Below are 72,089 nucleotides of genomic sequence, written 5' to 3' on the forward strand. Positions count from 1 at the left end.
ATACCAAGATCTCGTTAAGCGTGTTAAGTGTCCGCGAACGCCGAACAGGGCCAGGCCCACCTCTCTCCTAGGCGGTCTCAACCTGCCCTGTCGCTCCGCCACAAAGATCCACACAGAGGGCCGTCGGGACAAAGGTCCTTTCAGCCCCCAATCCGTGAATCACTCGCGGGTACTCTTCGAGCTGACCCGACTTTAGTCACCATCTGTATAGTATGTATGTATGTATAGTATATACCCGTGATCACCTCCCGAGTGATCACGGCCCAATAGTATAGCAAGGCAGACTGACAAGAATGTAGGGCCAATGATGATAAACTAGCATCCTATACTAAGCATTTAGGATTGCAGGTAAGGTATCAACAGGTGTAGCAACAATGTCAGGCTATGCATCAGAATAGGATCAACAGAAAGCAGTAACATGCTACACTACTCTAATGCAAGCAGTATAGAAAAGAATAGGCGATATCTGGTGATCAAGGGGGGGGGCTTGCCTGGTTGCTCTGGCAAGAGAGAGGGGTCGTCAACTCCGTAGTCGAACTGGGCAGCAGCAGCGTCGGTCTCGTAGTCTACCGGAGAGAAGAGGGGGAAGAAACAATGAATACAAGTAAACAGATGCATATCGATGCATGACATGTCAAGAAGCGATGCTAGGCGTGCCCTAACGTGGTATGAGGTGGTACTGGTTAAGGGGGGAATCATCCGGGAAGTATTCCCGGTGTTTCGTGTTTTCGGGCAGAGGAGCCGGAGGGGGAAAGTTGCGGGTTCGATAGGTTAGGGGGGTGTGGCGGACGAACGGACTGCGTATCCGAATTCGTCTCGTCGTTCTGAGCAACTTTCATGTTGAAAATATTTTAATCCGAGTTACGGATTAAAAGATATGATTTTCTAAAGATTTTATTAATTTCTGGAATTTATTTAATTATTTAATTAATTCGGAAAATGGATTTATGACGTCAGCATGATGTCATGCTGACGTCAGCAGTCAGCAGGGTTGACTTGGTCAACCTGACATGTGGGTCCCGTGGGACCCACCTGTCATACTCTATTTAGGTAACTAGGGTTTAGGCTAAACTAATTACTGTTTAATTAGACTAACAGGTTAATTAGATTAATTAAGTAGGATTAATTAACTTAATTAATTTAGTCAATTAATTATTAATTATTATTATTATTTTAATTCTTTTTTTTAATTCTTTTTCTTTTTTTTAACAGGGGCATGGGGGCCACTGGGCAGTGGCCCAAGGGCCAAACCGGGTGCGGGCGTGCGGTTACCGGGCACAGGGGCTCGCGGGTGCGAGCGTTCATGCCCGAGGCCCCATCCAGGCGCGACAGGGAGAAGGCCCCTGGGGCGCGGCGAGGTCGCCGGCGACGGGGAAGCCGGCGAGCGCTTGCGGGGTGGCAGACGACGCGGGGGCGAGGTGCGAGCGGGTGCGGCCTCGCGCGAGCGTGCGGGACGCGTAGGCGCGACGAGCAGGGGCTGCCGGGGGTGAGCAACGGCACGCAGGCGCGGCCAGGGGCGCCGGGGCGCGGCGGCCGCGGCAGGGGAGCCGCACGGGGAAGCGGGGAGGGCGGGGACGGGACGGCCCGGCGCGGCAGGGCGCGGGCGACGGTGGTGGCCGGGGCGCGTGGCCGAGGCGGGGGAGCACGGGGCCAGCGTCGCCGGAGGGAGAGGAGGCCGGGGTGCGGTCACGGGAGGTCGCGGGCGCGGCGGATCCGGCGACGGGAGCAGAGGGGGAGGAGCAGGGTGATGCTCACGGTGGGGGGAGGCGCGTAGGGTCTAAGCAGCGTGCTCGGGGGCGGCCGGGGACGACCGGCGAGGAGGAGGGCGGGGAGGCGTTCGGCGGCGACGGGGCGGTCCGGCGTGTGGCGGCGGCCTCCTCCCGATCCAGATCGGTGGGGGGAAGGGAGGATATTTCGGGGGGGAGTGGGGGAGGCTGTCGGTGGGGAGTGGGGGGGGAGTGGATAAGGGAGAGGAGTGGGGGGGGGCGACCTGGGCCGGCCTGGTTGGCCCGATGGCCAGCTGGGCCGCGGTCCAGCAGGGGGGGGCTTCCCTCCTTTTGTTTTTTTTTTTTTTTTGGTTTTCTGTTTTTCTTTCCTTTTGTATTTTCTTTTATTATTTCTTTTCTGTTTAAATCATTTAATCCATTTAGCCATTTTATAAAAATATGCGTGTTGCACTATAATTACCCTTGTAATATTCGCCAACCACCGAACAATTTTATTTTAAATTTTGAAATTTTTATTGTTTTCATCAATTTGAATTTTGAATTTGAACGGTTTCGAATTATTGCGAGGATAGCAACAGTAATCGGGATGACGTGCCATGATTAGCGTGGGATTACTGTAGCAAGATTATCCGGGCGTTACAAATCTCCTCCACTACAAGAAATCTTGTCCCGAGATTTTAGGAGGTAGAAGGAAACAGTGCGGGGTATTCATCACGCAGGCGATCCTCGCGTTCCCAGGTGGCTTCGTCTTCAGAGTGATTCGACCACTGGACCTTGAGGAACTTGATCGCCTTCTGGCGTGTGCGGCGTTCAGCTTGGTCGAGAATGCGGACCGGATGCTCTTTATAGGAGAGGTCCTGTTGCAATTCGAGCACTTCATGATCCACAGCTCGGATTGGGTCCTTGAAGCAACGGCGGAGTTGTGACACATGGAACACATCGTGAACCTGAGAAAGGTTCGGCGGAAGCTCCAGTTGATATGCCACTTTTCCACGCCTTTCCAGAATAGTGAATGGGCCAATATAGCGAGGAGCTAGCTTGCCCTTGATCCCGAAGCGGTGAGCACCCTTCATTGGTGTAACGCGAAGATAGGCCTTTTCGCCAGGTTGATAGACCATGTCTTTATGATGACGGTCATACTGACTCTTCTGACGTGACTGAGCAGTCTTGAGATTCTCGCGAATAATGCGGACTTGTTCTTCGGCATGTTGGATAATATCCGGACCGAAGAGTGGACGTTCCCCAGTTTCTGACCAGTTCAGAGGGGTTCGGCACTTTCGTCCATATAACACTTCGAAGGGGGCCATCTTCAGACTAGCTTGATAGCTATTATTATAAGAGAACTCAGCATACGGAAGAGATTCCTCCCATTTCTTGCCGAAGGAAATAACACAAGCTCGAAGCATGTCTTCGAGAACTTGGTTGACACGTTCAACTTGCCCTTGTGACTGAGGATGAAAAGCAGTGCTGAAAGACAGATGAGTGCCCATAGCTTCTTGGAAACTTGCCCAGAATCTTGAAGTGAATAAACTGCCACGGTCTGAACTGATAACCAGTGGAATACCGTGAAGCGAAACAATTCTGGACATGTAGAGAGTTGCAAGCTGACTAGCAGTGATCGTTTCTTTGACCGCCAGAAAATGTGCAACCTTAGAAAGTCGGTCAATGACGACAAGAATAGCATCATTACCCTTTTGCGATTTGGGGAATCCAGTAACGAAGTCCATCTCGACATGGTCCCATTTCCATTCAGGAATAGATATAGGTTGCAGAGTTCCAGCAGGCCTTTGATGTTCTGCTTTGATACGACGGCAAACGTCACATTCAGCAACATAACGAGCAATGTCTTGCTTCATGTTAGACCACCAGAATCTCTGGCGGATGTCTTGATACATCTTCGTACTACCAGGATGGATACATAGAGGCGTATCATGAGCTTCTTTCATAACCTCCTGAGTCATATTCAGGTTTTCCTTCTTACACGGCACCACTAGGCGGCCTTTGAAGTACAAGGCGCCATCATCAGCAATAGTGAAGGATGAGGGAACTTCCTTCTTTGAGGTCTTGCTTAATCTTGTAGACTTCAGAGTCAAATCCCTGCATTGTCTTTATGGTGCCCACGAGATCGGGTTCAACAGCCAGGGTATAGAGGGAACCCTGGGAAACAACACGGAGATTCATCTTGCGGAACTCCGGAGGAGGGGGAGCGAGTGCACCCGGAGGAACAATATGGAGGTTTAGCTTTCTGAATTCTTCAACAAGTGAGGGCTGAACTTTGTGAACCTGGAGGTGGTTGCAGTAAGACTTGCGGCTCAAGGCATCAGCCATTACATTAGCCTTGCCTGGGGTATAGGAAATACCCAAATCAAAGTCTGCAACAGTCTCCATCCATCTCTGCTGACGGAGGTTCAGGTCTGGCTGAGTAAACAGATACTTCAGACTTTGGTGGTCAGTGAAGATCTCGCAACGATTACCGAGTAGGTAATGTCGCCACTGTTTTAGCGCATGAATGACAGCAGCAAGTTCGAGGTCGTGAACTGGGTAGTTCTCTTCGTGAGGGCGCAATTGCCGAGAGGCATAAGCAACCACTTTGCGCTCTTGCATTAGGACACAGCCTAGTCCTTGACGGGAAGCGTCGCAGTAAATGACGAAGTCCTTCTTAGTATCAGGAGGAGCTAGTACTGGGGCAGAAGTTAACTTGTCCTTGAGTGCCTGGAAACTTTCCTGACATTTATCTGTCCATTGGAACTTGACGCCCTTATGCAATAGGTTAGTCAGAGGCCTGGCAATCTTGGAGAAGTTCTCGACGAATCGACGGCAGTAGCTGGCGAGACCGAGAAAACTTCTGACTTGCTTAACGTTCTTCGGAGGAGTCCAATCGAGAATAGCCTGAACTCGTTCAGGGTTGACGGCAATACCATCCTTAGAGATGACATGCCCAAGATAGGTTACTTCGGGAAGCCAGAATTCACATTTGGAGAACTTGGCATAAAGTTGATGCTCTCGTAGCTTTTCCAGCACGAGGCGAAGATGTTCAGCATGTTCCTCTTCGTTCTTGGAAAATACCAGAATATCATCCAGATAAACCACGACGAACTTGTCGAGGTAATCCATGAATATATAGTTCATCAGGCGAGAGAAGGTGGCTGGAGCATTGGTTAAGCCGAAAGACATGACGGTGTACTCGTATGAACCATAACGAGTCACAAAGGCGGTCTTGGGGATATCTTCCTCACGAACACGGATCTGGTGGTAACCCAACCTCAAGTCGAGTTTAGAGAACACTGATGAACCAGCCAATTGATCATACAGATCATTGATCCGAGGAAGAGGATACTTATTCTGAATGGTAGCTTGATTTATAGGACGGTAGTCTTGGACCAATCGGTTTGTCCCATCTTTCTTCTTGACAAAGAGAGAAGGTGCTCCCCAAGGAGAGCAACTTGGGCGAATGAAACCACTTCGAAGAGATTTATCGATTTCCTCCTTAAGCTCAAGGAGTTCATGCGGCGGCATCTTGTAGGGTCGCTTGGCTATAGGAGTGGTGCCTGGTTTCAAGTCGATGACGAATTCGACAGCTCTAGCAGGGGGAATCCCTGGGAGTTCTTCAGGAAAGACGTCTAAGAATTCACGCACGACGGGAATGTTTTCAATGCCCTCGAGAGGTGTAGCGTTCAATGCGTTTAAGGCATAAAGCCTGGCCTCGACATTCCGAACCAGATGAGCATCGTAGCTAATTATTTCATCAGAAGGGTGTAGCAGATGGACGGTCTTGGTGGCACAAACGATAGAAGCAGTATGCGCCTTTAACCAATCCATTCCCAGAATGAGATCAATGCTACAGGACTTCAGTATGATGGGAGAGACAAGGAATTCCAGTCCTTCGATTTCTACAGGGACGTCGTTGCAAATCATGGAGGTTCGACATTGGCCCGCAGGGGTGTGCACTAATAGAGAAGCGTTCATGTCTTCACTTTTAATGCCATGCAAGAATGCAAAATCTTCTGACATAAATGAATGCGATGCTCCTGTATCAAATAAAACAGATGCTGGTACTGAATTTACGAGGAGTGTACCCATCACAGTAGCAGGCTGGTCTTGAGCTTCATTCAGATCAATGTGGTTGGCATGAACACGGCCATAAGACTTGGCATTGTTGTTGCGGGCCTGGTTGTTCCCACGGCCAGTTGCTGGAAGGGCCAGTTGATTCTGTTTCTGGTTGCATTCCCTAGCACGGTGCCCTGGTTGTCCGCACCTGAAGCACAACCCATTCTCGGGGGTAGGAACAGGAGCTTGGGGTGGTGGAGCTGGAAGCCTCGGCTGCCTAGTTGGAGCAGCCGGCAGACGAGGTGCAGCATAAGACTGCCTTGGGGCAGGTGCAGTTGGACGGTACATGCTGTTCGGGATCCATATCTTACGCTTCTGCGAGGGCGGGCCCGAAGATGAGCCCGTGTCACGGTTGCGCCTTTGAGAGCTCTGGTGTTCTTGCAGACCAGTCTCGACATTGATGGCCTTGTTCACCAAGGTGGCGAAATCGGCAAAGTCATGCACTAGAAGTGTGAGCTTGATGTCAGCTTGAAGGCCTTCACGGAACTTCTCCTGTCTGCGAGCATCAGTTGCAATGTCTTCTTCAGCATAGCGGGATAAGTCCAGAAACTCCCGCTGATAAGCTTCAACAGTCTTGTTGCCTTGGGTGAGGTTGCGAAACTCACGCTTCTTCCTGTCCATGACTCCCTGAGGAATGAAGCGGGCACGGAAGGCAGCCTGAAAGTCTGGCCAGGAGATGATTGTCCCAACTGGCAGAGTACGCCTGTGGCTGTCCCACCATTGAGCTGCGGGTCCCTTCAGGAAGAAGGAAGCAAAAGTGACATAGCTGGCAGGGGCTACATCAGCAGACTCCATCTCATAGGTGATGTCACGGAGCCAGTCATCAGCATCCAGCGGCTGGGTTGAGCTGCGGTACACACTTGGGTTGAGGCGTATGAAATCCTGCAGAGTTGTTGTGTTTGGATGCTGGTTCATATTGGGGCGAGGAAACTGAGCCATCATGTTTTCCATGAACTGGCGATTCATCTCAAGCTGTTGGATCATACCAGCCATGTACTCAGGCGGTGGTGGGAAGTTGCCACCACGACCACGACCAGCTGGTCTAACCATCCTGCTAATATATAACAGGGGTAGTTCAGTATTGAGAAATTTGCATAGACAAGAGTCATTCATGATGAAACATGCATAATGAAAGGAGCACGACAGATACCACATAGATAGTCGGCATAACTTACAAAAGGGGTCGGACATAGAGTTCAGTACACAGAGTTCAGTACATAGATTAAGTCATCATAGGCGGCACGCAGGCTCGCGAGTGCATCTAAGACTAATGAGCAAGACTACATCAGTCCCAGGAGGTACTGTGAAGGTAGCTGTAACCTGACAGCTGGTAGTGAGGCAACGGATAGTCCTCCACGTCAGTGGCCTGGGGGCCGCGGATACTCTGGTGTAGAACCCGACGCTCAGGTGGCAGAAGAGGACCAAGTGCGGGAGAGTAGCCTCCCACCTCTGGCCATCCGACACCGTGGGGCATCACGGTCCTGGCTGGGTAGATCGCAGAACGCGGCAGCTGTCCAGACCGGACAAAGGGGTGCAACCGCGTCAGAGCCCTGTAAAGGTGCTGACGAGTGGTGTACAACTCGTGGCGAAGAGCTCTGTTAGCTCGGTCCAGCCCATCAGCATGCAGAACCAGGCGCTGATGGTGGAAGGGCTCTCGGGTGACGGTGGAGTAGGCGGCAGTGTAGTATCCCTCCGCACCAACGTCAGATGCGATAGGAATGTGCCTGAAAGGGGAAGTGTCCAATGCCTGATACTCTCCACGAAGACGTGTCAGAGCAGCATGAGCCGCATCGTGGACTGCCATCTCGATGGTCACTCCAACACCATGAGCGGTGTGCAGCACGGTAGTGGACTCATACTCCCGAGAGTAGAGGTGGACGATGGCACGGTACTGCTCCTGGTTAAAGTCCTGGTACTCCTCGTAGACGGTGTACTCAGGGTGCCAGCGATAACCCAGATAGGTCATCATATCAGCTAGCACAGCAGGTGATCCTGAGGCACCAATGGCCGCAGTGTGGCGCACGACCTGCCTCGCGGGTTCCATCTGAAAACAAAGATGTTTCAATGGAGTCAAATGACAACATGGGCACTATTCAAAATGCTATCCTACAGAATAACTATGGCTTATCCAACTTCGGGGTGAACGTGGTAACGGGATCCTAATGTTAGAGTTAGTAAATTCGTTTAACCCGAGTAGAAAAGAGTTCAGAGTCCCAGAGTAAAGGTCGAGGAGTAAAAGATCCTAGTACCACCCGATGGCGACGTGGGCCCGTAAGGCACACAGCCAAGTTAGTAAAAGTTTTTGTAATGTCTAGACTCGACTTCGGCCAAGGAGTGTGGAAGGGGGATTCCTACAGGCAGTCGGCTCTGATACCAACTTGTGACGCCCCCGATTCAATCGTACACTAATCATGCACGCAAATGTGTACGATCAAGATCAGGGACTCACGGGAAGATATCACAACACAACTCTACAAATAAAATAAGTCATACAAGCATCATAATACAAGCCAGGGGCCTCGAGGGCTCGAATACAAGTGCTCGATCATAGACGAGTCAGCGGAAGCAACAATATCTGAGTACAGACATAAGTTAAACAAGTTTGCCTTAAGAAGGCTAGCACAAACTGGGATACAGATCGAAAGAGGCGCAGGCCTCCTGCCTGGGATCCTCCTAAACTACTCCAGGTCGTCGTCAGCGGGCAGCACGTAGTAGTAGGCACCTCCGGTGTAGTAGGGGTCGTCGTCGACGGTGGCGTCTGGCTCCTGGACTCCAGCATCTGGTTGCGACAACCAGAAAGAAGGAAAGGGGAAAAAGGGGGGAGAAAGCAACCGTGAGTACTCATCCAAAGTACTCGCAAGCAAGGAACTACACTACATATGCATGGGTATATGTGTAAGGAGGCCATATCAGTGGACTGAACTGCAGAATGCCAGAATAAGAGGGGGATAGCTAATCCTGTCGAAGACTACGCTTCTGGCAGCCTCCGTCTTGCAGCATGTAGAAGAGAGTAGATTGAAGTCCTCCAAGTAGCATCTCCAAGTAGCATCTCATAGCATAATCCTACCCGGCGATCCCCTCCTCATATCCCTGAGGTAGAGCGACCACCGGTTGTATCTGGCACTTGGAAGGGTGTGTTTTATTAAGTATCCGGTTCTAGTTGTCATAAGGTCAAGGTACAACTCCAAGTCGTCCTGTTACCGAAGATCACGGCTATTCGAATAGATTAACTTCCCTGCAGGGGTGCACCACATAACCCAACACGCTCGATCCCATTTGGCCGGACACACTTTCCTGGGTCATGCCCGGCCTCGGAAGATCAACACGTCGCAGCCCCACCTAGGCAAACAGAGAGGCCAGCACGCCGGTCTAAACCTAAGCGCACAGGGGTCTGGGCCCATCGCCCATAGCACACCTGCACGTTGCGAGGGCGGCCGAAAGCAGACCTAGCCTAGTGGCGTTCCAGTCCAATTCGGCGCGCGCCGCTCCGTCGCTGACGTCTGAAGTGCTTCGGCTGATACCACGACGTCGGGATACCCATAACTACTCCCACGTAGATGGTTAGTGCGTATAGGCTCGTAGCCAACTCAGATCAAATACCAAGATCTCGTTAAGCGTGTTAAGTGTCCGCGAACGCCGAACAGGGCCAGGCCCACCTCTCTCCTAGGCGGTCTCAACCTGCCCTGTCGCTCCGCCACAAAGATCCACACAGAGGGCCGTCGGGACAAAGGTCCTTTCAGCCCCCAATCCGTGAATCACTCGCGGGTACTCTTCGAGCTGACCCGACTTTAGTCACCATCTGTATAGTATGTATGTATGTATAGTATATACCCGTGATCACCTCCCGAGTGATCACGGCCCAATAGTATAGCAAGGCAGACTGACAAGAATGTAGGGCCAATGATGATAAACTAGCATCCTATACTAAGCATTTAGGATTGCAGGTAAGGTATCAACAGGTGTAGCAACAATGTCAGGCTATGCATCAGAATAGGATCAACGGAAAGCAGTAACATGCTACACTACTCTAATGCAAGCAGTATAGAGAAGAATAGGCGATATCTGGTGATCAAGGGGGGGGCTTGCCTGGTTGCTCTGGCAAGAGAGAGGGGTCGTCAACTCCGTAGTCGAACTGGGCAGCAGCAGCGTCGGTCTCGTAGTCTACCGGAGAGAAGAGGGGGAAGAAACAATGAATACCAAGTAAACAGATGCATATCGATGCATGACATGTCAAGAAGCGATGCTAGGCGTGCCCTAACGTGGTATGAGGTGGTACTGGTTAAGGGGGGAATCATCCGGGAAAGTATTCCCGGTGTTTCGTGTTTTCGGGCAGAGGAGCCGGAGGGGAAAGTTGCGGGTTCGATAGGTTAGGGGGTGTGGCGGACGAACGGACTGCGTATCCGAATTCGTCTCGTCGTTCTGAGCAACTTTCATGTTGAAAATATTTTAATCCGAGTTACGGATTAAAAGATATGATTTTCTAAAGATTTTATTAATTTCTGGAATTTATTTAATTATTTAATTAATTCGGAAAATGGATTTATGACGTCAGCATGATGTCATGCTGACGTCAGCAGTCAGCAGGGTTGACTTGGTCAACCTGACATGTGGGTCCCGTGGGACCCACCTGTCATACTCTATTTAGGTAACTAGGGTTTAGGCTAAACTAATTACTGTTTAATTAGACTAACAGGTTAATTAGATTAATTAAGTAGGATTAATTAACTTAATTAATTTAGCCAATTAATTAATTAATTAATTAATTATTATTTTTAATTCTTTTTTTTATTTTTTTCTTTTTTTTAACAGGGGCATGGGGGCCACTGGCAGTGGCCCAAGGGCCAAACCGGGTGCGGGCGTGCGGTTACCGGACACAAGGGCTCGCGGGTGCGAGCGTTCATGCCCGATGCCCCATCCAGGCGCGACAGGGAGAAGGCCCCGGGGGCGCGGCGAGGTCGCCGGCGACGGGGAAGCCGGCGAGCGCTTGTGGGGTGGCAGACGACGCGGGGGCGAGGTGCGAGCGGGTGCGGCCTCGCGCGAGCGTGCGGGACACGTAGGCGCGACGAGCAGGGGCTGCCGGGGGTGAGCAACGGCACGCAGGCGCGGCCAGGGGCGCCGGGGCGCGGCGGCCGCGGTAGGGGAGCCGCACGGGGAAGCGGGGAGGGGCCGGGGACGGGACGGCCCGGCGCGGCAGGGCGCGGGCGACGGTGGTGGCCGGGGCGCGTGGCCGAGGCGGGGAGCACGGGGCCAGCGTCGCCGGAGGGAGAGGAGGCCGGGGTGCGGTCACGGGAGGTCGCGGGCGCGGCGGATCCGGCGACGGGAGCAGAGGGGGAGGAGCGGGGCGATGCTCACGGTGGGGGAAGGCGCGTAGGGTCTAGGCAGCGTGCTCGGGGGCGGCCGGGGACGACCGGCGAGGAGGAGGGCGGGGAGGCGTTCGGCGGCGACGGGGCGGTCCGGCGTGTGGCGGCGGCCTCCTCCCGATCCAGATCGGGGGGGGAGGGAGGATATTTCGGGGGGGAGTGGGGGAGGCTGTCGGTGGGGAGTGGGGGGGAGTGGATAAGGGAGAGGAGTGGGGGGGGGGGGCGACCTGGGCCGGCCTGGTTGGCCCGATGGCCAGCTGGGCCGCGGTCCAGCAGGGGGGGGGGCTTCCCTCCTTTTTTTTGGTTTTCTGTTTTTCTTTCCTTTTGTATTTTCTTTTATTATTTCTTTTCTGTTTAAATCATTTAATCCATTTAGCCATTTTATAAAAATATGCCTGTTGCACTATAATTACCCTTGTAATATTCGCCAACCACCGAACAATTTTATTTTAAATTTTGATTTTTTTTTTGTTTTCATCAATTTGAATTTTGAATTTGAACGGTTTCGAATTATTGCGAGGATAGCAACAGTAATCGGGATGACGTGCCATGATTAGCGTGGGATTACTGTAGCAAGATTATCCGGGCGTTACAGCCTGGGTTCCCGACGGCCCCCGACTGTTACTTTGTGGCGGAGCGACAGGGCAGGTTGAGACCACCTAGGCGAGAGGTGGGCCTGGCCCTGGTCGGCGTTCGCGGTTGTTTCATAATAACACGCTTAACGAGATCTTGGTATTTGATCTGAGTCTGGCCACTGGCCTATACGCACTAACCAACTACGTGGGAAAGATATGGGCACTCGACGTCGTGGTATCAGCCGAAGCCTTCTAGACGTCAGCGACTGAGCGGCGCAAGCCGGATTGGAACGTAAGCCTGCTCTTGTATTAAGAGGGCCAGTTCTGCTTTCGGCCGCCCACGCAACATGCAGGTGTGCAATGGGCGATGGGCCCAGACCCCTGCGCCATAGGAGTTAGACCGGCGTGCTGACCTCTCTGTTAGGCCTAGGTGGGGCTGCGACGTGTTGATCTTCCGAGGCCGGGCATGACCCAGGAAAGTGTGTCCGACCAAATGGGATCGAGCGTGTTGGGTTATGTGGTGCACCCCTGCAGGGAAGTTAATCTATTTGAATAGCCGTGATCTTCGGTAACATGACGACTTGGAGTTGTACCTTGACCTTATGACAACTAGAACCGGATACTTAATAAAACACACCCTTCCAAGTGCCAGATACAACCCGGTGATCGCTCTCTAACAGGGCGACGAGGAGAGGATCGCCGGGTAGGATTATGCTATGCGATGCTACTTGGAGGACTTCAGTCTACTCTCTTCTACATGCTGCAAGACGGAGGCTGCCAGAAGCGTAGTCTTCGATAGGACTAGATACCCCCCTCTTATTCTGGCATTCTGCAGTTCAGCCCACTTATATTGCCGCCTTACACATATACCCATTCATATGTAGTGTAGCTCCTTGCTTGCGAGTACTTTGGATGAGTACTCACAGTTGCTTTGCTCCCTCTTTTCCCCCGTTTTCCTCTTCTTCTCGGATGCCGCAACCAGACGTTGGAGCCCAGGATCCAGACGCCACCGTCGATGACGACTTCTACTACATCGGAGGTGCCTACTACTACGTGCAGCCCGCTGACGACGACCAGGAGTAGTTAGGAGGATCCTAGGCAGGAGGCCTGCGCCTCTTTCGATCTGTATCCCATTTTTGTGCTAGCCATCTTATGGCAACTTGTTTAACTTATGTCTGTACTCAGATATTGTTGCTTCCGCTGACTCGTCTATGATCAAGCACTTGTATTCGAGCCCTCGAGACCCTGGCTTGTATTATGATGCTTGTATGACTTATTTTACTTTTAGATTTGTGTTGTGATATTTTTCCGTGAGTCCCTGATCTTGATCGTACACGTTTGCGTTTATGATTAGTGTACGGTCAAATCAGGGGCGTCACAGAACCCCTCCGCCGTCGGTGTTTGGGAGCTGAGGTCGATACCGGCGTGGGTAGCAGGGCCGCTTGCAGACGGCTATGAACCCCACACGACGAAGTCGTTTCCGTCCATTACCGCCATGAACCGTGTTGGCGGATCAGATCACGCAATGTCACATGCGCTCCTTGTGCTGGCGGAGTGAGCCCTGGCTGAGGCAGACGGGGACGTGCCCGACAAGGAGCCGCGCTGGCCTCTCGCGCAGCCCACCGACCGAATTCGTCGTCCCTGCGCAAGGATCCGTGCGGGCCGAGGCTGACGGGGATGGGCCGCGCAAGGAGCCGCGACTGCTTATCGACGGGCGGACCGGCCGCGGGGAGACGAGGGGGTTGGAACGGGAGGATAGGCGGGGGCTGCTTACCGGCGACGGACATGAGCGCGGATACGGCGAGGCGCTTTCATGGGCGGTGCGAGTGGGAGGGAGGGAGAGGACGAGAAACTTTAAGGAAGTGGGGAGGGATCTGCTGCTGGGAGAGCGAGAGAAAAAAGTGTTTTTTTAATGGTCCCGAGGGTGGGTTAGTATTTCTGAGTGGGTTAGATGCATTTAACCCAAACTAACCCTACTGTTTGGATATTTTTGATTAGTTGAGTCCAAACTAACCCAAACTAACTCCGACCCATGGATCCAAACAGAGCCCGTATTGAATTTAGGGACCGTATTTGATCAGTTTCAGAGTTTAGGGACCGTATTGGATCAGTTTTAGGGTTTAGGGACCGTTTTGGTTCTCGCGAGCAAGTTCAGGGACGGTTGATGCATTTTAGTCCAGGAAGGACAAGTCGCAAGTCGCAACTCCACTGCTATTACTACACCTACCCCCACCCCCCGCACATCTCCTCAAACTCGTTATCTCCCTGGCATGCTCTGCGCCCACTAGATCCGATCTATGGACCCCCTCCTCCCCGTCCTCCTCCTCCTCCTCTCCCTCGCCGCCTTCTCCGCTGCCTCCGACGAGATCGACGGATGCGGCGGTTTCGTCGAAGTATTCCTCGTGTTACTCGCTAAGCTTCAGTTTCGGCTTGGCTTGGCTTGATTCTAATGCATTTTCCGATTGGGCTCTTGGTGCAGGCGAGCTCGGGCCTGGCCAAGTCGAAGAGGGCGTCGGAGTCCAAGTTCGACTACTCTGACATAACGGTATGCGATACATGCCGCACTCTAATTATTTCGTAAATTATCGTTGCGTTCTGTACTTGTTGTCGACCAAGTTGCTGCGCTATGTTGCCGCACTCTGATGTGAGGGGATTGCTGCACCCCCTCACTCTGACATAACGGTATGCGATCTACGTTGCTGCACTTGATCAAGCCTCTGCTAGTAGTTAATGGGTGCTTCAGCAGGGATACGTTTTGTTGCTTGAGATAGTTCACCTGAACTGATACCTTGTGGATTTTTCTAGTTGCTGTATGCCACTGGTTCCAGTGGCGCTGCTAGTTTGGGCCAATTGTTTATAATTACAAATTGCTAGATGCTTTGTGCAATGGGGCTACCTGCTACTGGTTGCTATCAATCGGACTAAACTACTTTTGCTTTCTTCCCATGGCGAAAATGAATACTGGGTCGCGGAGAATTATAACGCTAATGTTTCGTTGCCTGCAACCATATGTATGTTGTATTTTGTTGCTGCTAGTGATGGTGGTCACCAAATTTGCTTGGGATTAGGTGACTGCTCTGGTGACTTGATTACGCAGTTTTACATGAAAAATGAAATGGAGGTTGTGACTTTTGAGCAAGTTCCATGCATTTGCAAAGCTTGGCGCAAGTAAAAAATGTTGGAGGTGTTAGAAACTCTGTCAACAATAGTTCTACTCTGTCAACAATAGTTGTACTCATGATTGACAGGTTCAATTGTAATCATGATGGTGGGTTTATATTCTCTGCCATTAATTATTTTTGAGCTAATTGAATCTGTTTCCCCAAGGATTTTTCTAACAATAACATACCCTGGTTATGCATAAGATGTATCGTACTACATCAGTGAGAAAATCTCATATCTTCCCTATAGTTGCTTATATGCATATCAAAGCCATAGAGACTAATTCTACATCTGCAGTATAATTATTAATTCCAGATTACTTTTGGTGACCATATATTCTACTTTATGCTTTTGTTTTTGTCGTATCTGGTATGCACAAATTCATTGCCTCCTAAACTTTTTGAATCAGGTTGAGCTGTGTACTGTTGATGGTTTGGTGAAAGAAAGCACCCAATGTGCTCCTAATGGCTACTATTTCATTCCAGTCTATGACAAGGTATACTTGTGGGTGATGCTTGCCTTTAGTGTAGGTTTCTTCATTATGAGTTATCTCACCTTTTCATGTATAATTTTTTTTACAAGTAGGGATACAGATATAACAGTAATAGCTATTTTTTGTGATGTGTATGATATTTCAATAGTGAGCGCTGCATTCCCATTGAAACAGTTGTGGACCCTAATCTTTTGATTTTGGCTTGTTGTCTCTCCACAGGGTTCATTTATCGTCAGAGTTAAGGGGCCTAAGGGATGGTCATGGAAGCCTGAAACTGTAAGTTGATGTGTCGACTGAATCTTTTTGTTCTTCCCTTTTTCCTGTCTTAGTTATCTGCTTGGCTTTGACTTCCTTCTATTGTGTGAAATAAGTCATCAATTAACATTTTCAGGTTCCTGTTGTCATTGATCAAAATGGATGCAATGGAAATGCAGATATGAACTTTCAATTCACTGGGTCTGTTGCTTTGACCATTTATTTAGTACTTTTTTTTGGTGTGGATAATTATCTGATTCAAGTTTTAACTGTTGAATTCGTCATGCAGATTTACAGTATCTGGTAAAATAGTGGGAGCTGTTGGTGGTAAGAGCTGTTCAAAAGATGGAGGACCTTCTGGTGTGAAAGTTGAGCTGTTATCAGATTTGGATGAGTTAGTTGCATCTGCTTTGACATCATCAACAGGAGGATATGCGTTTGTGAATATAATTCCTGGTTAGCCTCACATTCATCATTAGAAAACCACAGCATATGCATGTATATAGTCTGATGTGAGAAGTGTTGGTCATTTCCTGTGAGTCCATCTCTTACTCATGTTATCAGTAGTTATGGAGTACCCTATTAAGGACTTGTATGATGTGACTTTAATTAAAATTTGTCAACGTGTCTTTCTTTTTTGTTTCATTTGAATATATTAGATGCTTAATTTACTCCTGTTAATGACATGCCACCATATTTAAATTTTTATAGGTTGTTCAACTATTTTATATTGTTGCATTTGTTCGGATCAAGTCCTCTGGAAAAGATAAGCAAATGGGTCGTTATGTTGGCATGAGTTTCTGGCTCGAATAACTTCTTGACCAGTCTGCTTAAGTGGTGAAAAATTCATGTAGAATCTAGTGTAATGGCAAACCATACCTGCTCCCTTCATGGGCTCATGGTTGTGTTGAACCCTAGAGCCCAGAAATCATTTCCCTCCATTGGTTTTCCACCGGAGGCATTTTGTGCCACGAACCTAGATCCCATATTTATATTTGTATAGGTTGTTCAATCTGTTTTTTTTTATTATTCCATTTGTACGGAATCAAGTCCTCTGTAAAAGATATGCAATTGGGTCATTATGTTGGCGTGTGTTTCTGATTGGAATAACTTCTCGATCTGTCTACTTAAGTTGCTAAAAAGTCTTTTAGAATCTAGTGTCATGGCAAACCGTACCTGCAATCTCTCTCATGGTTATGTTGAACCCTAGACCCAAGAGATCATTTCCCTCCTTTGGCGTTCCACCGGAGGCATCTGCACCACGAGACCCACTCCCACCCCACAACACATCAGCAGAGGCATGGTAGTAACTTTGTCTCAAATGTCTCACGCACCCCCTCTCCATCCTTTGCAAATATGACCCAGACATTTGGGGGAAACCTATTGCAGCGAACTGTTTCTTCAGCCATAGTTTTGGTCCAGTTCGCTCGGAATTCATTACCAAGTTGCCGATCTCCATGCACAAAATCACAAGCATCAGCAGCTAGCCTAGTGGTGGACAGGCTCTCCTCCAGCATGGTCGATAGAGGAAAGCGCTGCAGCAGCGTGGCGCATGAGTAGGTTGTGACGCTGGTGAACTTTTGGCGGCGGCCGGTGCTACGTGGATGTATGTACAGAGACCTCCAGTGCTTTGGCCTTTGAAAGTTGGGATCATGAAGTAAAGCTTAGTGAATCTGGGAGGGATTTGGATTTTTTTTGAACAGCGGGAAGGGACCCGAGGTTCTGAAATTGGCATTAAAAGAGTAGAATTGAACAACACAGCTTACAGAAGGACACCAAAGAAAAAGAAGATTATAGACACATCCTTCCTTTTTGCAAACAAGAACCCAGCATAGACACTTAGATTGCAAGCGAGTCCTGGTAGTTGAAAAGGAGCTCGCAGGTGATCGGCGACAGGCCGAAGCTGGCGATCAACCCTAGCTCTTGTCGGAGCAAACTGGAGACATATGAACGACCAAAGCTTGTCCGGAAGAACCATGAATGCGGCAGTCAAAGAGGTCGTGGCTGTGCATCTTGGAAACGAGAATCACCAAAGCCAGCTTCCTTTCCTGTTGGTACACCAGATTTGCATGGATTGAAGCCAAATCCAGCCCGATACTTCCTTCCACCACCTCAGTGACGAAGAAGGAAAGAAGAAGCTTCAGACTCCACCAGATTGGGCTGCCACAGGAGCTTATTGTGGAGCTCCCGATGGATCACCTCCAGCAGCTGTCCTCCCCCATGGAGGACAGCTGGAAGAGGTGAAAGGCAACCAGCTGACGCAGTTTGAGCGCCATGAGAAGCTCCAGTCCGGCATGACACCAAACACCATGAAGGCCGCCCTAACCTAGACCTACACCTACTATACTATATACAACGAGGATCCACACTCCCATCCTATCCTCACTCCGGCCGGCCTTGTCGGTGAAGGAGAAGAGGAAAAGAGGCGCTTAGTCGCCGTTCTGTCATCTACACAAGATGATTTGAGGCCTATGCTTTGCTGACAGTTATCATGTTATGCAACTCGTGGTGCATTTATGTTAATGCTAGCTGTTAAATCTCCTAATCGGCTGTCATATGTTATATATTTATGTGTAGCCTTGCCTTGTGCTTTAAGCGCTTAAATTTTTTGGGTCTTTTTTCCTATCGAGCCTGCTCCTTTTTTACTTTCAATAATTCTGGATCTTTCAGTGAATAGAAATATGTGGTACTTCTAGCTCTTGATAAAAACTAGTAAGCTTGCACGTGCAGCGCACGTTAAATGTTGACCACAAATATATAAATTTGATTAATACACAATGTTGTTATGTCACTCGAGTAGTTTTTCCATAAATGAGACATCCTATGGTCTGATAGGCTGCAAAAGAAAAAGAAATCTAGTTATGATTGAAAAGCAACCTTGCATTGTGTTCAATACGTGGAGATGCAACTCTACAATTGGTCTAAATATCATTGTGTAAGCAATGGATAACTAAAACCTGGGGAAAAAGATAAAAGAGATAGTTAAATCTGCAGATACTATATAATATGAGGTTGCTAACCAAATGCTTATATAAACCTGCAAATGGCCTTGATTAAGGTATCATGAAATTTCCGGTAGTCAATTACGTGTTACAGATAAACATAACTCACACTCGAACGACTACTAAAATACAAAACAAATATCTCACATAAAAAAATCTTGTCTCATGGATGCCTCCTTATGCTTATGCTCCTCCCACAGGTGCTCAGATCCAACAGCATGCCCTCTTCCTGCTGGGAATCAGTACAGATACACATGTGTGTGAGAGAAAGTAGACCCAAAAGGAAGAACACAGAGGGGTGCTGTCCTACGTACCTCTTCCACAATCCACAGTGTGCGTCTTTGCTGTGCTCTCTCTCTTTCTCAACCGCTTATGTAGATCCAGACCGAGCATGGGCAGATTTCGCACGGTGCGACGAAAAAGAAGAAAACCGGGCAGCGAGGAGCGGCGTGCTCCAGTGTGGGCCGTGCGTGTGTCAGGCGCCGCTACAAGGCAAGGGATGCACTGAGGAGTAGGAGGATGACGGGGTGGGTGCTCTTGGGGAAAGGCGGTGTCGCGCGGGGAGGAGGCGGGGAGCGACATCGTTGCGTGCGTAGGAGTGGCAGGAGACGTCGCGTCGGCTGGCGGCGGGGAGCGACGATGCTTTCGGGTAGGTGGTGTCGCGAGGACGGCCGTAGTCGCCGGGAAGCGCCCCCATCCAACCTCGCGCGCCAGGCGGCCGTCGGAGCCCGCTCGCCGGCGAGCACCTCCTCAGCCGCCGCCAGGACTCTCCTTCTCTTCCCCTCTTCTTCCGAAGATGCGCCACCGCCCGAGTCGGCTTGACCCGTATCCATCGGTTGGCATCCCAGGCGACCCGTCGCGCGACGAACCTGCCACCGTTCACCAACCCAACCGCCCGCCCGCATCTCTAGCGAACGGCGTATGGCACGGGCGGCGTATTGCGCGGTAGGCGGCGGACGGCGGGAGGGCGGCTACCGAACGACGGGAGGATGGGGGGCGGCCAAGTTGAGCGGAGGATGATTGGACCGGGTGTGGAGGAAGATGCGGGCGGCGGGAGGATGGGCGGCCCGCGCGTACTGTGGTGAACGGCTGGCGTGCTGGCGTGGATGAGGAGGAGCGGGCAGAAATCTTCTTTTTCTTTTTTGCGGGGCGAGCGGGTGGAAGTCGTTCGGGCGTGGTGCGCAGCGGTTTCTTTTTGCGAACGCGGCGGGGTGGGTTAGCGATTGATGGATTAGTGGATTAACCTGTGGCTTGCAACGTTAAACATCGAAGGATTTGGAGCCATTAGATCTTGTAGATGGATGGATCTGATTGTTTGGATCTGCCCTCTCTCTTCCTTTTATAGGGGTAGTAGATATGTTGTGTACAGCGATTTCGAAACGGAAATAACGAATGCATGAATCTGATTCCCAATTTGCGAATTGGAAATGTATACCCCCTAGTGAACCCAATTCATGATCGTGAAATCAAATTGTGAATCGAGCTAATTGCGAATCTGGTAACTATGGTCCAAACATAACATTTCTAGCTCAGCTTTTTATTATAGTGGTATCCATTAATGGATTAGTCTGGTCAGGCTCTTACTTGCACCCATTTACAAATGATAGCCATGTATATCTTGTTTCTCCCCCTTCTCATTTGAGCTTTTAGTACCTGACATGCATTTTCTACGTGACACCTTTGTTTGTTCATTTATGTGTGTCTTTGATCTTTTCCAGGACTCTACAGGTTGCGTGCATCTCATCCTGATTATGAAATTGAGATGACAGGTTCATCAGAGGTTAGGATTTCATCGTTCCTTATCTGCCAATATATGTTATCACACACATGTATTGCTTATAGTGGAGTCTGTTTTCTGTATGTAGGTGGACTTGCGATTTGGAAATGCTGTAGTAGATGATGTTTTCTTCGTATCAGGATACAATATTCATGGCTCTGTAGTTGCACAGGTACTGAAGGAATCTGTATGTTGGCAATAAGTTATAACCAATGCTGTAAGCATATGACTGAAATTGCCAGCTTTAGGGTTGTGATTTTCTTGTTTGCTGGATTTTTAGATTAACATGTACTAAGCATTTCTTGTACCAGGGAAATCCAATCTTGGGAGTTCACCTGTATTTATATTCAAATGATGTAAAGGAGGTTCCTTGCTCACAAGGTTTGACCGATGCACCCAGGGAAGGTGCTCTTTGCCATGCAGTATCTGGTGTGGATGGGAAGTTCTCATTTAGATCAATGCCCTGTGGTAAGTTAACTTGCCCATAGTTCATCACACTGTAATGCAACTGGTACATAAAATTCTGTAGTTAACATGCTGTGGAAGTTTCCTTTTGACATGTCCTCTTATTTGACATGTCTTCCAGGACAAAAAAACAACAGTTGTACATGTAATTTGTGTATCTAATTAACTAATAATAATCTTCTCCTATAAGGAACTGCTTGTCCTCATGCAGCATGGACTGTAAATTATGTATGCTAGCTGTTTATGGTTGTTTTCCATTGAAAGTCTTCTTTTGTTTTGCCAGGTCTGTATGTAAAGGAACCTACATGAGAACTCACATTGTATTTCACTCATATAAACCTTTAGGCTATTTTTTTTTGTTTTATTACACTTTCTAAATGTGAATGTATCATTGGTGTTGTAGACATTCTGTTTATGGTTGTTTCCCATAGGAAGTCTTGTTCTGTTTTTGCCAGATCTGTATATAAAGGAACCTACATGAGAACTGCACAGAATTCCAGCCATGTAAATTGTCAGGTTGCCTTATTAAATTTGTTTGGTCTAAATGCGCAAGTATCATTGGGGGCTAGTGCATCAAGTTGTAGACACTCCTTCACATGGTCCCTTTCCAAATGCTGTAAATTATGAGTTCATATTTTTATTTATGGCACTAAAGTTACTTGATGCGTTATTAGCATTGCAATTCTGTTGCTAATCGACATTTTTCACGTGTTATAATGCTTGTGAAGGTGAGGTGATGTGTAAACACCAAGCATGAAATTTTCATTATCTTGTATAATTTTGCAGGTAGCTATGATCTGTTGCCATACTACAGAGGGGAAAACACTGTTTTTGATGTTTCACCTTCTTCATTACATGTTTCTCTTGAGCATAGTCACATGACAATCCCCCAAAAATTCCAGGTAATTTTTAACTTACTATACATCTCATAATTTGGACTGTAAAGTTATGGATGAAGCTATTTTTGCTCGAGGATGGCTGACAAGAGGACTACCTACCATTTAAAGCTGGGTAGATGTTACTTGAAGTTTACCACTAATTGATTAGCATGTATGCTTTCATGGATATAAACAAAATATCTTCCCTACTTGTAAAGTCTAGAGTTGTCGGTGAGTTCACTCTCCCTCCATTTTTACTTGGGCATAGTATATGTGGGGCCAGTAACTTACAAATCAATCAAATAAACAAATATATTCATCCTCACATGTGGGATCACCACTCATGCAAAAGATCTTACAATCAATAAAAAATGCACTATTATGTTCAAACGTGGGACCCGTATTCTTGCAAAAGGCAATAATAAATTAATATACTCTTATGCTCTGTTTGGATGTAGACATTCAAAGGCATGACATTGAATAACTGAATTGACTTAATGCCAAATATCCATGACATTGAGAGCTTCAATATCAATTTTAGTGTTTGGATGGTCATATATTTGGCACCTGGAATCCATCATAAGCCACAATTTTCTTGTTTGGATGGTCAGATGTTGAATTGCACATGTACAAGTGTATGAAGTATGAACAGAGCAATGAATGTTCATGCAGCAGCGCATGCAAGCAATACTGCACACATAGCCACACACGCATTACCGGACATTATATCTCCATTGCCAGACTCGACGTCGCCGCCAATCTCCAGTCGAACTAGCAGCCCATCTCCAGCCGGTCTCATCGCGCCACCTGTTCCATCCAAGGCAGATCCCATGCCGGGGAGATACGGGGCGTGGCGAATCACACCAGAGCTAGATAGGGTGCACGAGGGAAGCATGGGGGCGAGGTGGGGACATGGGGGTGAGGTGGGGATGGCCGGAGGAGTGCCGTCATCGAGCTCCGCCTGGGTCGTCTCGCCCTGGGGATGTGGCCACCGAGTAGAGTAGCACAGAGGAGAGCACCAGCATGGTGGAGAAGTTCTTGACGGAAGCGGCCAGCGAGGGGCTGCTGCCATTGCCGGACGTGGAGTAGGACACAGAAAGGCGCGTGATTGGCCATTGATGCATCCTTGGCGTGCGTGGGGTAGGCGTGTGGAGGGGTTGTATGAGGATGGGTAAAGAGCGTAGGGGACGGCGTCCACCTTGATTCAGCGGAGAAGCTGCCGGTCTTGGAGACGGCTGCTGGGGCGGGCTGGCCTCGACCTCGATCTCTTTTCTTCGCGCACAGGGAACGACGAAGGGGTAGCGAGGCCAAGATTCCAAGGAATATCGAACTCGGGGGGTTTGAATTTGCGGAGGGCCGTGCATGTGTTCAGAAAAACGCTTCAATATTGAGCCCGAATACCACGCGTGAATGTCTAGGCCATCCAAACAGCTGCATTCGGGTCAGCCCAATGCCAATTACGAATTCCCGCCACCAATGTCTACATCCAAACGGGCTGTTACTCTCATAGGAACCAACATTCCTCTAATTGGCACAAATAGACAAATGTGAAAAGCTACTCCTAATGCAAAATCTTGCTCTAGATTTTTTAGCTTTCCCCACTAAACCAATTTTCCTCGGTCTATATCATAGCATGCATCATCGAGCAATTTTATTTATTCTGGCATAACAAAAATTCCATTCTCGTGCCGTCTTTCTTCCTTGATTGCTGTCCTCTTTCCTCATCTCATTACTGCCCAACGTTCCTCGTTTGAAAAATTAAAATTTGCTCTCTTTGAACCTTGTAATACCACCTAATGGTCGTTTTTGTTGCTCATCCCTGGGTTATCACCCTCATTTTCTTGCCGAGACCACACAACGGTTGTAAGACACTAAGGCTCTTCCGGCGATCCCCATGCCCATGGTCCTAGTTGCATTTCTAGATGTTTTTCGCAGCAATGCATGGGCACCGTGCTATAACGTGATAGGTTAACCTATGTTAAGCTTCATGCACTAGCCAACGCAACCAAAAGTCTGAACTTATGGAAAGGGCTAGTGCAATCCACATATACTGTAACACCCCCTTTTACGTGTGATGGGGAAGACAAGTCAACACGTGCAATCGGAAGAGACCGACGGCGCGCGAAACTCATGTATGACTCAAGAGGCCTGTACGTGGACACAAAGGGGGTACCAGCAATTTTTTAGGTAAATTGCGAAAGCTAGGACTTGAACTCAAGACCTTAGCTCTGATACCATGTTAAGCTTCATGCACTAGCCAACGCAACCAAAAGTCAGAACTTGTGGAAAGGGCTAGTGCAATCCACATATACTGTAACAACCTAGACTTGAGAACTTTCAGCTGCTTAAGCAATTTGAGCTTGAACATGTTCTTTATTTGCTGTGATTTTTGAACATGTTTGTGCACATTCAGCTTCAGTAGTTATTTTCCTTGCTCTTTGGATGCAAACCTGATCTCCACCAATTTTCCACATTTATCTTGCTAGGTTACTGGGTTTTCTGTTGGTGGACATGTTGTTGATGGCTATGGTGCTGGCATTGAAGGTGCCAAGGTTATAGTCGATGGTCAGTTGAGAGCTGTAACAGATAATCTTGGGTATTACAGACTTGATCAGGTACTGTTATCTGATCAGAATTTTAATTAGCGCATCAGTTTATCTAGGGTGTTTCTTTTCTCTTTATTTGTATCTTTACTTGTATCTCAAGGTATAGCATGGTTTATTTGTGTACAGATCACTAGCACCACTAGTCCGCTTAGTCATTCAAGCTGGCTGAGGGCTCGTAGATTGGTTGTTGACCAAAATTAGCTAAGTTGGTTCTTATATATTAAATTTAGGAAAATACGATAAAAATAACAAAGTTACTAAAAACAAACAGAAAAGTTTGAACTCCAGTATAGAGGCTAGAATGTATGCCATAGGAACTGCAAATAGTGCGTTATAACTTAGATGCGCGGGATCAGCTAGCTCAACCGCGGTTGGATTGATCATTTGATCAGTTGGATACCTGACCAGTTTTCACTTTTCAGCCAATGTGGTGTACCTTTCTAATCCCGGTTTTCTACTCTGTGTAGTCTACCTATCCCAGCCTCTAATCCCACCTCATGCACCGCTCTCCACAAACAGCTGCAGCCCACTGAAAAGTGTAGCAGCCACGCTATGTAACGGCGAAGTACGGTTCCTATGCCGCTGCCACAACACCGTCAATTTTTTTCTGCAACATTTTAACACATGCATGCAAAACTATTCATCTTTTATCGTGTGCATGCGCATAGTTCCAAACATTTTTCTTATTGTTTGGTACTTGCTGGTGTCGCTCCAGCGTGAGCTACGGTCTCCAACGAAGATGCTTGTTGGAGCAGTGTTGTCAGGCTTGCATCCGCGGCAGCTGGCTTTGCAGCATCGGGTCTCCAGCTCACAGCGTCGCTGGACTGGACTTGCAGCATCGTGATTCCGTCATTTGCCGCAATGGTGGACCTACCTTGCAGCTTGGTACTCACTTGCATTGTCGTCGGCCTGACATTGCAGCATCTTCGTCTCAGCATGCAACATCGCGTGCCCCAGCTTGCAGCATGCCACCGCTGTTGCTAGACTATTCTTCCTGCTGCAACATGAAAACTGCACATACAACAAAAACATTTTCTCTCGCGAACCCATCAAAATCAATCAAAAGTCTTGCAACAATTGAACATCCATTTGTTGCAGGGCAACGCTACGTGTTGGCAGGCGGATAAGAGAGAAAGACAGACCGGTCCCTGATATTGAATGGAGCAGATAAGAGAAAAAGACCGACCGGGTCCCTGATCATTGGATGGATCTGCGGATGGCCATCCTATCTACCCACGTGGCCAGCCATCTATGCAACAAATGAGCTGTTGCAATATTTTCTGCGACAGAGGTCTTATTGCAGATTTTTTTTGCAATAGAGGTATTGTTGCAGAAATTTTTGCAACAAAGGTGTTGTCGCAGTTTTTTTGTGTGAGGCTGCAATAGTGCCCTTTTGCAATAAGAGCTTTGTTGCAATTGCGACATGCCCTTTGTTGCAAAATAAACGTATCCGCTCGTGTCTGTGTTCGCCGTTCAGATCGTCTTCTCAGGGGTCGACACCGCCCTCTGTCGCCTTTGTCCGCTCCGCCGCCTCGCCTCAGCCAAGCCACCTCCTCTGCCTGGCTCAGCTCGCGGCTGCCTCAAGCAGGCTCGCCCGCGACCGCCAGTACCCGCATGTCTGGTCTATCACCTCGCCGTGGCCAGATACGGCGAGCCCTCACTGCTGCAGCCAGATCCGGACATCCGATCAAAAATAGATCCGACGGCGATGGAGGCGAACGACACGTGCGTGGGATCCATCAGGTAATAGGAAGTGTTTTCCTTTGTTGCAACAAAAGCGCTGATAAGAAACAGGCTCAATGCGCACAACATAAAAGGATAAACGTAAGCAGCACATGAAAAAGAACATGCAATAACAGGAGAGAACTTAAATCCATATTTTGTCCATAGAAGTGAGGAGCTGGCTTACCATGAGTGATGTCTTACAACGAGTGATGTCTGTGAGGCTAGTTGCAGGCTAGCAAGCTGCAGGTCGATGGTGAAGATAGAGCCAAACCCATTAGTTGACACCAAAAAGGAGGAGATATAAGGAGCAAAGTTCTAAGTATATGCTTTGCTAGCCCTAAAAATTTAGAGGAGGTTGCAATAGGTACGGGCCCGGTGGGCTACATGGGCTTCTTAGCCCAAATTGGTGTGCAAACCGGCTGATTCCGGTTGGACGCACCAGACTGTCTGGTAGTGTAAACAGCGGCCGATCGGACAGTTCGGTCCTCAGGGCCGGACAGTCCATTGAGTCCGTAGAGTTAGGCCACCCGCACCGTCCATCTACAGTCTGGTTGCTCAGACTGGACAGTCTGGTCCCTAGGACCGGGCAGTCCATTGCTTCCAGAAGGTTTTGCCCGAAGCATTTATGCTGGACAGAGTGGTAGCGCAAATTCTGCACAGCTTCTTTTCCATTTCTTCTTGTCTCTACTCTTTGCTCGAGTCTTAGGGCTGATCTTATGCCTCCATTTCGAGGAAAAAAAAACAGCCGTAGTGTCTACTAGCTAGTACTACTAGAGCACTAGTACATGGCAGCAGAACATTAACAGGTGTGTATGTGTGTGGAAGCACCCGAAGTTAAAGACAATCGTGGACAGGAATCAGCTGCCCATGGGGACGACTCACGTCCTACGCGTGCTTACAAGAAAGCATGCGTGGTAGGCCTGAACATGTGGTTGGTTCCGTAGGCGACTCAGCGTCATTCTCAAATCAGCCGGGTGAGGACAATCGTTTTCCAAACTTATATGAGAGGTTCCAAACAGAGCACGTCTAGGTTTTCTCTTATGAACAAGCCTAGAATGTTAGCATTAATTTGTCTTATGGTAATTTGGTGCTGCATGCATGAGGTGATGCAATGCATGCAGATAAATGTGCACTAGCTTGCATGTCAGCTGACTTTCTACAGCAAGAAAGAAGGCAATGCATCTCTAATACTCCCTCCGTCCCAAAATTCTTGTCTTAGATTTGTCTAGATACGGATGTATCTAATACTAAAACGTAACTAGATACATCCGTATCTAGACAAATCTAAGACAAGAATTTTGGGACGGAGGGAGTATGACGGCAGGAACAGTCAAAATCCTTTTGACTGCTTGTTATCTTGATAAGGAAGTAGAAAAGGTAATGGCAAGCTCAATGCATGCATGCACCTAAGCTGGACATTGGATACATTGACTGAAGGACATGAGTTGTATGAGCTATAGGTCGGTTTGTAAAGTCATATATAAGGACATGTATCCATCTATGTAAGATAAGTTTGTGGCAGGATGTAGCCCCTCAAGCATGAATGAATGTAAGTGCATATGTGTGTCGTATGTGCATTTGTTATGAGAGAAAAACAGTGAGTGGATCCTTGTGAGAGAACCTAGTAGTTCTAACATATAAGCTAGTTTAGTTTCTGTTACTGTTTTGCAGTAAAACACCCTAATCTGTTCTGGCACAAATTGTCACATTGCAAACATTTTTTGAACTGCAAATTTCTTGATTAAAGGAATGGACAAATGTACTGCTGGAAACTAAAAACTCCTAAGAGCAAGCAATTCACTACCTTTGAAGCAGTAAACTTTGTATTGTATTATCTTGGCATGGGTGGAACATTTGGACGTTTAGTCTTTAGAACAATGCCTCACACCATTTACTGCTTTATCACGCCCCCTTGTTTTTAATTTTATGTCTATACTCCAAAAGTCCAAATAGAACTCAAGTCTTGGACAATTTAGTTGAAAGTTTTCTCAACATGACTGTGACACTGTAGCCAACATCAATTTCCCTTCATCTGGTTGTTAGTAAATCTTCAAACTACAGCTTTAAAACACAATCTGGTCAACAGACACTAAGAAAACTGTATATTCTTAGTGTTAGTTCTTGTCATAAAATGACAGGATTTAGGATACATAGATTACTGAAATAGAAGGTACAGAATTTTGTCTTTGCAAGCACTTAATTCTTCTAATTCTCATGTAAAGAAAGAAACAAGGATACTTATGCTACCTCATATTTTCTAGTTTAAACTTGACATTTTGATCTTTTCGCCTGTGTGTAGGTTACATCCAAGAAGTATGATATAGTTGCTGAGAAGGATCATTATAAGTTCAACCGTTTGGAGAACTTCATGGTAAAAAGTGCCTGATTGAGGGAACACCTTAAATTGTTAAATATCCAGATCAAGTGCCTTAGCTTCCCGATTGTGGCTAAATACTGTCCTTTTCATTAGATTTTGCCAAACATGGAAAGCATTGATGATATCAAATCAGTTCGATATGATGTATGTGGTGTTGTTCAAACAGTAACTCCAAACTCCAAAGCCATGGTAATATCTTGATGTGGTCTTTTGTTTCATTGAGATTACCATGAAAACTTCATCCTTACAATTCGTGTGGGGTTGTTAGGTAACTTTAACACATGGGCCTGAAAATGTAAAGCCGCAGAGGAAAATTGTCAGCGAAAATGGAAGATTCTGCTTTGAGGTATGTGGTTATTTCTTGTTTTGTTGCTGGAAATAAACTTTGAGCTAATGATGTGTCATTCCTTTTTGCTACTTTTTTGTATGAACATAGTATCGTGCACTGTATGTTGCAATTTGAACATGTATCACTTAAGAATTATTAGATGCATTATTATCTTCAATGTTTACAGTTTGAACAAATGTAACGCAAATTGGGATGTCGTACTAAGCCTTTTTTTTTACCACTAGCTGTGTTCTATGTGTGAGTAGGAATAGGAATTTTGCATAGACCTACCTTGAATGGTTATTTATATCATTGTGAAATTTGGTCTGATCTTACACGAACCAGCTTGCGATGTGAGCTCCAGCATTATTTCATTCATTCAAGTAACTCAATTTAAAGTTATATGACGAAATTATCTGTTCTTCTTCCTTTCTTGCAATATGCAGGTTTCTACTGGTGAATACCGATTATCTGCGTTACCTGTAGATTCCGAAGGTTCTTCCAATCTTTTATTTTCTCCAGGATATATCGATGTCAATGTCAAGTGCCCGTTGCTTGATGTTGAGTTCTCTCAGGTAAATGAGTATTTCTTCACCGTGGTGATTTTTCAACATTATTTAACTTTCATCAAGTTGATGGATACTCTGACTTGATTGTATCTGAGTATTACCTCTTTGTAAACAGTCACAAGTCAATGTTCACGGTAAGATCCTCTGCAAAGAGAAATGCAACCAAAATATTCTGCTCTTGCTTGTTAGATTAGCTGGGGGTGTCGAGCATGAAACGAAGACAACCAGTTTGGAGCAAGATGCTAATTTTGTGTTCACAAAAGTATTTCCTGGAAAATATCGTCTGGAGGTAAAATCTTGTAATTTGATCAACAATATTGAATTTTCACTATTTTGTCTAAACTCTTGGCTATTTTGTGAAAATCCCTTCTAGGTGAAACATTCTTCCAAGGCTCCTGCAAACGATGATTGGTGCTGGGACGAAAATACCTTGGATGTAGATGTCGCTAATGATGATGTGACAAATATTGTATTTGTACAAAAGGGTTATTGGATAGAGCTAGTCTCAAGTCATGACACTGAAGCATACATTCGTCAACCAGACTCTTCTAAACTTGAATTGTTGATAAAGGTGCATACTTGGACTTATTAAATCTACAATATATTTGAATTAATACAACCTTTTGTTAATCCATCCACTATTTATCCTACACAGGAAGGGTCACAAAGAATTTGCATCGAAACTCCTGGGCAACATGAGCTTTATTTAGTTAATTCTTGCATTTCCTTTGGGACCTCGCCTATTGTGTTTGATACACACAACCCAGTGGTGAGCTGCTCATGTACTTTGGTTTTTATCTTTATCCATGTAAAGTTCAGTTTGGCACCCTAACGCAAAAAGTTACCCTCCCCCCTAGTTGGTTCACATCAGTGCAAAGAAGTATCTTGTAAGAGGTGAAATCCATGTGGACATAAGCTCCCCTCTGGAAGAGATCGATTTATTAGAAGATATCGTTGTTGATGCCTTCAAGAGTAATGGGAGCTCTATCGACAAAATATCTACCATGCCTGTTTTTGCAAAGAGTTATCAAAATGGTATTACTGTCTTTGAGTACTCTACTTGGACTGATCTTGGGGAAGACTTCATTTTTGTCCCTCGTGATTCCAGGTATAATTTTTACTCGTAGTCCTTTTGGTTTTGCACCAACAGTCAGAATTTCTCAATAGTTGCAAATTCCTTCTACCTCTAACTCTTGTTTTGTATGTTTCCCTTTCTCGATTATTTATCTATTATACTTTTCTGTAATACAGCACTAGAAGGAAAAAGATCCTATTTTATCCATCACGGCATCAGGTGAGCGATGGTTTATTAAAAAAAACTTCTGAACTTGAATGGTGAAACCATCATTAATATTTAAATGCAGTTCTCAGTGTCTGCAAACGGATGCCAAGATGCTGTTCCTTCAATCACTGCTAAAATGGGTCTATACCTTGAAGGATCAGTGTCACCTGCAACTCCTGATGTTCATATCACGATTCTGGCAGCTGGAAATAGCAAGTATGCGATGCTGAAGAAAGGTGATATAGCAACAGAGACAAAGACAAATTCTGATGGGTCATTCTTTGCAGGGCCCTTATATGAGGATATAGGATATGAAGTCGAAGCCTCAAAGGTCTATACTTTTTTCTGCACACACATTATGTGTAATCGCTAGGGTGTTGACCTCCGGTGTTGACTTCATGGTCATATGCTGCAATTGTGTACCGTACTACAGTGTATTAGCATGATTTCTCAGTTTTCATATTTTGTTTTTGCTGGTGATACAAACTGTTTTCCAGTCACTCTTTTTTTCAAATAAGAAAGATGTGGCAAGTGATGTTTGTATGGAGCACCACTTAATTTTATTTACCTTTGCACTAGACTAGTCAATGTGATTTCTTGTAAACTGCTTAGTCAGAAGTGGTTCCAGTCTTGTTCATTCAAGCTTAAACAGTGCACTGTTCAATATAGTATGCCCTAATTACATTTAACCACAACTGGGAAGGGAACTTTAAGAATCAGCAACCAAAAACGTGTGTTTTCTTTAATATCCTATACCTGATATCATTCCTTCCTTCAGGCTGGCTATCATCTCAAGCAAACTGGACCATACAGCTTTGCTTGTCAGAAACTTGGTCAGATATTAGTTCATATTTATGGTGAAAATGATACAGAGATGTTACCGGCAGTATTATTATCCTTGAGTGGTGAAGGAGGTTACAGAAAAAACTCAGTCAGTGGTTCTGGTGGAACTTTCAGCTTCGATAACTTATTTCCTAGGAGTTATTATCTCCGCGCTCTTCTTAAGGTACTTTGTTGTTATTCACACTCTCGGTTCTAGTTTGTACTGTACCACAGTTCTTCTAAATAATCTGAAATCTTCACATCAGATATTACTAGTTTTCAACAATGTGTTTAAATATATCAGTGGGTTGTTCATATGTTAATATGACGTCATAAAATATTCATAATTATTGTCTTATTTGCTCGTAACATGTACTGTCGTCTACATTTGAGTGACTTGACCAAACTGCATCCTATTTATTAGCTGTGAGTTTTGATAGCCTCAACTGAACTAACTTCTCAACATTTCTGACATACGGATATCAAAGAATAGGGAGAGATATATTTATAGTTCAAGCTTAATGTGGCGAGGATACAAAGGGTCACTTGGCTAAGATACTAATTTTTAAAAATCAATGACTTGTTGATTTTTTAGTCTTCCTGATCTTTATTGACTTCGTCACCAGGTAGACTTGCTCGCTTCACAATTCACACTCGAACTGATTGCAACAACAACAAAGCCTTTCAGTGCCAAACAAGTTGGGGTAGGCTAGAGTTGAAACCCATAGATCTCTAACTCATGGTTTTGGCACATTTATGGCTAACTTCCACGAACCCCTGTCCATAGCTAATGGCTAATTCTTTGGTGATATTCTAGTCATTCCGAACTCTCTTTACGGACTCCTCCCATGTCAAGTTTGGTCTACCCCGACCTCTCTTGACATCATCAGCATAGTCTAACCGTTCGCTATGCACCGGCGCTTCCGTAGGCCTGTGTTGTATATGCCCAAACATCTTAGACGATGTTGGACAAGCTTCTCTTCAGTCGGTGATACCCCAACACTATCACCTTTATCATCATTTCGGACCCAACCCTTTCTTGTGTGTGTTAGCAGTAATCCTTGTGTTATAATCTACTTAGCTAGGGAGTAGTAGTAGGATGATGGATAAGTCTGTGTACTAGGGTCCTTGTGGGGCTGCAGCACATGGTCCTTAGGAGGATAAAGTCCTGGACCATCAAGGACTGGCTGTTAGGATAGAGTTCTGTTCTTGACCATCAAGGACTGTCAGTTAGCATCTTAGACTAGCATCTTAGACTAGCATCTTAGACTGGCATCTTAGCAGCATCTTAGCATATGCCTTGGCTGGCTAGCAGCCTATAAATATGTATCCCCAACCCCTCAGGTTGGCATGGCATTGTGTGAGAAATAAACCAACGAAAATTGTCCCAACTCTCCTAGTGTCATCCACAACTATCAATGCTCAGGTTGAAAGGTCTAACAAGTGGTATCAGAGCCAGGTTAACCTGCACCCTGAGCATTTCCTGTGAGCAGCCCAAGTCGGTAGCAGCAGCTGCTCCGTCTGCCTCTGGTTACCTTCCTCCCTCCGGACTGTCGAGCAGCAGCTCGTCTTCATCAGCCTCCTCTTCACGCAACAGCCCCCCTGCAGCGAGCCATGTCTGCAGGTCGCTCTCAGCACACGGCTACCTCGAGCATGTGGCGCCGGCAAGAGGCCGAGCGCGCCGTGGCAGAGGAGCGTGAGCGAGCGGCTGTAGCAGCGGCTGCTGCGGCGGCAAGAGTGTCGAGGCTGGCTGCAGCGGAGCTGGCAGCAGCCAGAGCGGAGGTAGAAGCAGCCAGGGCGGAGGTAGAAGCAGCAGCAGCAGCAGAAGCAGCCCGTGAGGCTACGGCGGATGCCAAGGCACTCCGCGGCAGCCCCGGCAGCTCCAGCAGCTCCGCGCCTGCGGACGACGGCGCCGACGCAGATCGCGCCAAAGTGGCGCAGGAGCGGACGGCGCAGTGGGCAGCCGAGCACGCCCGCGCTCCAGGTGGAGGCGCGCACCGCGACGGCGGCTGCAACGACCAGGACCGCGGCCTTTACGAGGTCCGGACTGTGGTCAGGGATGTTGGTTCCAGTGTTGGGTGGCCTACCCTCACTAAAACCAACTACGTCGAGTGGGCCGGGATCATGAAGGTCAGGCTCCAGGTGCGGCGCATGTGGGAGGCAGTCCAGGACAGCAACGTCGACCACCTAGAGGATCGACGGGCGCTGGACGCCCTCATCGCCGCAGTCCCGCCCGAGATGCAGTTCTCGCTTTCCAACAAGCGGACTGCCAAGGAGGCTTGGGACGCCATCGCCGCAGCACGCATCGGCAGCGACCGTGCTCGCAAGTCCACCCTGCAGGCACTTCGTAAGGAGTGGGAGAACCTGGGCTTCAAGCCAGGTGAGGACGTTGATGACTTTGCTCTCCGTCTCAACACTCTGTTGCAGAAGATGGTGAAGTTTGGCGATGCCACCTACACCGAGGAGAGAGCTGTCGAGAAGCTTTTTCGGTGCATTCCCGAGAAGTACAAGCAGATGGCTCGCTCGATCGAGTCGTTGCTGGACCTCTCCACGATGACGATCGAGGAGGCGATAGGTCGACTCAAGGTCGTCGACACCGACGAGCCACAGCCCCCCTCGGGGCCCGTCACCACCGGCGGGAAGCTGCTCCTAACTCGGGAGCAGTGGGATCCCAGCCTTGGTGACAAGAAGAAGGGGGAGCCTTCCTCCTCGACGGGCGGCCGCAAGCGTGGCAAGCAGCGTAAGGCGCGAAGAGGCCCCCCGGGCAGGGCACAAGGACGTGCCGAAGGTGACGCCCGCGGAGGCGCCAAGGACGGCGCCGCTGGCAAGCCCAGGCCGGCACAAGACAACAGTTGCCACAACTGTGGCCGGTTTGGCCATTGGGCCAATGAGTGTCGGCAACCACGACAAGGCCAGGCTCACGTCGCACAGGCGAAGGAGGAGGAGACGGCTCTGTTCATGGCGCATGCAAGCATTGAGCTACCCTCGGCGACTCCAGTCGCAAAGGCTTTCATCCACCTCGATGAGCCAAAAGCACATGCTCTTCTCAGCGATGGCTCCGGGAAGGACAAGGCTACGGGGTGGTGCCTCGACACCGGCGCCACCCACCACATGACCGGTCGAAGGGAATTCTTCGCCGAGCTCGACTCCGATGCGCGAGGCTCCGTCAAGTTCGGGGATGCCTCCGCTGTGGAGATAAAGGGCGTCGGCTCCGTCATCTTCACCACCAAGATGGGAGAGCACCGGCTGCTCACCGGTGTCTACTACATCCCCGCGCTAAGGAATTCCATCATCAGCTTGGGACAGCTGGATGAGAACGGCTCACGCGTGCTGATTGAGCATGGGGTCCTACGCATCTGGGATCGCCAGCGTCGCCTTCTCGCCAAGGTGCCCAGAGGTGAAAATCGACTCTACGTCCTTGATGTGCAGGTGGCACAACCGGTCTGTCTCGCTGTCCGTCGAGACGACGAGGCGTGGCAGTGGCATGAGCGCTTTGGGCACCTTCACTTTGAGGCCCTGAAGCGTCTAAGTGCCAAGGAGATGGTGCGAGGCCTGCCATGCCTCGACCATGTGGAGCAGTTCTGCGACATCTGCGTACTGACAAAGCAGAGACGACTCCCCTTTCCCCAACAGGCGAGTTTTCGGGCTAAGGAGAAGCTGGAGCTCGTGCACGGAGACCTGTGCGGCCCGGTGACGCCAGCCACACCAGGAGGTCGACGCTACTTCCTGCTGCTCGTCGACGATCTCTCCCGCTACATGTGGGTGATGATCCTCGGCAGTAAGGGAGAAGCGGCGGACGCCATCAGGCGCGCGCAGGTTGGTGTGGAGGCGGAGAGCGGCCGCAAATTGCGCGTGTTGCGCACTGACAACGGCGGCGAGTTCACGACGGCTGAATTCGCGTCGTACTGCGCCGATGAGGGCATCCAGCGCCACTACTCCGCGCCGTACAGCCCGCAGCAAAACGGCGTCGTCGAGCGGCGCAACCAGACGGTTGTGGGGATGGCTCGGGCTCTCCTCAAGCAGAGAGGGATGCCGGCTGTCTTCTGGGGAGAGGCGGTGCTAACGGCCGTCTACATCCTCAACCGCTCTCCTACTAAGGCACTCGACGGCAGAACTCCGTACGAGGCCTGGCATGGGCGGAAGCCGGCGGTCTCTCATTTGCGGGTCTTTGGCTGCCTTGCGTTCGCCAAGGAGCTCGGCCACATCGGCAAGCTCGACGACAGGAGCACTCCGGGAGTCTTCATCGGCTACGCGGAGGGCTCAAAGGCCTACCGCATCCTCGACCCAAAGACACAACGTGTGCGCACAACGCGAGACGTCGTGTTCAACGAAGGGCGAGGGTGGCAATGGGACAAGGCGGTGGACGACGGCTCGACGCCGACGTATGACGACTTCATTGTCGAGTACGCTCACTTCAAGGAAGCTGGGGGAGCAAGCAGCTCCTCTTCACTGGGCACGTCTACCCCGGCCCCCAAAACTACATCGACTCTGGCGCCTGCTACACCGACGACACCACAACCGGCGACGCCGCATACTCCAGCCCCGGCGGTCGCCACTCCGGGCTCGTCTTCATCAGCACCAGCTCACGCAGAGCACAACCCGATGAAGTTCGCTTCCCCGCTCACTCACGACGAGGAGCGGGTCGACGCATGGTATGGAGGCGAACCGCTGCGGTACCGTACGATGGATAATGTGCTCGGCGACCAGCCGGTGCCAGGACTGGTGCCACGTGACCTGGAGGCGCAGCTACAGCTCGTGTGTGAAGACGGCGAACCACGGTCCTTTGCAGAGGCCGAGAGAGACGCGGCATGGCGCGCCGCGATGAAGTTGGAGATGGATGCGGTCAAGCAAAACCGCACCTGGGAGCTTGCTGATCTCCCTCGAGGTCACCGCGCAATCACCCTTAAGTGGGTGTTCAAGCTGAAGAGGGATGGAGCCGGCGCCATCATCAAGCACAAGGCTCGTTTGGTGGCCCGAGGCTTCTTGCAGCAGGAAGGAGTCGACTTCGACGACGCTTTCGCTCCCGTGGCACGGATGGAGTCCGTGCGACTTCTCCTTGCGCTGGCTGCCCAGGAGGGCTGGCGTGTCCACCACATGGACGTTAAGTCGGCATTCCTCAATGGCGACTTGAAGGAGGAAGTCTACGTGCATCAACCACCGGGGTTTACGATTCCCGGCCAGGAGGGCAAGGTGCTCCGCCTGCGCAAGGCTCTCTATGGCCTGCGGCAGGCACCCAGGGCGTGGAACGCCAAGCTGGACTCCACGCTGAAGAAGATGGGTTTCGAGCAGAGCCCGCATGAGGCTGCCGTCTACCGACGGGGGAGTGGAGGAAATGCCCTGCTGGTGGGCGTCTACGTTGACGACCTGGTGATCACCGGCACCAAAGATGCAGAGGTGGCGGCGTTCAAGGAAGACATGAAGGCCACGTTCCAGATGAGTGACCTGGGGCTCCTCTCCTTCTATCTAGGGATTGAGGTGCACCAGGACCACTCCGGGATCGCGCTCCGACAGTCCGCCTACGCCAAGCGCATCGTTGAGCTAGCTGGGCTCACCGACTGCCATCCAGCTCTCACTCCGATGGAGGAGAGGCTGAAACTAAGTCGCGACAGCACGACGGAGGAAGTGGATGCTACGCAGTACCGACGCCTTGTGGGGAGCCTTCGCTACCTCACTCACACACGGCCGGACTTGGCATTCTCCGTCGGCTATGTCAGTCGGTTCATGGAGCGACCAACGTCGGAACACCAGCAGGCAGTGAAGAGGATCGTCCGCTACATAGCAGGGACCCTCGACCACGGCCTCCATTACCCTAGGTGCCCTGGGGCGGCACACTTCGTCGGGTACAGCGACAGCGACCACGCCGGCGACATCGACACCAGCAAGAGCACGAGCGGGATCCTCCTCTTCCTCGGCAAGTGTCTCGTGAGCTGGCAATCAGTCAAGCAGCAGGTGGTGGCCCTGTCCAGCTGTGAGGCTGAGTACATAGCGGCCTCCACCGCCTGTACTTAGGCGCTCTGGCTTGCTCGACTGCTTGGTGATCTTCTCGTTCAAGACACCAGAACGGTGCAGCTCCTGGTGGACAGCAAGTCCGCCCTGGCCCTGGCAAAGAACCCCGTGTTCCACGAACGGAGCAAGCACATCCGACTGAGGTATCACTTCATCCGCAGCTGTGTGGAAGAAGGGAGCATCGAGGCGAGCTACATCAACACCAAGGATCAGCTCGCAGACCTGCTCACCAAGCCCCTTGGGAGGGTCAAGTTCCTCGAACTTTGCTCCAGGATTGGGATGATTCAACTCTCCCACAAGACGACGTACAAGACTTAGGGGGAGAATGATGGATAAGTCTGTGTACTAGGGTCCTTGTGGGGCTGCAGCACATGGTCCTTAGGAGGATAAAGTCCTGGACCATCAAGGACTGGCTGTTAGGATAGAGTTCTGTTCTTGACCATCAAGGACTGTCAGTTAGCATCTTAGACTAGCATCTTAGACTAGCATCTTAGACTGGCATCTTAGCAGCATCTTAGCATATGCCTTGGCTGGCTAGCAGCCTATAAATATGTATCCCCAACCCCTCAGGTTGGCATGGCATTGTGTGAGAAATAAACCAACGAAAATTGTCCCAACTCTCCTAGTGTCATCCACAACTATCAATGCTCAGGTTGAAAGGTCTAACATAGGACGGGTGGAGCTTCCTTAGTAAGGTAGTGTATGCATCTAGACAGCAGTAGTCAGTTTGGTTTTTGCATGTTCCAGAAACTCAAAAAAAAAAAAACAGCTAGAGCTGCATGGTCGGTAGTAAAATCAGACGGCGGTCGCCAGTGCTCGTGCCCGGCTGAAATAAAGGAAGCTGCTAGCAGAATTTTGGGGGGAGGCGGTCACAACTGCAGTTTTCCTGCTGAACCGAGCCCCCACCAGAAGTCTGGCTGGCATGACACCATTTGAGGCATGGCACGGGAGGAAGCCCGCTGTCCAGCACCTGCACACCTTTGGGTGTGGTGTACCTCAAGGAGGTGCGCCCGCAGCTTCTCAAGCTCGATGACCACAGCTCCGCCATGGTCTTCATCGGCTACAACGAGCGCGTTAAGGGCTATCGCGCATACGATCCAGAGCGTGTCCATATCACCCATGATGTCATCTTCGATGAAGAGGCCAGCTGGGATTGGGCGGCTGTCAGCTCAGATCCACCATGCAGCGACTTCATCATCACAAAGACCCAACAAGTTGCTCCTTCCACACCAAGTGCAGCTGCAGGGGGAGCACCTTCCCTTGTTCCTGGACCATCTCCTGCTGGACAGCCATCTCACCAAGACAATCTCCACAGCCAATGCAACCTGAGTTTGTGTCACCATCGCCCAATGATAGATCTTCCAAGCGACATGGGCATATCCAACACTTCCAATGTTGCGGACTTGACTCTCTACCATCCAGAAGAAGCGCTCTACGACGATAACTCGAGGGCGAGTTCCAAACAACCAGGGGAGAATTATGAGGAACAATAGATGAGAAACAAAACACACATGCCAGATCTGTTTGACTACTTCTAGATACTTCCACTCTAGTGTAGTATTTCTTTTCTTTTCTTTACCCTACCTGCTGTTTCTAGAGTTCTCTAGTTATAAGTAGCTGTGAGTAGAATGGTGAATCCTAAATAATGTTTTCTAGAGTGTTCCAGCTATAAGTAGAAGTATGTGAAGGCTTCCCAAAGCCCTATAAATAGAGGTCCTCTCCTCTATTGTAACCAGACGATGTACCCACTACCTATAATAGAACTTGTTGTTCTTATCTAAGATACTGGAGTAGATCTTGTGCTCTAGGAGTTCTGGATTGAACTCTTGCTGCCATATCGGCCTACATTCGCCTCTAGAGCGATATCTAGCGAGCACGTTGAAGTTGTTCCTTCAACACTTGTGCTGTACACGTTGTAGCGGCAAGGTGGAGTTGCTCCTCCACAACCTTTGTGCTGCTTCACTTCAATCACAACTCGTTTTGCGCTGTTTGCTGCCTTGGTACTTCTCTATGTTGTCTGCACCCTTATCCAGGTGTAGGCGTTTAAAACTGTCTTTCTTCTCCTTAATAGCCTTCTGGACAACATCGTTCCACTACCGGGCATCTTTAGGGCTCCTTTGATTCAAAGGAATTCTATAGGATTTCTGGAGGATTGAAATTCTTAAGAATTTTTCCTATGTTGGTTCTTTGATTCATAGGATTGGATCCCATAGGAATTTTTCCTATGGAATCTTTTGTATTACATTTCATAGGAAATCTAACATCCATTCCAACCTCTTTTTACAATTCCTTTGCTTTTCCTGTGCCATCAAACACTCCATGCTAATCCTGTAGGATTCATGTGTGCATGCCACTCCAATCCTATACTTTTCCTATTCCTACGATTTGAAAATCCTGCCAATCAAAGAAGGCCTTAGTTTCACTTTACTTCCCGTCACCCCAAACTCTTCTGAAGCCACCTTTAGAACGGAAGTCGCCATCGTCATCCACATATTGTTTGCATCACCTCCTTCCTCCCAAGGGCCCTCCTTAATAACCCTGTCCTTGAAAGCCTGAGCCGCATCCCCTTGAGTTTCCACTACTTTCTAAGTTTTTTTTAAAGCCGGGTGGGCATATAATGATTATGGTGGCGCACTAACCACCAGATATGCCATATACACTGCACAACATAACTGTAATTGGGCATTATATACAAGTTTATTGGTTGGAGAGCCCTTGATGGTTTGGTGGTTTTCTTGTAGGAATATAAATTTACTCCATCAACAGTTGCTATTGATGTCAATTCTGGGGAGTCTAGAGCGGTTGAGTTCCGTGCAACCCGTGTTGCCTTCAGGTTTGTTTGATTTTTAACATACGTAATTTGATTTGTATGCATGTTCTAATTTGTTCCCATCTTTTGCCATCTATCGAAAGAAACCACCTCGCAGTCTGCAGATAATTCATGCACATATATTTGTTTGCATAGATTTCCTTTTTGGAGTCCAATCATTTGAGTATCAATTAGGCTATGTAATGCTCACGAGATGATAACATATATACCATTGAGAAATTTTCCAGTTCTAAAGAGGCCACTCAAATAATCATGGTTATGCCCTCATATGTAGCTGTATGCAGATAATAGGAGTAATACATTTAATATTACTAGTGTTATTCTGGGAAATGTAACTTTTATACTCTGTATGAGTGCTGAAGTGCAGCAGTGGACCTACCACTAATGTTTTCGAAATTATGTTTCCTGCATGATTCCCACATGACGCGAATGTGCTCATGAAGTTCTAATCAATATAGCAGTTCTGGCACACGCTTTTTCACTAAACCAATTTTATGCTACTAACTAAACCTGCTTTTCAATGTAGTGCCATGGGTTCTGTTACACTGTTAACTGGCCAACCAAAGGAAGGTGTTTTTGTTGAAGCTAGATCTGAATCAAGAGGTTATTATGAGGAAGCTACTACAGATTCTTTTGGTAGGTTCCGCTTGAGAGGACTTATCCCTGGCTCATCTTACTCAATAAGAGTAGTTGCAAAAGATAATCTCAGGTTGGCAGCAGTTGAGCGTGCTTCACCAGAATCTGTATCAGTTGATGTAAGTCACTCTTGATGTCCTTTGCGCGCATTTGCGTACTGCAATCTTGTCACTAATGACAGAGGCACTGCTCTTTTTTTTAATCAGGTCGATGAGGAGGACATCTCTGGTATTGGTTTTGTGGTTTTTGAACGCCCAGAAGCAACAATTTTGAGCTGTCACGTGGAAGGAAATGACATTGATATGTTGCAGCCACATTTATCTGTTGAAATTAGATCAGCTGTTGACCCTTCTAGAATAGAATCTGTAGTTCCTGTTCCTCTTTCCTACCACGTCGAAGTAAGAAATTTACCCAAAGGAAAGCATTTTGTTCAGCTTCGGTCTGGCCTTCCATCACATACCCATATATTTGAATCTGAGTTGGTTGAAGTTGACCTAGAAAAGCAACCTCAGATTCATGTTGGTCCTCTTAAATATAAAACGGAAGAGCGGCATCACAAACAGGTAACCTTTTTCATGCACTTGTGTCAGCATTGCATCACAATGACATATACTTTATTTGTTTGTCTTCTCAAACTGGGAAATTTGAGGTAAGAATTGAAGAAATTAGCTTTTTGAAACCATTCCTTTGCCTGTCTGCAAATGAATGATACAGTAGAAAATTTCAAGGTTTTATTTAACCAGAACCAAGATATCTTTGTACTCCATGCATTTATATGTTTTGTTGTTGGAAAATCTTTAACGTGTTCCTAAATTTTGTGTTTATGTACTCCCTCCGTTTTATTTATTCCGCGTATTAGCTTTGGTCAAAGTCAAGCTTTGTAAACTTTGACGAAGTTTCTAAACAAAAATATTAACCTATTCAATAACAAATCAACACTATTAGATTTATTATAGAATGTACTTTCACATAATATAGATTTGTTATGATAAATGTCTATATTGTTTTCTATATACTTGGTCAAACTTTACTAAGTTTGACTTCAGTCAACTCTAATATGCAGAGTAAATAAAAACGGAGGGAGTATCATCTAATTGCTATCTCTTGCAGGAACTGACCCCAGCCCCAGTTTTTCCTCTTATTGTTGGAGTTTCTGTTGTTACAGTCGTGATCAGTATGCCAAGGTTGGTTGCTATATCATGACCAGCCTCTTTGTGTAAACTTAAGTAATCATGGTTGTAGGAACTGCTTTTATATGATATCATGATGCTATAGGTTGAAGGACTTGTACCAAAGCGCTGTAGGAATGACTTCCCTAGGTTCAGGAAACACACCGAGCAGAAAGGAACCACGCAAGACAATATTGAGAAAGAGAGCCTGAAACATATGATCCTGATTAGGTGTGGAGAATTTGAACTTACACATCAGGATTACAAATGTAGCTGTTTCCTTTCTTCCCAATGGGTAATTTTGCAGATGCGGAAGCTAATAGTTAATAGTTTGTACCATTGTTGACTAATACAAATTTCGTCTCATTGTTGGTCATTGAGAATGTAGTATTATACTCCCTCCGCCTGAATTACTTGTCTAGATAGGAATGACTTCCCTAAGTTGAAACACATGGAGCAGAAAGGAACCACGGAAGACAATATTGAGAAAGAGAGCCTGAAACATATGATCCTGATTAGGTGTGGAAAAATTTGAACTTGCACGTCAGGATTAGAAAGTACGTATTCCCTCCGTCCGGAAATACTTGTTGGAAAAATGGATGTATCTAGATGTATTTTAGTTTTAGATACATCCATTTTTATCCATTTGTGTGACAAGTAATTCCGGACAGAGGAAGTAGCTGTTTACTTTTACTTTCTTCCTAATGGGTATTTTGCAGATGAGGCTAACAGTTTTTTTTTTGAGGAAAGGAAGCTAACAGTTAATACAGTGATCTAAACACTTATATTTCTTTACGGGGGAGTGTCATTGTTGACTAACACAAATTTTGTCTCATTGTTTGTCATTGGAAATGTCATACGATGGTAGTATTATACTCCATCCGAATTACTTGTCTAGATATGGATGTATCTGGTTTTACACAAATTTAAAACAAATAATTTGGGATGGAGGTAATATAATTTTGAGAGCCTGGTGTTTGATTTCCGGTAGCAAGAGGAAAGAACTGCAGTGTCATTGTTTACAGTTCTAGAAATACTATGATAGGTGTTTGATTTCCGGTAGCAAGAGGAAAGAACTGCAGTGTCATCGTTGACCGTTCTAGAAATACTATGATATCAGTGGCTGATTGTTTCGTTTTGTGGGCATCAAAGAACAACTTGCTGTATTCAAAAAAAAAAATCACATTGCTACGTTTCTGTTGAGCGTCGCATGTACACATACATATAAAGAGAGAGCTCCTATGATGTTGACATGTGCGCCAAGTTTCAAGCAGGCCCATGTATCGGTGGTGGAACGGCACCCCCTCGGCAGGGGATCCTCGTCACGGAAATTCCTATTCGCTGCTCGTTGCCGCAAGTAGTCGACCGGATGCACAGGGGGAGATCGACCGTTTGAGTCCGGTTTTGGGAATCTTCTAGGTGGTTTTCAGCCGGTTTTTTTTTGGTTTTGGGAACCTTATAGGAGGTTCATGAACCGTTTTTTCTATTTCCCTTTTTTTCCCTTTTGTTTCTTTTTCTTTTCTATTTCATTTCCTTTTTCGTTTAAATTTTTTATTTAATTTTCTGTTTTCTTGTCTTTTTTCGCTCTTTCGTTTTTTATTTTATTTTGTTTGAGAATATCCAGTATCTATTCGGAATTTTATAACATGTTCTTGTTTTCAAAATTTGTTCTGAATTTCAAAAAATGTTCCCGTTTTCAAATTTTGTTTACAATTTTAAAAAACGTTCATGTTTCAAAAAGTCTTTCAAGAATCTCAAAAAATGTTCTTGTTTTAAATTTTGTTTACAATTTCAAAAAATATTCATGTTTTCAAAAATGTTCAGTCAATTCAAAAAAATGTTCTCGTTTTCAAATGTTTTCTCATGTTCATGTTTTCAAAAATGTTCAGGAATTTTATAAAATGTTCCCGTTTTCAAATTTTGTTCACAATTTCAAAAAATGCTCTTGTTCTAAAATTTTTTCACAATTTCAGAAAATGTTCGTGTTTTTCAAAAAATGTTCAGTAATTCCAAAAAATGTTCTCGTTTTCAAATGGTTGTTATGTTCATATTTTGGAAAAAATGTTCTCTTTATAAAAATCTCTTTAGAATGACATTCATACAAAATTTATGTTTTAGAAAATGTACAGGAATTTCAAAATATGTTCTCACTTCCAAAAATTTGCTCACAACTTCAGAAAAAGTTTCGTGTTCAAAAAAATGTTCATGTTTTCATTTTTTCTGGAGTTTAAAAAAATGTCCCACTTTCATAAATTGTTTTCTAGTTTCAAAAAACGTTTGTGGTTTCAAATATTGCTTAGGAATTTCAATGTTCGCGTCTCCAAATTTTGTTTTGGAATTTGGAAAAATGTTGCCGTTCCAAGAAATCTTCATGATTTTCATAAAAGGTTCCTGTTTTTTTGAAAACAGTTCCAAAAAAATTGTTCAGAAATTTGGAAAGACTTGGTGTTTCGTAGAACATTCCGTCTTTTGATTTAAAATGTTTGGAACGTCAAATTTTGTTAATTCTTTTGCAATACGTTTGTGGTTTCAAAATTAATTCCTTTTTGTTAAAAAATAATTTTTTAAAAATGTGCTCTAATATTTTGAAAAATTGTTCCAAAGTAAAAATAACCCCTTCACCAAATTTGTTCTTATTTTACTATTTTTGTCAAAATCTGTTTGAAATTCCAATTTTTTGCTTGTTTTTCAAACACTATTTTGGAATGTCAAATTCTGTTTACATTTCTTCAAAAATTCTTTCGCGTGTTTTCGAAATTTGTTCAATTTTTCAAAAATATATATGCTACTGTACATGTCAGAAAATAACATCCAAGTGGGAATAATGCGCAAAGGTAAGCTGCTAAATACGTTTGCGATGCGGTTTTGTTCACATGTGGTCATTTAGTCTAGTGGTACGCAGCGCTCTGGAGCAGAGCGACGTCCCGTGCTCGAATCCTGGTGGGCATCTCTTTTTATTTTTTGATTTTTACTGCTTTTAACTATTGGCGGTCTGTCTTAGTGGGCCGGCCCAGCCACACCGCTCCTGTGTGCGTCGCGCTCCATATTCGCCGCAGAATGCGGCGAATGGGAGGTCCCCCTCGTCTCGCATATACTACATCTAATCTTTGTCAATCTCATTAGAGTCTAGTCTTGGACATGATGATCTCCCTGTGTATCCATATATTGGCATTGGATGCCCATGAATATACGACGTGTTTTGCAGCCTATTGTCTCCATATTGTATCAGCCTAACCTGATAGCGCCGCCACTGCCGCTATCTTATCTCGCTGTGCTGTTGCTGCTTCCCTGAAGCCGCATCGTTGCATCGCTACTCTCGTCGCTGCATTGCGGCACTCGCCACTCCATTGCTATGCCCCGCGCTGCCTTGCTAGCTGTAGGCTCACGTGCTGCCTTCTGCTTGCCTGTGCGTGCCACTGCATCGTTATTGCTGTTCGCCCGCTCGCTGCATTGCTCCTGCTGCCGCTGCATTGTTATCGCCGCTGCATCGCTATGCCCGCGCACTACATTGCTATGTCGTGCGCTGCCTCGCTAGCCGATCACTAGGGCAACATCACTCCTCCCGATCGCGCCGCCTCCCTCTCTCGGCCGTGTCACTACCTTCTCCCACATCCTACGCCCAACCCTAGCCGCATCATCTCCCCCGCTTCTGCTTCCATGACTTTCTGCCAAACTCTTCTCTCTTTGGCCCTAGCAACCCATGTGCCTCCCGACCTGGGAGTAGCAACCCCTTCAACGGTCGCTTGGCTGTGGTCATTTGTGATGTTTCGATATTCTAGCGCGTCCTGGTGAAGCTCTTCCACTCAGAGGCCAACTTCTACTCGTGGAAGACATACTTTGATCTTCTCTTCCGCGAGTATGATTTTCACGACCACATCGATGGGAAGGCCGATCTCCTGGCACTGCTTCACGACGTCGAGTGGACGGCCAGCGGCGGCACCATCATCTGGTGGTTCTTCCTCACCGTCTTCAAAGAGATTTTTCACACCGTCGATGGTGACACTACGCATACGGTGTGGACCAAAAATCACTGGCCTCCTCACCGACAATAGGCTGCAGCGCATAGTATTTCTTTAGGAGTTTTTTTGGTTTACATGCGTGTCAAAACTCTTGTTGATGAGTTGCGAGACTTAGAGTTTGAGGTATCCGATGAGCTCCTCCTCTCCATGCTGACAACCGGTCTCAGTGAGGTCCTTAGCAACGCCGCCTCCAGAATACTGCTGACCATGCCGTCCTTCGAGAAGGTTGTGGCGTACCTTCACCTTGAGGAGCGCCGGTTGAAGCAGTTGCGCTCTCACGTGGTTCACACCGCATTCGCCGCTGGTCTCTCCCGCGGCCCCCTGCTCCGCCACCTACGGTGCCACAGTCGTAACCTCCGGTGCCCCCCGTGCACTACCCGCCTCAATCAGCACCCATTGGGCAGGCGCCTCCAGACCACAACCTCCAGCTTCGGGGCGCCTCTAGACCGCAACCTCCAGCATCGGGGCAACCACGGGGGCAATGATGGTTAGCACAATGGCGGCAACCGTAGGAAGCCGCGCATCACCCTGCAGCACCAGCCGACTCCGCAGTGGACCACGGGTCACAACCAATACATGGGTTGTGCACGCGTACACCATGTTGGTGCCGCACACCCCTATCTCGGGTCTCTTCGGGCCTCGTTCGGCCATGCACCAAGTGTTTCTCATGACGCCTCAGTCCAGTGCGCCGCCCGCCTATGCCGCTGTGCCCGTCTACTCTGGCAATGTGAATTTAGGTTCAAAAGGATCAATATCACATGACGAAGTTCAAGTGTTTTCTCTTCAAGAGAATAGAGCATAATTGTAGGATTATATGGATATCAGTGCTTTTATTCAATTTTCGAGGCACTCTTCAATGATTGAGGAGATTCCCGAGGCAGTCTTAATGCTAGCGTCAGGGTCACTTACTTCAAAACTTAGTGTGTGTTCATTTTCTTTCTCGTGATAATTCTGAAAACTGCGGAATTTGATGAATTCGGTTTTTCTGTTAAGGATGCTCATACTTGGACGGTCCTCCACTGATGTGACAGCCCCAGAGATTTGTACCCCGTCCAACCACCTTCACCATCATCATCTTCCGCTGGACCTATTGCTCTCTCTGCCAGCATTGACCTCTAGCACGCATGCGTTGACCACCCTAGCTCCACCACTTTTCATAAAAAAGTGCGACGATTTTCCTCTTCCTATAATAAAGCGGATGCTCATACTTGTGAAGCATGTCGTGTTGAAAAACATGTTTGCCTTCCATTTAGTTCTTCTTCCACAATTGCATCTTTTCCATTTCAGTTGAATCATAGTGATGTATGGACCTCGCCTGTTCCGAGTAATTCCATTTTTCTCTACTATCTTCTCATTTTGGATGATTACACGCATTTTTGTGTGGATTACGCTAGAAATTCGACGTTCCCGCTACCCTCACTTCCTTTTACTCCTATGTTGCCACACAATTTGGTAGGCCTATACATGCTCTTCAAACTCACAATGCAGGAAAGAATTTGATAACATCACCATTCACACCCTCCTCGCCCACCATGGCACCATCTTTCGGCTGACTTGTCCTTAGACCTCGCAGCAAAATGGTTACGCTGAACACATTCTTCGTACTCTGAATGATTCTGTCTACACACTTTTGTTTCATGCTCATATGCCACCCCGGTTTTTGCCGGATGCGCTCGCCATCGCCACTCTTCCTGTGAGCATCCGACCTTGCCATTCCCGTAGGCACTATTTGCCCCACCGTCTCCCCTTTAGTTCGCCACCCTCCTATGACGATCTAGGCATCTTCGACTGTCTCTGCTATCCTAGAATCGCCACCACCACTCCGCATAATCTTGCTCCATGCTCCCTTCCTTGTGTGTTTCTTGGCTACTGGTTACTTTCTTTGGTGATCCAGAAATGGATGAGAAAGGATTCTCGCCTATTTCCCCAGAGGTGACCCTGAGTTATCGAACCCATGGGAGGAAGGCCCCCTTGAAGCTAGGGTCTCAAGCAAGCTTTCGTTAAATAACAATTTCAGCTTTTGGCCGGATCAGATTCAAACAACCTGAAGGGGAACACTTATCAAAAATAGGCATGGGTATGAGGTCTTAATCCTTACAAGTTACAACCATACATTTGTGTACGGACCAAATATGATCTTAATTTGTGCGTTGGGAGTCATCCATCGAGATGTTCTTGTTACGAACTGAAGTGGGGGATGTGTCCAAATTACATCTTGATCGACATGCGTCCTGCATCAAGAGTTAGTTGTCCAACCAAAGGCCCTATCTATCTCATGGGGTTGCCTTGATAATTAAGATTACAATAATCAAACAAGAGCTTTGGGCGTTTAATGGCTGCATCTCTTGAATCCGTAGAGTTAGGATTCAGGTTACCATACTAAACCTTTTTGTCACTAGTGTTCAAAATAACACTTCACGGTCTCCCTTCCCTTAGCCTCTATATGGCTCGCTCTTCATAATCCTGGGTAGGATCAAGAACACAATCGAGACAAGAGACATCTACAGAACAATTTCATTTCACACAGATGGGACATTAATTCAAAGCCCTTCCAATGATCCCCACAACAAATATAGAGGGTTGCAAGGCTCTTGCCTCAATCCATACCTGAAAGTGCAACTAATCTCTGGGTGGTTTTGGTAATTCATAACAACATATATCTCATTGAACTAATGTCCATTCAAGATAAATATTTTAGGAAGTTCAATGATTGGAATGGCATGGACTAGAGATGTGGACCCCTCAAAATGCTAAGGACAGGATTGGCAAAAGCTCAAGACTACATTTTTTTGTTTAAGTGATCCAAGATCACACTGAGTCCATAGGAAAGCCAATACTATTAAAAGGGGATGAGGTGTTGCTTAATGATCTATTTGCTCAAGTGCTTAGTGATATTGCTCTAAAACCCTCAGCCACCTTCTCTATTCAAATGTGTCCAAAACCTAATTCCCAACTCGGCCCCACCAAAACTTCCCATCCGGAGCCATGAGTTCATCTGGACTTAGCCAGAGCCAAAACCCTAACAATTCGGTTCCACCAATACAGATCTCGGTCCCACCGAGATGGCCTTGCTAGCTCTCCGTGACTTGTTGCAATCACTTCGGTCTCATCGAGATGTTGCAATCGGTCCCACCGAGATGGCTTGACCGATTCTCTGTTGCCTTATTACTTCACTTCAGTCCCACCGAGATGAGGTTTTCTCTAAGCCCTAGCACATCGGTCCCAGCGAGATTCCTAACGTTCATATTTTTACACAGATCCGTGCCACCAAGTTTTCTATTCGGTGCCACCGAGATGGGTCAAAAGTGTGTAACAGTTGGGTTTTGTGTGGAGGCTATATATACCCCTCCACCCCCTCTTCCTCAGAGAAGAGAGCCATCAAAACATGCCTACACTTTCACCATTCATTTTTTAAGAAAGAACCACCTACTCATATGTTGAGATCAAGAGATTCCATTCCCACCATTTGAACCTTGATTTCTAGCCTTCGCCAAGTTGCTTTCCACTCAAATCCTTCTTCCACCATAGCCAAATCTATTAAGGAGAGTTGAGTGTTGGGGAGACTATCATTTGAAGCACATGTGCAAGGAGTTCATCATCAACACACCGTCTATTACCTTTTGGGGAGTGGTGTCTCCTTGAATGAAAAGCATGATTGCAATGATGTTATTATAAATTCTATTAATGTCAATTGTGTTAGTGATATGCAAAACCCCAAGCTTGGGGATGCTTGCTTTGCTATGTCCACTACTTATCGCAATGATCATGATTGGGGTGATAATGATTCTTATGATCTTGAAATTTTATTTAAACTTCATCATGAATATGCTTGCGATAATATTAAAAGTGGGTTTGGAAGAGTGTCAACTTTAGCTAAAAATAATCCCACATATTTGGAGAGTGTTCAATCTTATGAAATTTTTGATAAAAGTGGGTTTGGAGAGGTTATGACTTTAGTTGATGTTAATCCCACTATCTTGGAAGATTATAAAACTTTTATGCATGTGGATCATGAAGAGAAAATTTTGTATGATAGCTATATTGTTGAATTTGATTATGATCCTACATGTAACTATTATGAGAGAGGAAAATATGGTTGTAGAAATTTTCATGTTGCTAATTTACCTCTCATTATGTTGAGATTGCTATTGTTTCTTTCTTCTTCCTTGCATATGCTATATATTTCTTGTCTTGATAATTTGTTTGCCTACAAAATGCCTATGCATAGGAAGTATGTTAGACTTAAGTGTGTTTGCCACAGGTTTTATGGTGCTCTCTTTGTGCTTCAATTATTGTCTTTCATGTGAGCATCATTAAAATTCCAAGCCTATCTTAATGGCTATAAAGAAAGAGCTTGCTGGGAGGCAGCCCAATGAATAAAATTTATTTTTGCCTTTTTCTTTCTGTTCGTGGGTGTTTGCACAATTATACTATTGTTATGCTTGTGTTTTTTCTATTTTAGTTAGTGTTTGTGCCAAGCAAAGCCTTTGGGATCATGTTGGGTAATAGTTGATTTAATCTTGTTGAAAAACAAAAACTTTATGCGCCAGAAACATAATTGTTTAGAATTACACAATATTGATATACAAATTGCTCACGTTGTCCTATTTTTTTAGAATTTTTGGAGTTACAGAAGTAGTCGAAGTTTTCAGATTGCTGTAGACTATTCTGTTTTTAACAAATTCTGTTTTCTTTGCGTCGTGTGCTTATTTTAATGAATCTATGGACTTTATTGAGGGTATAAGCCATAGAAAAGTTGTAATACATTAGATATAATGCAAAAATAAAATATGAATGGGTTTGCAACAGTACTGAGAGTAGTGATTTGCTTTGTTATACTAACGGATCTCACGAAGGTTTTGTTGAGTTTTGTGTGATTGGAGTTTTCAAGTTTTGGGTGAGATCACAATGGATGAAGGAATAAAGAGTAAAAAGAGCCTAATCTTGGGGATGCCCCATGGCACCCCAAGTTATTATCCAAAGAGAAGCAAGCAACTAAGCTTGGGGATGCCCCCGAGTGGCATCCCTCTTTCTTCTAACGACCATCGGTATCTTACTTGGGGCTATATTTTTATTCGTCACATATCGGGAGTTTTGCTTGGAGCGTCCTGTATTATATGAGTCTTTGTTTGTTTTGATTTTTGTTTTATGTCATCTATCCTTGCTGGACACATCTATTTGAGAGAGCCAAAATTATGCTATGATTTGATAGAATTGCTCTTTATGCTAAATTTTTTGAGCTATGGAATTGCTCTAGTGCTTCACTTATATCTTTTTGAGCACGATGTGCTTTAGTATTTTTGAAGAAATGCTCTCATTGCTTCAATTAGATTTATTTGAGAGTTACTAAAATTTTGAAGAAATTCTCTCTTGCTTCACTTATATTATTTTGAGAGAATAAATTTTTTTATGCTCATGTTCTTCACTTAGATTTGCTTGAGCTATCAAAAGCAACATATGAAATTAGTGCCGAAGTGATAGATATTCAAGAGGGGTATAATAAAAACTACCATGAAGATCATTGGACAAAATAAACTTGATTCCTTGTAATAGTTTTGCGATATGATGATATAATATGTGAGTCATGTTGCTGAGTAATTATGCTTTAGTAAGAATATTGGTGTTAAGGTTTGTGATTCCCTATGCAAGCACGAAAGTCAATAGTTATGCAATGAGATTACATCCTACTTATGGTGCATTATTCGGTGTTAGTTATGCTTAATGCTCATTTATGTGATGTTTCATTTATTGGTTGGATGCTTCTCAATCTATTCGCTAGCCTTCCCTTGTACTAAGTGGGATTACTACTCGTGCATCCCAAATCCTTAAACCTAGTTTTGCCATATGAGTCCATCATACCTACCTATACACGGTATTCTCTTGCCGTTCTAAGCAAATTTGTATGTGCCATCTCTAATTTTAAAAATAATTTCTCTTTTGTGTGCTCGTACCGCTCATGAAATGGTAGGGGATGGCTGATACTTTTCCATGCTAGATGTGTTATTCTCAAGATGAGTGTTTATTCACTTGTCATTGCATGAGAGTACGACAAAGGTATTAGGGATGCCTAGTCCCGAAATGAAAAATGAATTTACTTTATGTTGTCAAATAATAAATTCCTTGGAAAGTGTTGGTATGGACGGCACCCATGGATACGGTTAGCCGTGGAATGTGAAAGTATGGTGGAAAAAAGAATAAACTTTAGTTTCTGTTTGGGAAACGCCTATGATATATCTAGCATGGAAAGTATTGGGAACTACTCGATCATTTTCGTTGATAGGAAAAGCATGCACACAAATTTTTTTATCTCTACCTTTTTCGCTTTGAGCTCTGGCACCTCTACAAATCCCTACTTCCCTCTACGAAGGGCCTTTCTATTTACTTTATGCAATTTTTATTTTTATTTTGAGTCTCCATCTTCTCTTATAAAGCACCAACTAAGGGGCACTATGATCGTACTTGTGCATTAGGTGTAGCTAATATGCGAGTGTGTTTCATGAATGGATCAATGTTTGAGCATGATGGGCTAGGGATAACTTGCTTTAGTGTTGATATTTTGAAAGACATGGTTGCTTGTTGATATGCTTGAGTATTGAAATCTTCATGTCAAAACTAGACTATTGCTTTGAATCATATGAAAGTCCAAATGTCCATGCTACAAAAGAAAAGAATATGTGATGAACATGTTAGGCAGCATTCCACATCAAAAATTATGTTTTTACCATTTACCTACTCGAGGACGAGCAGTAATTAAGCCTGGGGATGCTGATACGTCTCCAACGTATCTACACTTTTTGATTGTTCCATGCTGTTATATTATCATTCTTGGATGTTTTACAATCATTTTATAGTAACTTCATATCATTTTTTGGGACTAACCTATTGACATAGTGCCCAGTGCCAGCTGCTGCTTTTTGCTTCTTTTTTTACTTCGCAGAAAACCAATACCAAATGGAGTTCAAATGCAGCAAAACTTTTTGAAGATTTTTTCTGGACCAGAAGACACAAGATGGGCCAAAGAAGTACCAGAGGGGTGCCCCGAGGGGGGCACAACCTACCTGGGGCACCTCGGTGGCCTCCCGCACCGCCTCTTTGCTCTATAAATACCTTGAAAATCCAAAAACCCTAGGAGAGTCGACGAAACACAATTCCATCTGCCGCAAGTTCCACAACCACCAGATCCGATCTAGACACCATCACGGAGGGGTTCGTCATCCCCATTGGTGCCTCTCCGATGATGCATGAATAGTTCCTTTTAGACCTATGGGTCCGTAGGCAGTAGCTAGATGGCTTCCCCTCTCTCTTTTGATTCTCAATACAGTGGTCTCTTGGAGATCTATTTGACGTAACTCTTTTTGCGGTGTGTTTGTTAGGATCTGATGAAATTTGAGTTTATGTTCAGATCTATTTTATCCATGAAAGTTAACTAAGTTTTGATCTCTTATATGCATGATTACTTATAGCCTCGTATTTCTTCTTCGAATATTTGGTTTAGTTAGGCCAACTAGATTGATTTTCTTGCCATGGGAAGAGGTGCTTTGTGATGGGTTCGGTCGTGCGGTGTTGTTTCCCAGTGACAGAAGGCACAACAAGACACGTATTGATCGTTGCCATTAAGGATAAAAGGATGGGGGTCTACTTCTACATGAATATATCTTGTCTACATCATGTCATCGTTCTTATTGCATTAATCTATTTTCCATGAACTTAATACACTAGATGCATGCTGGATAGCGGTCGATGTGTGGAGTAATAGTAATAGATGCAGGCAGGAGTCGGTCTACTAATCTTAGACATGATGCCTATATAATGATCATTGCTTGGATATCGTCATAATTATTTGAAGTTCTATTAATTGCCCAATAGTAATTTATTTACCCATCATATGCTATTTTTCTCGAGAGAAGCCACTAGTGAAATTTATGCCCCCGGGTCTCTTCTTTATCATATTTCCTTTCCGATCTATTATTTGCCTCTTTTATTTTCAGATCTATTAATCCAAAAACCCAAAAATACCTTGCTGCATTTTTTTTGTTATTTATTTTATCTCGCCTTCCCGCGAGATCTATTTATCCAATCTACTACAATTTTATCTATCTTTTACCTGGGAAGGATTGACAACCCCTCTTACGCGTCGGGTTGCAAGTATTTGTTCTTGTGTGCAGGTACCAATTTTGTATGGTTCTCCTACTGGTTCGATAACCTTGGTCTCATCATTGAGGGAAATACCTACCGTAGTTGTGTTGCATCATCCCTTCCTCTTCGGGGGAAATACTGACGCGGACACGAGCCATCATGCACAACTACATGGAGCGCTCTCCCCGGGCAAGAGGTGGGAAGAGAGCAGCTACATGATTACCTGTGCTTGAGGTTTGCAGAGGTTCGAACCCCTTCTAATGTTGCCCTGGCCCTCCTTTTATAGTTCAAGGGGTTACCACCGTGGTAAAAAGGTCATTACATGGGTGATTAGACCGATATAGAGCTATCATACCTAACTCTGGCAGTTAGGACAAAGCGCATTAAAAGCACTGCTAGGTGTCATGTGGAGGTTGAATCCCAACAAGGTTGCAGTGCCGCTTATCCAACTACCTCCTATTAGTGCGACACACCATCAGGACGGGTGTCAATAAAGGTGATTTACCCTCCCAGCAAGCTGACACGCACGGGTTACGTCCACCTAGACACCCGCGGGCTCAACACCTCATTATCAACGACCAGCTGGGCAGAGAGGTGAAGTGCCGGTATTGGCGAGGAGCCCATGCCCAAGGGGCCTGTCGAGGCTTGGCTTGCTGGTTCGTTCCTGCCGAAGTTGGTTGCTTCCGCAGTGATATATGTAGCTTGTTCCAAGGCTTGGTCTTCTTAATGCTCTCCTTGATATCATGAAGAGAGGCTTCTTTGGTTTAGTGGTATATGAGGCTTGGTACTTGACATATGAATTCATAACGTGCATGCGCATAAGTCAGGGCGGCAAACACTCATGTTTGTTGCACCGACACGGGTATAGGGGAAAAGAAGTAGCAAAGCACCGTGAGTACTCGTCCAAAGTACTCGCAAGACTTACATCAGAACTATGCTAAGTATGCATCAGTATCAAAGAAATGAGGCCATATCTTTGGCTGAATTGCATAAATGCCAGAAGAGAAGGGAAAGCCTAGCCTATCGAAGACTACCATCTTGAAGCATCTTGGAACATTAGAAGAGTGCAAATTAGGATAATATATAGTAGCAAGTGTGTGGTAACAACGCCTAGAGATCCTTTCTCGACTCCCTGCGAGAAAGCAATCCCGGAGTCACATATCCATTTCATGCCTCAGCATCCAGTTCTAGTTGTATAGATCGGGATATAACTCCGAGCGTCCATTACCCTGGACACCGCTATTCCAATAGATTAACTTCCCTGCAGGGGTGCACAAACCTATACAACAAACTCGATTAAATCCGGTCGAACACACTTTCCTAAGTCATGCCCGACCTTGGCTGATCGACACGCCGTAGTCCTACCTACGCTCAATAGAGAGGCCAACACACCGGTCTACATCCTAAGCGTGCAGGGGTCTTGGGCGCATCACCCTTTGCACTCCCACACATTGTGTGGACGACCGCGATCAGTCCTGGCTACCTCTTTATACAAAGCAGGTGCTTATGTGGACCACCCAGGCGTGTGCCAAACATACGACGAAGAGTGCCCATACTTATTCCCGCGTGGTGCTCAGTGCGAAAAGGACAGATGCATACTCGGATCACATACCCAAATCATTAGTATCTTGGGAGCACGCGGAGATGATCAATGATCCACGATCTGTGGTCCCGTCACCCCGCCTCATAGACTTACGACAAGGGCTAAGAATGCCCGTCCGTGCCGCGTAATTAACATGCGGGTATCCTCCAAATCAACCCGACTCCACATCACTCGCGGGTGCCCTCACGGTTAACCCGACTTCACATTTCTCTCGCAGGTACCCCTCGGGGCCAACCCGACTTCATCATGGTTTTGGGGTAAAGTCAAAGTAACTATGTGTCCATAACATCAAGGGGGAATTCGAGGGCTCACCCTTGATGGATTCCACTTGATGTAACCATCAAGGTGAACTTGGATGAATCACCCTCGAGGGTTCACACTTGAGGTGTTGGATGACAGATTCGTTATCAGGAGTGGTGAAGGAGGAATCACCCTCCGTAGACCACTACCGATTAACTACACTACAGAGATCTCATCAGAAGTACTATATGAGGTATCACCCTCGGTACTCGATGGTAGCTCTGCAGAGTCGTACAACTAGGGTGTTTGAGGTGATGTGTCAGGCTCTGGACGCCGGTCACGTTGATCGAGTTATCGATCATAAAGCGGGGGCAACGCGGACAAGGTGAGGGGTCACTAGTGGATCACTAACCAACCTATACTAAGCATATAGGATAAGCAGGTAGGTAACAATAGGAGGTTACAAAATCAGGCTATGCATCAGAATAGGTTCAAACAAATAACACTGGCAAAATCTAATGCAAGCATGAGAGAGAAGGAAATGGGTGATATAGGAATAATCAAGGGGGGTTTGCTTGCTTGGAAGCTCCGCAAACAGATACAGACCCTCGACGGTGAAGTAGTCAATCACCGGATCAACAACGGTCTCGGTGTCTACTGGAAAAGAAGTAATGGAGGGGGAATACAGTAAATAACAGAGAACTCAAATGCATCACAAAGCATGACATGACAATATGCTGTGCTAGGGGTGATCTAACGCGGTGCTACGCGTTACAGACGGAGCAGGAAAATTTCTGGGAATATTTTCCAGGCTCCAGGCATTTATCGATCAGAGATCCAGAGGGGAAGGTTCCATGTTTGTTGTGTTGGGGGCATGTGACAGGTAGGTGGATAGCATATTCAGATTCGCCTCATTTTTATGATCATTTTTCATATATAAATTATTTTCATTCGAGTTATGATTTTTTTATGAATTTTTAAAGTTTAAATGATTTTTTTTGAAATTACAGGAATTAAATTAATTCGAAAAGTGCTAAAATGCTAAGTGCACCAAAAACTATACCCAGTTGTACAACACATAGGCTGACAGTGGGCCCAGTTGATTATGTCAATGCCCAGTCAGCAGAGGCTGACTGGTCGGTCAGCTGGCCAGTCAGTGCTACTTCTTGAGCTTGCGTTAGTTTTTCCCTTGAAGAAGAAAGGGTGATGCAGCAAAGTAGAGATAAGTATTTCCCCCAGTTTGAGAACCAAGGTATCAATCCAGTAGGAGGTACATGCAAGTCTCCAATCTATGCACCTGCGCAAACAATCAAACACTTGCACCCAACACGATAAAGGGGTTGTCAATCCCTTCAGGGTCACTTGCAAGGATGATATCTGATAGAGATAGATATAAAAGATTACTAAAACATAAAACAAAATAAAAGTAAATAAATTACAGCAAGGTATTTTTGGTTTATAGATATGAAAATATATGATGAAAAATAGACCCGGAGGACGAAGAAGAGGCTCGACAGATCGTTCGCCGATCTAAGGCCTTTACCGTGATAAGAGGACAGTTGTACAGAGAAAGCGCGACTGGAGTTGGTCAGAAATGCATAACACCGGAGGAAGGTCGAATAATCCTTGATGACATCCACTCGGGGACCTGTGGCCATCATGCGTCTTCTCGGACCATCGTGGCCAAAGCATACCGAGCCGGATTTTATTGGCCAAGAGCGAATGAAATGGCGAAGGAGATAGTCGACAAATGCGAGGGATGTCAATTTTACTCCAATATGTCACACAAGTCCGCGTCAGCTTTGAAGACTATACCACTCGTCTGGCCCTTTGCAGTGTGGGGTTTGGATATGGTCGGTCCTTTGAGAACAGGCAGAAGCGGTTTTACCCATGTGCTGGTAGCAGTCGACAAGTTCACCAAGTGGATCGAAGCTAAACCCATCAAGAACCTCGATGCCGGTACTGCTGTCAGCTTCATCAGAGAATTGATATTCAGATATGGAGTCCCGCACAGCAGCATCACTGACAACGGGTCAAACTTCGATTCCGAAGAGTTCAGAGCTTTCTGCACGTCTCAAGGCACACGAGTCGACTATGCTTCAGTCGCTCACCCACAGTCGAATGGACAGGCAGAACGAGCCAACGGTTTGATTCTCAAAGGGTTGAAACCCCGTTTAATGCGTGATCTTAAGCATGCGGCTGGTACGTGGGTCGATGAACTTCCCTCAGTGCTTTGGGGGTTAAGGACCACGCCCAACCGGTCGACTGGAAGAACTCCGTTCTTCTTGGTCTACGGAGCTGAAGCAGTCTTGCCGAGCGACCTTCTCCATAATGCTCCCCGGGTCGAGCTCTACACCGAAGCTGAAGCAGAACAAGCGCGGCAGGACGCAGTCAACCTTTTGGAGGAAGAAAGGGAGATGGCTCTGATCAGATCGACCATTTACCAACAAGACTTGCGTCGCTTCCACGCCAAAAACGTGAAAAGTCGAGCCTTCCAGGAAGGAGATTTGGTTCTCCGAGTGGATCAGCAGAAACCACACAAGCTTGCTCCTTCTTGGGAAGGTCCCTTCATCGTCACCAAGGTTCTCCACAATGGAGCATACCGTCTTTACAATGTCGAGCATCAGATCGACGAGCCCCGAGCTTGGAACGCGGAGCTTCTCCGCCCCTTTTACACTTAAGTATTCACTCGGATGAGTTGTAATAAAAGTACTTTTGTAGTTTATTTATCAAAGACAAGAGCTTTATAATTTTCCGAGTAATCGTTATTTCTTTTGTCCACACAAAACAATTGTCACATCCCTAGCTTCTGGTGCTGCCTAGTGTTTGCATCATGTTTAAATTTCTGAAACTTGAACTGAGGAATTTAGAAGCCTCAAAACCCTAAATAAAAGAAGGGCAAAAACCCTAAAATCTCATTCATTGTTCCAAAATGCTCTTCTTAGATGTTTAGTATTTTTGGCAAGGGTTTTGATCCAAACCAAAAATATTGAACATTTTTAAGGATTTATTTTTGGGACTTTGAATTTAAATCATTAGCTATTTGAATTTGAATTATATTCATATAACTAGAATATAATTTCAAATACCCCTGAAATATTTTATGAGCTTTTGGAAAAGTCCATCTAGCAAAATAAAAATATTCAGAGGAGCTTTTGGCATTGTTTGAATTATTTTAAATTCAAAACAGTGGCAAAAGATTAAATAAAAATAAAACAGAACAGAAAAATTAAAAGGGAGCAGAAGACTTACCTGGTAGCCCACCAGCAGCCCAGCCACTTACCTGGCGCCACCAACCGGCCCAGCACGGCCCAACCCATCTACCTCGCCGCTCGTCGTCTTCCTCTGCCAGTAGGCAGAGGCGAGGCGTGGCGCGCGCCCGAGAGCCCCGGCCACCTCCTGCTTCGCGCTGGAGGCCGCCCTTCGTCCTAATCCGCGCCACGGAGACGCCCAACACCTTCCCCCTCACTCCCCCAAACCCTCTGGTGCCTCTCCCCTCTCCCACCGAGCTCATTCCCCTCCTCTGCTCTTCCTCCCTCTCATCATCGAACGCGCCTGCCGCCGCTGACTTGCACCACCGCGGCCATGGCCCCTCCCTCGTCCCCTTGAGCAGCCTAGGAGCTCCGCCTTGACCCCCTCCTCCTCCCCACCAAGCCAAGCCCCTCAGGAAGCTCTGCATCGCCTCCACGCCGTCGTCTTCATCCTCGACCGCCGCCGATGGTCGCCGCCAATTCGCCGTCACTCGTGCGCCCCCGAGCTCGTCGATGACCCCACCCGATGCGCTGTGAGATCCTCCGTCTTTCCCCCTCCTCCCCGAGCTCGTTCCTATCCTCTAGCTATGCCAGCCGCCGTACCCGAGCGCCGCAGTCCGCCATGGTCGTTGCTCTCACAGCCACCGTGCATCTCCGCTCGATCTTGAGCCTTCGGCGTGCTCCTGGAGCAACGGCGAGTCCAACGGAACCCCTAACTAGCTCCCCCATGCACTGGAACCACGCGGCCGCCCTCGCCCGAACTCCGGCGACCGCCACGGTCGACGCCGGCGACGACTCCGACCACCTCCGCTTCAGCCGCCTCCACCACTGGAAGCGCCACTCCGCCAGCTCCCCGTAGATGCTCCCCGCGCCCCAAACCATGGCCTGTAGCGCAATCCCGACGCGGACGCCGCCGCGATCTGAGGTCGCCGGCGGTTAAACGCCGGCAGCTGACGTGGCACCGTCGTTAGTAGTTAATGACTCCACTAATTAACCCACACTCTCACTGACATGCGGGCCCTGCGGCCTAACTAACCGGCTAACTAAAATAGATTAGGTTTAATCTAATTGCAGTGGCCCCACGCGTCAGTTTTGACCGCGCTGACGTGGCCGTTGACTGGGCCCACACGTCAGCGGCACTAACCAGCCCCAGTCACTGACACTCGGGACCCACAGGTCAGGGTTTGACCTGGACCGCCGCAGTTGACCTGCTGACGTCATTATGATGTCAGGCTGACGCAGTAATGTTTTCTGGATTTATTTTATTCAGAAAATTCCAGAAAATAGCTAAAACTTTAATAAATCATAGAAATTCAACCGTAACTCAGAATGAAATAATTTATATATGAAAAATTATTAGAAAAATTCAAGGAATCCATATGTACCATTTTCATGCATATTTGAACAATGTTTGTCCTCTGTTTTGGACAAAACAAATAAAGGGCATTTAAATAATCATATATGGAGTTGGAATTTGAATCATGTATTCAAACCAACTTCATTTAAATCATAGCTAGGTGCATTAGCCCAAAACACATTCATATTGCCATGTCATAGCATGCATCATATTGTGCATTGCATTGATCGTGTTTCTTCTGTGTTTGCCGGTGTTGTTCCCCCTCGGTAGACGCTGTACCAATGATGTGATCGTTGACACTGATGAAGACTCAATGTTATCTTCAGAAGTGCTAGGCAAGCAAAACCCCCTTGTTCATTCCGATAAAATCCCACTCTCCCGCTCCTGCTCTCTTTTACTGCATTAGGACAACAACGACATATTTGTTACTTGCTGCGTTAGCTGAACCCCTTTATCCTTTGCATGACCTGTCATTGCCACAGTAAATAGATGAAACCCACTAGCATGAGTAGGAGTTGTTTGAGCCCTGATGTGCCTACTCATTCATGTATGTTTGTCATGCCTGCTACTGCTTAAAGTTGAGTCAGGTCTGATTCATCGGGGATGAATCAGAGGTGTGTGAACATGTCCTACCGTGTGTGAGCTAAGTGTGTGAACACGATTTGGTAAAGGTAGCGGTGAGAGGCCATGTAGGAGTACATGGTGGGTTGTCTCATTGCAGCCGTCCTCAGGAACTGAGTTCTGTGTTTGTGATCCATGAACAGCTACTACCACACATTGGGCTCCGGGCGCTCCAAGCTCTCTCGACTTATTAATCAACTTGATCTCTGTCCAGGAGTTGCAACTAGTTTCTGGTGTTTGTAGGTAGTGTTAGTAGTCTACCAAGTGGCACCCGGTACAGGTGGGCTTGGGACAGACTAGGCACAGTGGCACGGTGTACCAAGCATAGATCCACCCGTCGAGGTGGGCTTGGGAACCCTGCTCACATCGTTTGGGGCCGTGAGCGACACCCCGGCCGGATCTCCTTGCGGATGGAACCCGAATAGGCGATAAACCTGGACGAGAGGCTTGTTGGTTAGTCAGGTCGTGGCTGACTCCCTCGCCCGGCTTCCGCTTGAAGGTTGCCGAGGTACATGACGTGTACAGGGCGATAAGTGGCGAAAGCGTGTGTGAAGAAGTACACCCCTGCAGGGTTATCATTATCTATTCGAATAGCCGGATTCCTCGGATATGGAAACTTGGACCCCTTGTACAGTTCATAGACAAGTGAAAGTGGATACTTTAAAATGCGCAAGATAAGCGTGAGTGCTATGGATGGCGTTCTCGTAGGGAGACGGGAGCGGATCCATAGTGGTGTATTGATATGGTGAATATGTGGACTCGTGTGCGCCACCTCTAAAGAGTTACTTGCAGTCGTAGTTCAGGTTAGCCACCGAGTCAAAGCTGGCTTGCTGCAGTTAAACTCCACCACCCCCTTTGTTGATAATGATGCATATGTAGTTAGATCTGATGTAAGTCTTGCTGGGTACATTTGTACTCACGTTGCTTAATTTATGTTTTTGCAGAGAGACTTCAGTCTCACTAGTAGTTCCACGTGGACTTCGACGTTTAGCTTGTTACCTCAGCTACGATCTTGTGCCCTCAGCAGGATCTGGTAGATAGTCAGGCTTTTCAGCCTTTTTCATTTATAGTTGTCTGTACTCAGACATGTTAAGCTTCCGCTTGTGCTTTGACTTGTATGCTCTGATTGTTGGGTCATGAGACCCATGTTTGTAATATCTCGCTCCTCGGAGCCTATTGAATAAATACTTGAGTCGTAGAGTCATGTTGTGATGCCATGTTGTATTTGCACATATCGAGCATATTGTGTGTATGTTATTGAAATGCTTGGTATGTGTGGGATCTGGCTATCTAGTTGTTTATCCTTAGTAGCCTCTCTTACCGGGAAATGTCTCCTAGTGTTTCCACTGAGCCATGGTAGCTTGCTACTGCTCCGGAACACTTAGGCTGGCCGGCATGTGTCCTTCTTCGTTCCTGTGTCTGTCCCTTCGGGGAAATGTCACGCGATGAATACCGGAGTCCTGTTAGCCCGCTACAGCCCGGTTCACCGGAGTCCTGCTAGCCCAGTGCTACAGCCTGGATTCACTCGCTGATGACCGACACGTTCGATGCTGGGTCATGGATGCCTGTCCCTGTAAGTTTGTGCCACTTTGGGTTTACGACTAGCCATGTCAGCCCGGGCTCCTTATCATATGGATGCTAGCGACACTATCATATACGTGTGCCAAAAGGCGCAAACGGTCCCGGGCAAAGGTAAGGCGACACCCGTGGGAATACCGTGCGTGAGGCCGCAAAGTGATATGAGGTGTTACATGCTAGATCGATGTGGCATTGAGTCGGGGTCCTGACAGCTTTGGTATCAGAGCTTGACTGCCTGTAGGATTACCAAGCCAAACTGGTCGAAGTTGAGTCTAGAAATGCTTTAGTTATATGTAGGGGAATTGATTGTGGATGAAACGTAAGGCTCTTTTTACTCCTTATACCTCATGGCCTTCTGATCTGAGTCACCCTCTTCTTCTTCTACGGGGGTTAAGGAACTAGGTCTTCTCATCTATCTATCAGGATGACGTGTTACTAATCCGTAGACTTATAGGATTGTTGGATTTAAGTCTCAGTTCAGTTCCTACTACTTCCGTATGTTAATTGTTGATCTCGAAACCTTGATATTGTGCTTCTGAGTGGTTATGCCACCATTTTGTGAATGTCTCAAGTCTTTTTTGAGCATTTACAGCCGTTATGCTATCCGAGTCATTCCAGGTTTCTAAATAGTCTGATGCATTTGCAAAATTCTTTCCCCCTGGTTTCGATGTTCCTTTATGCCAGCTCAATCACACTAATTGTTGAGTTGAGGTATTCTATTGCCTTGACATTTATGTTGGAGTTATTATTATGACCCTAGGTGTCTCAGGGGATCATCTAGTGGTCTATCCATGATTGTGTCCTAGTGTGATGATTCTGGCCTTTATTCTCGAAAGCATTCCGTGATGCTACTTAGTAGTAGGTATTCTATTCCTGGGTTCTTGAACCCGAGATTCACTCTACTTACTTCATGTTGATAGTATTTGCTAGCTCGCTTAGGTTATTAGTAACCTTGCGATAGTCCTCGAAGTCCGTGGTATCTTCTTCTTCCAAATACCATGAACTACTTATGGCAGAAGTTCCTCGTTGAACTGAACGATCACAACCAGAGTGCTCTTGATGAGTTCTCCATTATATATTGTGGCTCTGCCAGTTCTACCTTTCTGCATGGGTTATCCGGAAGAAATATGTTGAACTTCGTTCGACATGCTAAACCATGATCCACAACTCAGAGAATCGTATGTTCCTTTGAGTTGTCCCTCTTTAGTTGTTTTCTGGCCCTTGTATATCAATTGATATTCAGGAGTAGATATGCATCCATGTTCATCGTTGCCACTACTCATGTGGTTCGTCAAGCCATTCTATCCCAGAATGACTAGGAGAAATGAACTCCAGTACCTCATCCATATCTAGGATTGGGTCAAAGTAGTTGTATTCCGCAGATCAAAATGCCAATCCAGCTTTTGTTCTGCTCTACCTTGGAGTATTACCCTCTTTATGTCAGGATTGTCATGAGAATTGCACACCATCCTATGAACTCTTGGTACAGTGATACTTCTTGCCATCATTGTTCATTCCTCGGTTCCTGTGTTATTGTAACCGGAATACCGACAAGAGAATCGTGGTGTGTGAAATCAATACTGCTAGCAACTCCGTTGCTTGGTAGTTAAATGGACAATAACCTCATTCTTAACGTGTTGGTTCTTGAATCATCATTCTAAGATTGATCGTGCTACCTTGTCCATCTTCCTGGTGCACATTTCGATTGATGAGTTAGGATTTTGTCAAGTCCTCGCTCATTTGATCATATCATCTTGCCCTGAAAAGCAAGATTGTTCTCGAGCTTAGAGACATATCGGTGGTTCGTGATTTTCCGTATATCTTCTCGGAAGTATTACCAGGTTGTCACCTGACTGTTATGTTGAGCTCGTGATCAAGTTGGTTTATCCTGTAAACCACCCCTTCTCCAAGAATCTGTGTGGGATACCCCTGAGCTAGTTGGCTAAGCTGAACAACAACTTGGAGAGTTGGAAGATGGAAGCTTGCCCGACTTAGTTCATGTTAAGGGATATCTTTTTGTGTGTGTGTGTTGAAGAAAGATGATATCTTCATCAATTGGTCCTTGTGATCAATTGTTGGATCTATTATCTTACCCAAACCTTTGATTGAGTATGGGCTATCGTCAAATCAAATCAAAACCAACGATATTCGTAATGTTGTCTTACTCGTGGTTGTTCCTCGAGCATACACCATTATATCTTTCGGGTCTGACCAATACTACCACCGTGTTCACATGATGGTGGAAGTCCAGTGATATGGAAATTCCGATGAGTTGTTGTTGAGCCCATCAGCAAGATATTTAACCTCTCCATGATTATGTTGAACATCCATCTAGTATTGGAAACTTTTGTAAACATTACCTTCGTGTTCCATTCATGAGGTGTATGTTCGGAGGAAAGAAGTGACTTTCTTTAATTCACATGCACTTGGTGTAAGTTGCCGTCATGGATCCGAGAAAGATTGTTTTTGTTTCCTTTGGAATCATCCCAAGTCAGTCATGCATGTGCGAAGTATACATTGGACTGTGAGATTAGCTACCTCCATTCCATATGTGTCCCTAGCACGCCAAGCCACTGGTTGACTTGCTCAAGGATAAGATGTTCATCGATAAGTGCACAAGGACTTCGATATCCTCGATGCTGGTTCCCCACCGGAACTCGGTAGTGTTTTATTGTAAGACTACCATGTGATCATGTTTTGTCTGGGACAACATGTTCACATGTGTGCAGCAGAACCAGCTCATGTTTTGGAGCTTACTACCGTAGTCCATTTCCCGAGAATCTCGCAACGTCATCTCGTCGATTGTGTTGCAAACTTTCATTTTTCTTCCTAGACTCGATGAGTCTGGATATCCTGACACCAACCAGATCTGAATCTCAGGTAGATATGATGGTTGGAACATTTCCCAAGAACTATAATACTGGTCCCTCGATAACCGGTAAAGTGGATGTCGTGGCCAACCCACCTAGCCGGAAGACCTATTATTGTAGTATCTTGATTAAGGAAGTTGGCCACCTTCCCATAAGGACTTCGTAGGATTTACTCCCTAGTTGTGCCTTATGATTTTTGTGTTCCGAAGTCCGACCTTTTACTTGATGTTCTAGATATCAAACCATGGGATGGGATACACTAGCACATCAAGGAGAACATTAGAGGCGGAGTGCTAAATGTCTCTCGGTCGATCATCCAGATTTTATTTCCTTGGCCCCGCCAAGGGTGAAATCTAAGAAAGTGTTATCTTCCTTTGCATCTACATCATCCATCATCATTTATCATGGTAGTAAGTTGTGTTGCCAGGATCCTTGACACGGATGTTGGTAAAACCTTGATGATTATGGAAATGCTCAAGTTCTTGAGAGCACGCGCAAGTGCTAGGTTTGATCGTCGGCATTAACTATATAGTGCTCTCAGTTTCCTCGGCAATGCTATGACCTTTTCAAACAGTGAATTCACTCTCTATTGTTGGGTTCTTCCCCAGTTACCAGAATAATTCCCAGCATTTGCATTTTGTTCCCAGCTTGCACCGCCAATGTGCCATTCTACCATGGGTCTCTTCCATTTCCGGTGGTAAGCAAATTCATCCATTACGTTGTCTTCAACAAGGTAATCCACATCATCCAAGTCCGAGTTTGCCATTCTACCAAACCCCTCCAAACGATCGCTCGAGAATTGCCTTAGGCTGGTTTAAAGAGTTTCAATCATCTCGGAATCAAAAGTAATTCTTCTTTTGCCACTTAAGGGGATATATCTACGAGTCACCATCCCTAAGGTGCCTCGTTGTGGTATCATGGCAACTCAACTCCTCGCTACATTGACAACCGATCACCACATTCTTAAGTCTGGAATTGTTGTCTACTTAGCGAGCCCTCGTCATCTGTCTCACTCCATTTCCTCAGATGTATGCTTCGTGTCTCAGCTCGAGAGATGTGACAATGTCTCATCCCATGAGTTGATCCTGAGTTGTTCGGTCTTCGAGAAGATAGATTCTTCTAGAGTTTTCCTTTCCTCTTGTCGTCATGATAGTTGGAGTTCTCAGAGCAAGACTTCGAGACAATGATGGTGGTTGAATCAACGTTCATTTGAAGTGCAACCTGGATCGTGAAGATTGTACTAGTTTGCGTTTCCCCTTCATCTTACCCTACGCTTGAATCTCGGGACGAGATTTTTCTTTAGTGGGGGTGAGTTGTCACATCCCTAGCTTCTGGTGCTGCCTAGTGTTTGCATCATGTTTAAATTTCTGAAACTTGAACCGAGGAATTTAGAAGCCTCAAAACCCTAAATAAAAGAAGGGCAAAAACCCTAAAATCTCATTCATTGTTCCAAAATGCTCTTCTTAGATGTTTAGTATTTTTGGTAAGGGTTTTGATCCAAACCAAAAATATTGAACATTTTTAAGGATTTATTTTTGGGACTTTGAATTTAAATCATTAGCTATTTGAATTTGAATTATATTCATATAACTAGAATATAATTTCAAATACCCCTGAAATATTTTATGAGCTTTTGGAAAAGTCCATCTAGCAAAATAAAAATATTCAGAGGAGCTTTTGGCATTGTTTGAATTATTTTAAATTCAAAACAGTGGCAAAAGATTAAATAAAAATAAAACAGAACAGAAAAATTAAAAAGGAGCAGAAGACTTACCTGGTAGCCCACCAGCAGCCCAGCCACTTACCTGGCGCCACCAACCGGCCCAGCACGGCCCAGCCCATCTACCTCGCCGCTCGTCGTCTTCCTCTGCCAGTAGGCAGAGGCGAGGCGTGGCGCGCGCCCGAGAGCCCCGGCCACCTCCTACTTCGCGCTGGAGGCCGCCCTTCGTCCTAATCCGCGCCACGGAGACGCCCAGCACCTTCCCCCTCACTCCCCCAAACCCTCTGGTGCCTCTCCCCTCTCCCACCGAGCTCATTCCCCTCCTCTGCTCTTCCTCCCTCTCATCACCGAACGCGCCTGCCGCCGCTGACTTGCACCACCGCGCCCATGGACCCTCCCTCGTCCCCTTGAGCAGCCCAGGAGCTCCGCCTCGACCCCCTCCTCCTCCCCACCAAGCCAAGCCCCTCAGGAAGCTCTGCATCGCCTCCACGCCGTCGTCTTCATCCTCGACCGCCGCCGATGGTCGCCGCCAATTCGCCGTCACTCGTGCGCCCCCGAGCTCGTCGATGACCCCACCCGATGCGCTGTGAGATCCTCCGTCTTTCCCCATCCTCCCCGAGCTTGTTCCTATCCTCTAGCTATGCCAGCCGCCGTACCCGAGCGCCACCGTCCGCCATGGTCGTTGCTCTCGCAGCCACCGTGCGTCTCCGCTCGATCTTGAGCCTTCGGCGTGCTCCTGGAGCAACGGCGAGTCCAACGGAACCCCTAACTAGCTCCCCCATGCACTGGAACCACGCGGCCGCCCTCGCCCGAACTCCGGCGACCGCCACGGTCGACGCCGGCGACGACTCCGGCCACCTCCGCTTCAGCCGCCTCCACCACTGGAAGCGCCACTCTGCCAGCTCCCCGTAGATGCTCCCCGCGCCCCAAACCATGGCCTGTAGCGCAATCCCGACGCGGACGCCGCCGCGATCTGAGGTCGCCGGCGGTTAAACGCCGGCAGCTGACGTAGCACCGTCGTTAGTAGTTAATGACTCCACTAATTAACCCACACTCTCACTGACATGCGGGCCCTGCGGCCTAACTAACCGGCTAACTAAAATAGATTAGGTTTAATCTAATTGCAGTGGCCCCACGCGTCAGTTTTGACCGCGCTGACGTGGCCGTTGACTGGGCCCACACATCAGCGGCACTAACCAGCCCCAGTCACTGACACTCGGGACCCACAGGTCAGGGTTTGACCTGGACCGCCGCAGTTGACCTGCTGACGTCATTATGATGTCAGGCTGACGCAGTAATGTTTTCTGGATTTATTTTATTCAGAAAATTCCAGAAAATAGCTAAAACTTCAATAAATCATAGAAATTCAACCGTAACTCAGAATGAAATAATTTATATATGAAAAATTATCAGAAAAATTCAAGGAATCCATCTGTACCATTTTCATGCATGTTTGAACAATGTTTGTCCTCTGTTTTGGACAAAACAAATAAAGGGCATTTAAATAATCATATATGGAGTTGGAATTTGAATCATGTATTCAAACCAACTTCATTTAAATCATAGCTAGGTGCATTAGCCCAAAACACATTCATATTGCCATGTCATAGCATGCATCATATTGTGCATTGCATTGATCGTGTTTCTTCTGTGTTTGCCGGTGTTGTTCCCCCTCGGTAGATGCTGTACCGATGATGTGATCGTTGACACTGATGAAGACTCAATGTTATCTTAAGAAGTGCCAGGCAAGCAAAACCCCCTTGTTCATTCCGATAAAATCCCACTCTCCCGCTCCTGCTCTCTTTTACTGCATTAGGACAACAACGACATATTTGTTACTTGCTGCGTTAGCTGAACCCCTTTATCCTTTGCATGACCTGTCATTGCCACAGTAAATAGATGAAACCCACTAGCATGAGTAGGAGTTGTTTGAGCCCTGATGTGCCTACTCATTCATGTATGTTTGTCATGCCTGCTACTGCTTAGAGTTGAGTCAGGTCTGATTCATCGGGGATGAATCAGAGGTGTGTGAACATGTCCTACCGTGTGTGAGCTAAGTGTGTGAACACGATTTGGTAAAGGTAGCGGTGAGAGGCCATGTAGGAGTACATGGTGGGTTGTCTCATTGCAGCCGTCCTCAGGAACTGAGTTCTGTGTTTGTGATCCATGAACAGCTACTACCACACATTGGGCTCCGGGCACTCCAAGCTCTCTCGACTTATTAATCAACTTGATCTCTGTCCAGGAGTTGCAACTAGTTTCTGGTGTTTGTAGGTAGTGTTAGTAGTCTACCAAGTGGCACCCGGTACATGTGGGCTTGGGACAGACTAGGCACAGTGGCACGGTGTACCAAGCGTAGATCCACCCGTTGAGGTGGGCTTGGGAACCCTGCTCACATCGTTTGGGGCCGTGAGCGACACCCCGGCCGGATCTCCTTGCGGATGGAACCCGGATAGGCGATAAACCTGGACGAGAGGCTTGTATGGTTAGTCAGGTCGTGGCTGATGTGACGCCCTCGATTCAATCGTACACTAATCATACACGCAAATGTGTACGATCAAGATCAAGGACTCACGGGAAGATATCACAACACAACTCTAGACACAAAATAAAATAATACAAGCTTTATATTACAAGCCAGGGGGCTCGGGGGCTCGAATACATAAGCTCGAAAACACAAGAGTCAGCGGAAGCAACAATATCTGAGTACAGACATGAGTTAGACAAGTTTGCCTTAAGAAGGCTAGCACAAAACAACAACGATCGAAAAGGCAAGGCCTCCTGCCTGGGAGCCTCCTAACTACTCTTGGTCGTCGGCGTCCGTCACGTGGTAGTAGGCACCCTCGGGGTAGCAGCCGTCGTCAAAGGTGGCATCTGGCTCCTGGACTCCACCATCTGGTTGCAACAACCAGAAAGAAGAAAGAAGGGGGAAAAGGGGAAGCAAAGCAACCGTGAGTACTCATCCAAAGTACTCGCAAGCAAGGATCTACACTACATATGCAACATTATCAACGAAAGGCTGTATATATGGACTGGGCTGCAGAAATGCCAGAATAGGGAGAAGGCCTAGTCCTATCGAAGACTAGCATCTTCTCGAACCCACCATCTTGCAGCAACAGGAGGGAATAGAGTAGCATAAAGTAAAGCGGTAGTAGTGTTATCAACCTCGGCCAGAGATCCTTTCTCGACTCCCTGCGAGAAAGCAATCCCAGAGCCATACTATCCAGTTATCATCACAATCAAATCCTCATCACCATCCAGTTCTCATCACAAGTATCCAGTTCTAGTTGTATCGATCGGGATACAACTCCAAGTGTCCGTTACCGTAGGACAGGCTATCGATAGATGTTTTCTTCCCTGCAGGGGTGCACCAACTTACCCACCACGCTCGCTTAACTCCGGCCGGACACACTTTCCAGGGTCATGCCCGGCCTCGGCCAAACAATACGCCGCAACCCGACCTAGACTTAACAGAGAGGTCAGCACGCCGGACTAAACCTATGCCCCCAGGGGTCATGGGCCATCTCCCCGGAAACTCCTGCACGTTGCGTACGCGGCCGGTGAGCAGACCTAGCTACCTCCTTCAACAAGGCAGGCGCTTGCGCAGTCCAACCCGGCGCGCGCCACTCAGTCGCTGACGTCTATTAAGCTTTGGCTGATGTATACGGCGCAGAACGCCCATACTATGCCCACGTGATGGTTAGTGCTATCAGGCCAGAGGCCCCTCGGATCAAATATCCAAATCGTAGTGGATTAGGAACGCGCGGTAACAAGCAGAGATTCACGAAAGAGGTGACCCCGTTGCCCCGTGTCGAGGACTTGCGGCAAGGGCTAAGAATGCCCGGCCACGCCTCGTAATTATCTCACGGGCACCTTCCAGGTCAACCCGTCTCCACATCACTTTCCAAGTAACAGTTGTAAAGTCCAAGTATCCGTGTGTCCAAACATCAAGAGGAAAACCCAAGGAATCACCCTCGGTGGGTTCCACTCAATGTAATTATCAAGGTGAACGTAGAAGAATCACCCTCGAGGTTCACACTTGAGGGGTTGCACGACAGAGTCGTATCGGAAGTGGTTAAAGAGGAAATCACCCTCGATGACCACGACCGAATAGCTACACTACAGGGTTAACATCAGAAGTGTTGTAGAGGTCTCACCCTCGGCACTCGATAGTATCCCAGTAGTGTCGAGCAACTAAGGGGAAAGTGATGTGCGGTGCCGGGGCCTGGTCTTCGATCCCGTTGATCGGGTCTTCAATGATGAAGCAGGGGCAACAAGGACAAGGTGGGGGTCACTGATGGATCACTAACCAACCTATACTAAGCAGTTTAGGATAAGCCGGTAAGGTAACAATAAGCATGTTACAAAAGGAGGCTATGCATCAGAATAGGAGCAAACAATAACAATAGCAAAATCTAATGCAAGCATGAGAGAATGGAATGGGCGATATCGGGATGATCAAAGGGGGGGCTTGCCTGGTTGTTCAGACGAGACGGAGGGGTCGTCGGTGACGTAGTCAATCACAGGGGCATCAGCATCATCA

General features: G+C 46.8%; 1 protein-coding gene across 1 annotated transcript; it reads left to right on the forward strand.

Annotated features, from left to right (window-relative positions):
* The first annotated feature begins 13,934 nt into the window (after positions 1-13,934).
* On the forward strand, positions 13,935-42,693 carry LOC123069924 (nodal modulator 1). Its single transcript, XM_044492905.1, has 27 exons — positions 13,935-14,162; positions 14,249-14,314; positions 15,341-15,427; positions 15,644-15,700; positions 15,816-15,880; positions 15,969-16,135; positions 20,400-20,461; positions 20,547-20,630; positions 20,770-20,926; positions 21,710-21,825; positions 24,288-24,416; positions 28,432-28,503; positions 28,603-28,698; positions 28,778-28,855; positions 29,284-29,412; positions 29,522-29,695; positions 29,780-29,977; positions 30,062-30,175; positions 30,264-30,514; positions 30,658-30,700; positions 30,771-31,019; positions 31,467-31,694; positions 40,258-40,349; positions 40,873-41,101; positions 41,189-41,545; positions 42,093-42,166; positions 42,258-42,693. The coding sequence occupies exons 1-27, from the start codon at positions 14,067-14,069 to the stop codon at positions 42,361-42,363; spliced, it is 3,576 nt and encodes a 1,191-aa protein (XP_044348840.1). The 5' UTR covers positions 13,935-14,066; the 3' UTR covers positions 42,364-42,693.
* Positions 42,694-72,089: the final 29,396 nt, after the last annotated feature.

The sequence above is a fragment of the Triticum aestivum genome, chromosome 3B (assembly GCF_018294505.1).
Source record: "Triticum aestivum cultivar Chinese Spring chromosome 3B, IWGSC CS RefSeq v2.1, whole genome shotgun sequence".
In the NCBI taxonomy this organism is placed as follows: Eukaryota; Viridiplantae; Streptophyta; class Magnoliopsida; order Poales; family Poaceae; genus Triticum; species Triticum aestivum.

Excerpts from the sequence above, each read along its gene's own strand:
- LOC123069924 (XM_044492905.1), top strand. The coding sequence starts at position 14,067 with ATGGACCCCCTCCTCCCCGTCCTCCTCCTCCTCCTCTCCCTCGCCGCC. Across the intron at positions 29,696-29,779 it reads CTGGAAAATATCGTCTGGAG|GTGAAACATTCTTCCAAGGC; the intron begins GTAAAATCTTGT and ends AATCCCTTCTAG. Across the intron at positions 41,102-41,188 it reads CAGAATCTGTATCAGTTGAT|GTCGATGAGGAGGACATCTC; the intron begins GTAAGTCACTCT and ends TTTTTTAATCAG.